Source organism: Aphelocoma coerulescens, unplaced genomic scaffold (genome assembly GCF_041296385.1).
Source record: "Aphelocoma coerulescens isolate FSJ_1873_10779 unplaced genomic scaffold, UR_Acoe_1.0 HiC_scaffold_116, whole genome shotgun sequence".
NCBI lineage: Eukaryota > Metazoa > Chordata > Aves > Passeriformes > Corvidae > Aphelocoma > Aphelocoma coerulescens.
In genome coordinates, this window is record NW_027183474.1 from 282,569 (window position 1) to 353,867 (window position 71,299).

Genomic DNA, 71,299 nt, shown 5'->3' on the forward strand with positions numbered 1-71,299 from the left:
TGTGAGCACTAGGTGGAGACGCAATTGGGGATGTGATGACGTGATGGACTAGAAAATGACCTCATGCAGGTGATGTCAACATCTTGGACCGCTTAGCCAATCATTCGACACCCTCGGGAAATGATTGGACAAAAATGCATCTTGATAAAGACCAATAGAACCCCTGGAAGCGAGCCAATCAGAAGAAGAATCCAAAATCCACCAATTGTGAACGGACAGAGGGCATAAGAACGGACCTGGGACTTTATCCGGGGAGCTCCTGCGGAACTTGGCGTCCGAGGTTGCACCCGGAGGGTCACACTGTCCTTTTTGTGTGCTGCTTTACTCTGGCTTGTCGTGCGGAGCCTGGGCTTATCCTGGGTTCTCGCTCTCAGTTGTTAATGAATAAACAAACGAGTTGGCTTTTCTTTTTTAAAAAAAGTCTCAGCCTCGTTTATAACAACGGTGAGCTCGAAGGCCAAAGCCAGCCCCAACTGCAACTCTTAAGATCAAGCCCAACACCAATCCCAACTGAAGCCCTAAGTCCAGCTTTGAGCCCAGCCCCAGCCCACACTCCAATGCCGCCTTTAGCTCTAACTCCCAAACTCAGCCCCAACTGCTGCCCTAAGGCCAACCATTCATGGAGTTAAGGCCAGTGCCCCAGGTGCACTCCCTAGCCCAAGGCAGGCTCCAAGCTCAAGGCCACCGTTAGCCCTAAGGGCAGGGCCAGCCCTAAGGCCGGCCTGAGCCGCAATGGCAGCCCAAGGCAGCCCAAGTGGGGCTTCAACGCCGACCCCTCCCCCAGCCCGCCCTGATGCCGGCCCTGCCTCCCTGCGCTGCGAGCCAGGCGCTGTCCCCGCGTGTCACAGAGGCCGCGGCCTGTGGAGCAATCAGCGGGCTCGGTGCGGTGCTGGCACTGGCCGTCCCCGAGCCCCCTGCCTCTGGGGCAGTGTCGTCGCCCGGAGACGTCGTGGCCCCGCCGCCTGCGCCGCAGAGTTGTCACAAAGGGCAGCGGCGACATTAGGACTTCCTGGCCAGCCGCTATTTCCAGGCATGATGCTTAAGCATGGATCGGCCGCTTCTGATAGCGTGTCTGTCTTGGGCGAGCGTTTTTGTGATGGCTGTGCAGGCGCGTTGGATACAGCTGCAGGACGCTCTGTTTCCACAGAAAATTTGCGGCCAGCACTGCCAGGCATGGTCACAGGATGCCTGCTAGTAGTGGCTCAGCAGCTCTGAGACCGCTCTTTGCAGCGTCCAGCGGGGAGTTCAGGGCAGCGTTGAATCGAATGATAGCAATGCAAAAGGATGCAAAGCACAGCGTGTGAACAGGAGCTTTGGAGCCCTCGGCACACAGGATATTTCAGAGGAGAAATCCCCTGGTGCACCTGGCCCCAATAAAGAGCGGCCGCTGCTGAATGCCACACTCCAGTGGCGTTTTAAATGTAATTTTTCTATTTTCTAGGGTTTCATTTTTGCTAAGCTTTGGTAATGCCCGGGGTGTGATGTCATTGACCCGCTGCCTCTCGACCAATCAGATCGCTCCGCTACGTTCTGGCCCCGCCCCTCATTGTTTCCTCACAATGAGGAACCTTGGCGCTCGATTCCCATTGGCTGCCGCCCGGGGGGGCGGGGCTTAGGCTGCCTATATAAGGCGGCGGCGGTGGCGGGGCTTCAGTTGCAGTCCCGGCGTGGAGGCGGCAGCAGCGGAGCGGAGCGGGCGGAGAGGAGCGGAAGCCCCGAGGCCGGAGCTCTGGGAGCGGCCCGGCCCTCAGCGCCGCGGCCCTGGAGCCCCGGGCCGGGGCGGGTGTGAGGGGGTGGCTGGGAGGGAGATGGGATGGTTCGCTGCGCCGCTTCTCGCCGCCAATGCGCCTTTTCTCTCTGCCACTTTTCTCAGGTACCTGCGCCGGCCCCTCCAGATGGCAGTGGGAGCGCCAGCAACCCCGGCTCGGCAAAGGCAGGGACGGGCAACTACCGCGGCAACGAGGGACCGCACCCCAGCTCGGCAAAGGCAGGGACGGGCAACTGCCGGGGCAACGAGGGACCGCACCCCAGCTCGGCAAAGGCAGGGACGGGCAACTGCCGGGGCAACGAGGGACCGCACCCCAGCTCGGCAAAGGCAGGGACGGGCAACTACCGGGGCAACGAGGGACAGCAACCCCGGCTCGGCAAAGGCAGGGACGGGCAACTACCGGGGCAACGAGGGACAGCAACCCCGGCTCGGCAAAGGCAGGGCCCCAGCAGCGCCGGGGCAACGAGGGACAAAATCGGAAGAGTTCGGACACCACCCGAAGCCCACCAAAGGTAATACCAGGTAAAACACGGTAATACCAGGTAAAACACGGTAATACCAGGTAAAACACGGTAATACCGGCTAATACCATCTAATATTATCTAATACAGGTAAAACACGGTAAAATCAGGTAATACCAGGTAAAATCAGCTAATGCCAGGTAAAACACGGTAAAACAAAATAAAATTGGCAAAAACCACATCAAATGCCTTGAGTGAGCTTTGCTCTCCCAGCGAGTCACTTGCGATGCAAACAAATCCCAAAGCCCCCGCCTTCCCCGTGGGAGAGGAGGCCGGAGCCCCCCGGCCTCAGCGGGGGTGAGGAGCACGCATGGCCCGGGGCTGTCTCCGTCCCTCTGCATCCTGGGGGGTCCTGTGGTGTCTTCAGGCCTCTCCTGTCGGGGAACGATCGGGACTGGGGGGATCTCTGTCCAAGTCATGGCGGGGGATACTCGGGGCGGTCACCCCAGGGCTGAGAGGGACGGAGCCCCCCTGGCCCCAGCCCCCACACGCATTTCCCAGGGCGAGAGGGACCAGGATGTGCAGCTGGCGGAAAGGCTGCTCGGCCGCGGTGCTCTCTTGCGCGCCCGGTGCTGCGGCCACGCCTCCCGCTGCCTCTCCCGGCGCCCTCTCCTCGCTGCCGGCCTCAGTGGGCGGCGCCCGCCGCGTTCCCACCGTCATCCTTGCATTATTCTCCTTTTTAAAGGAGCCTCCAAGGCTTTAGCACATTAATAGCTGTCTCATCTCCTGTGGGAGCCGCTTCGATTCTAATTTTACCAGCCTGCTTCAACCTTTCCAAGCCCAGGGCAGTCCCCTCGGAGCCGTCTAGTCTGTGGCTCTTACACCATGTGCTTAAGGCTGTTAAAGCCTGTTGGTCGTATTTTATGCCTTTTTTTGTTAAAAAGCAAGTCCATACCTGTAGTACGGGGTCTTCTGGTGCTGAAACTCTGCGCCCATGCTGGCAATGTCTCCCAATTACAAAAAAGGAAAAAGAAAAAAAAAAAAAAGAGAAGGGAAGGTCCGTCTGAGCAGCAGCTCACTGTGCTACCTTTAGTGCCGCCGAGATGGGGTGGGGGGAGCGAAGCAGTTGGAAGCGTCTTATCTGCCTCCTCTGATCTTGGGAGCAGTTTGGCTGCAAGGCGGCCGCCCGTCCTCCGAGTTGCAGGCGCGGTGCCCGGTCGCTGCAGCCGAGCCTTGGCCCACTCGCGGTGCTCTCAGCACGGCACGCAGCAGCAGGGGAGGGGTTCCACAACTCACTCGTGGTTCCGCTCCAGGGCTGCAGGTTCGGGGGGTTCTCCTCAGGCGGGCGGCGTCGGCTCCAGGAGGCCTCAGAGTGTCTCGCAGCAGGCAGCGGTGGTGGTGGTGGTGGGGGGGGAGAGGCAAGGGTCAGCCTTCTTCGGTGGTGGTGATTTGAATACAGCGTACAGAGGAGGAGAAGGAAAGGAGTAAGTGTTGTATCATGCATTTAACCCAGCCAATACCAACGATTAGCAATGCAATTCCAGTAGCAATTGTTATTCCAAGTTGTGCTAACCATTTTCCCCACCCTGTGAGCCCAAAATACTTTAGGATGGTAGTGACCCATGAACTATCAAATACTTCTCGCGGTTGCATTGCATGAAACAAATTTCTAGTATGATTACTTATTTCTCTCATCTTAGCTCATGCCTCCTCAGCGGAGCTAGAGGCATTATGAATTGTAATACAACCCTCAGTTTCTGTTCTATTGAACATCCCACAAACTCCTTGTTCTTTTAACAATACCATCTCTAAAGCTAATCTATTTTGCAGGGTCATTTTAGTATTTTGCTGGACTTGGGTGTATAATTCTCCAAATGCATCTTGTGTCCAATTGCTTCATATACTTAATTGCCAGGTAATATCTTCTAATACGAACTGGTGTCTTTTAAAGGTAACATAGGGAGTAAAGAAATTTTCCAGAAATAGAGATACTTTTTGTCCAGTGGTATAGTAATCTGGAATGTCAACTCCTTGAATTGCCCATTCTGCTCTTTGTGTTGCCTTTGAAGAGGGAACACTACGACAGTGACGTTCTTTAGACACTTTGGTGAAAGTAAAAATACGTCTGGGGCAAAGGGAGGGAATTCCAATTCCACACCTAAGTCCAGCATGTTGTTCTAATGACAAATGTGAATAAAATATCTCATCAGAGCATCCCCAAGCCATTCCAAGAGGGGCTATATATTTTGCAGTTTTCCACTTAGTTGCATCTGCATAATCAAGGATGGTGATTTTTGGCTTAGTATTGATTGGAGTCCCACGGACTGGGTAGGGGGTAAAAGGAACTCCACATGGGTTGAGAAGGTATTTGTAGGAGGAGTTACAGGACTCATCTTGATTTCTCCAGCCTTTTGAGAGGTATCCCCAACAAGTACACACATCAGTTCCTAATGTTCGAATTCTAAGTGAAAACCATGTTTCTGGAGGATCTCCTGGTCCTTCTTTGCATGTTATCACCTTTGAGCAATTGAATAGAGGACTATCTTCTTTTGTAGTCTTTTTTAGTCTCTAAATTTACCTTTAAGAACTGTTTGTACAGACCATGCCCACATTAAATGTTGTCAGTCGATTGGGGTTCTATTCGTTATGTTCGGAAGTTGACCACAGCAGGAAGGGTTAAAAACTGTGCTATATTTGCCTTCATCTACATCTGGTGTGTAGAGTGGGTCAAACCGTGGATCCCATGGGTAAACAAGGCAGGGCTGTTTAGCATTATATTCCTCAAAGGTTATTGTCTCAGGGCTGAATTGACTTTTATCTAATTTGATGGCTGGGTGAGGGGATTCAATTTGAGATAAGATGGTTCTATTTACCTTTGGACGCCTAGTTCTACAATATTTCTGGTGCAACTGTCCTTCATGAGGTGCATCAGAAGGTGGGTCATATGTTTGGTAAAGGTTATGTACTATAGGGGTACCTCTGCACTCAACTTGGGCTCCATTTTTCTGACTTGTCCACTGTTCAGGTAGAGGCAATGGAGCTGCCACACTAGTCATATTGAGGACAAAAGATAAATTCAAGGGTACTATGTAAGATGGCAATCCTGGTTCGGCAGAATCAGGTAATGTTACACATACACCTTGATCAGTAGGATTCCATATTTTTGCAAACCCTTTTCCTAATTTCCAGGCAAGGTTCCTTTGATCTAGCTCTGCTAGCTAGCTCTGCTGAGCACATGCACAAGGTAAATAAGCATAAAAATAGAGCTAACATGTTACAATCACAATTACCAGTAAACCGAAGCATAGTTTGTATCTGAGGTTTTTCATGCACAGTCCTGAATATTTTTTTCTCCTGTTGTTCAGTTACCCGTGAAAGACAAGAAAAAGTCTGTCCAGCCCCTTTCAGGGCTAATATTAAAATGTAGGAATAAGCCAGCGAGAGCTTATTTTGTGTTCTTTGCCATAAGCATCGTTTGCTTTCCAGGTATGCATGTTCAAAGGAGTAGTGAGTACCATGGGTACAGCTCCTGCGGTAGGCAGTTCCACCCATACAGGCTGTCCTGGGAAGCGTGCGGGTTTTTGATTACCTGTAGGTTTAGATGTTGCTGGTATCAAGGAGGGAGGCTGCAGATAAAAAGCTGTGAGTCTGGGACATCCATTTACTCCCCATTGCTCATGTACTGTTTTCACAGCATCCCATAGTCGTTCAGTCCAATTAGAATGTTGAGGTTTCAGAAATCGCTTAAGCAGGCCATTTGTTCTCTCGACGATGCCATTTGCTTGTGGATAATGGGGTGTGTGAAATATCCACTGGATCCCTTCTTCTTTGGCCCATTTTTGGACGATGGTCGCTGTGAAATGTGCCCCGTTGTCGGATTGGATAGGTACAGGTTTTGGAAAGAAACTGAACCACATTTTAAGGGCTTCTAATGTGTTTGCACTAGTTGCCCGAGAGAAGGCTCCTGCTTGGACTAGTCCTGACCTGGCTTCTACCGCCACGTGTTGTTTGCCCTCAGACTTTCCAAAAGGTCCAATATCATCTACTTGCCATGTGTCCCACAGTCCCTTTCCTGTCTCTGATATGTGAGGGGGGCTGTTCTAAAGGGTGACGCTCTGATCGGGTCCGGCACTGCTCGCATGAAGATCTGCAGGTACGGCACATTTCCCGAGTCCCCGGCCATCCTCTGCTTGCTGCTTCCTTGTATAGGTCTTGTGCCCCGGTGTGCTGTCGCTTTAAGTGCAACCATTCTAAGAATGGATCCCAGTTTTCTCTTGGAGGTTTTCTACTTAGTGGGGCTAATCTGGCCCTCTCATCTACTTTGTGATTCCAGTGGCTAGTTGGGGTTTCCTTTTCTTGATGAGAGGCTACCCAGCCAACTAAGAAATTCCCCTTTTTTGCTACAGCAAGAATTTCTTGCCATTTTTCCTTTTGCCAAGCAGGCACCCTGTTTACTTCCCAGTCCTTTTTGTCCCAGAAGGGGAGCCATTCAGTACACCCTTTGAACACAGCAAAAGAATCAGTGTAAACATATACAGAGTCTGAGGTTTCAGATGCATGGTTAAATACACTCCAGACTGCTGCCAGTTCTCCCACTTGTGCACTACCTTCCCCTTCTGTTACAATTTGCTTGCCTGTATTTATTTGTAAGGCTACAGCACCACATTTCCAAACCTTACCTTCTCGCTTTGCTGATGCATCCGTAAACCACACATTCTGCAATCGTTCTGAGTACGGGGGAGCAACTTGGATCATAGAAGGTGAAAAGTCAGTGGTGCTATTTAGGGTTACCTCATCTTGTAGAGGAAGATTTTTGCGAGCTCCTTCTGTTACTTGAAAAATGGTGCAATAATGTTCCATTTGAGCATACCGTTTGCAAACAGAGGCACGTTGGGCCACCCCGTCAGGGGGTGGGATTCCTGCCAAAACTGACTTGATGACTTGAAAAGGTTCCCTTAAAATCAGGGGTTGTTTGTGGGTAGTTTTCTCTGCTTCCTGAAAAGCAGTGCTGACCACGAATAAACTTTTTTCCCAGGTAGAATATAGTTTTTCTACATCTTTAAACTGCGTGAGTAAAACCCTATGGGTCTGGTCGGACCATCGGGTCCTTTCTGCCATAAATGTATAGACAGTCCAGAGCTTGCAAATCGCCATTCCATGTGTACTGGATCAGTGGGATGTATAGGACCTAGGGATTGGTATGTGTTAGCTTCAAAAATTAGGAGTTGTAGGGCCTCATCGTGCAAGGGAGTCCAATCCCACTTTGCTTTTTTTCCTAGCAAATCATACAGGGGCCTTGCAATTATTGAAAAGTCAGGAATGTGTTTCCTCCAAAAAATTAGCAGGCCTAAAGCATGCCGCAGGTCTTTAAAATTTTAGTCTCTGGGGTTTCAATTTGGTCTCGGTGGCTGAGGGTGTCTGGGGCAATACACACCATTCCTCCTTTCCACCAGATTCCCAAGAATTTTACTTCTAGGGAAGGGAGTTGTACTTTTTCAGGAGGAATACGTAAGCCCGGGGATTCTAGATGTTTAATGATGTTTGTTTGTGTTGTTTGTACAGGTGTAATCTCATCTCCTGCCACCAAAATGCCATCAATGTATTGGTATACTCTTACTCCTGGTGCAGGAGGAATGAGTGACAATTCTTGTGCTAGTGCATGATGTGCTAGAGTGGGTGAGTGTTTGAATCCTTGTGGGAGGCGAGTGAAAGTATATTGCTGGCCCTCCCCCGTGAAAGCAAAACGCTCCTGATCTTGTTCCTGCGAGGGGACCATAAAAAACATGTCCTTGACATCAATAGTGGCCACAATTGGATGAGCTTGTTCTTGTCTAGTAGCTCTCAGCTCAGCAATGTTTGGGACTGCAGCAGTGAGAGGCCCTGTATTTGAGTTAAGCCGCCGATAGTCTCCTGTCAGTCTCCAGTTGCCATTAGGCTTGCGGACTGGCCACACAGGAGCATTGTAAGGGGAATGTGTTGCAATCACTATTCCTTTTTCTTTCAAATGTGCAATAATTGGTGTGATTCCTTCTCTGGCTCCTAAAGGCAAGGGGTAAGGTTTGACATTGGTTACTAGGGAGGGGGGAAGAGCAGGAGCAGAACTTAACAAACACAAATGGGAGGTTTCCTGCCCCAAAGTCCCTATTTTTCCTTCTTCATTGGTCCAAGGCCTTCCCTTTAGGAGGTCCAGACCCAGTGAATTTGTAGGAAATTCACCTGTAATCATTAGGGTGTCAACTGCTTTCTCTTCTGCCGGTAACCAGCGTCTTACCTTTGCTGTCATCTGGGCTTGGGTATTCTCAAAAACATCTGTGACACGTATACTCTTACGTGAGGGAGTGATTCCACGTGAGGAGGCATCTTCAATTTTAAGGGCAGACACCTGAGCACCAGTATCTACTAAAAAAGTTACCGGGGCTTTGTGGGGACCAGTAGGACAGGTTATTAACGGGTCTCCTCTGGAATTGTTAGAAAGGCGCCTGATGTGAATCCACCCTTCGCCCCCTGGCTTACCTTCTGCAAAGATAAGGGTTTTCTGTCACCTTCCCTTTCTTGTGGTTCCTCCAGGGGAGGGGCTGTAGCAGGGACAGCTTTTAATGGTTCCTCTTTTGCTGGCCACTCTTGGATGAATAGTTCTAATTTATTAGTGGGCTGGCCATCCATTAGGGTCCTTGGGACTCCCTTTTGTAAGCCCGCAATCCACAGGGCATTTCTTTTCTCCTTGCGTTCTTCCCCTGTATTTGTTTGTCTACCCAGCCCAGGGGAGAACCTTACCTTTTGGAGTTTTGCTGGGGACAGGGTTTTGCACTCTGTGCGCCGAATTGATCTAGAATCAGTTGTATTTGAAGGAATTGGGCCATATTTTCTCCCGTAATTAATTAATTCTTGTGCCACCTTCCCCCCCAGGTCCAAACCTTCCCTTTTGCCCGGTTAAGACTGAGGGAAATAGCTGCTGCCTCCAAGGTGGCTACAGCTCTTTCTGCAATTGGGAGACTTTCTATTTGTCCTTTTAGCTGCATGCCTATGGGTTTCACAGCTTCAGGGAGGCCTCTGATAAGAGGTATCATTCTCTCAGGATCCACAGGCACGATCACTGGAGATTCACCTCGTGGTGTTAATTTCCTATCATGCATCATTTGTAAACGAGCCGCTTTCTGTACACTTTCTACAGTCTGATTGACATTCCTTACTATAGCCAGGGGATCTCCTCTTTCTGAAGGACTGAGTCTGCCAGCCCAATCAGCAGCTCTCTGGGGAGGGACCAAGGAGCACGGTTATCTCCTGTGGTAAGGAAGACTCCTGCCCCTCCAGTACCCTTCTGCCTCTTTTTCTGAGAACAGAATTTGGTCAGCCCGTGTGAGAGAGAGTCTCCAAACACATTCAGTTTCAGATTCTTTGGGACTTTGGCTATATCCTTCCTTTAGTTTGGCCAATTCAGTAGCTGTAGATGGGATTTCTTTTGTGGTTATGTCAGGTGTGTCGTCGTCTGAAGCCTCATGGGTGTATTCTGTTTTAATGAAGGGACGGAGCGAGGCTGAGGGCTTTTCTGAGTGATTACGCAAGGATTCTAAGTCCGAGAGGGGGTACGCTTCTTTAGATAGTTCCAGCTCTGACTCCTTTTTTCCCTCATTTGCTGATCTTGCAAACAGCTCCTCTCGGAGCACACAGACACTAGCCTTTTCATTCCTTATCTCTTCCTGGAGGAGGTGGGTGTTAGCTCCAGCTGAAATTGCAATGCTTTAACCAAATGCTGTAATGAAGCAGTAACTTCCATATCAGCTTTCTGCTGGTGCTCTCTGTGTTCTACTGCAGCTAGCACAGCAGCAGCTAAGACAGAACATACCACTGGTTGTGCTTTACCTTTTTTGAGTCTCGCTCCTGTGCGCAGGACAGAGACTCGATCAACAAGTGCTTGGATATTATACCAATAGTTTTGTGCCCAGTCCGTCCCTGGAGGAGATGGCCTGGCACCAAATTCATCCAACAAAGTAAACAAAGCTTGTGTATGATGTCCCATGTTACTTACAAATGTCGGAGTGATCATTCCTAGAGGATGCCCAGCGTAAAGTAAATTTACAAAAGTCTCACCCCTGCACTCTGGGAAGGTTCCTCTTCTGCCAAACCAAAGAAAGTTACAAACACTGGAGTAGTCTCTCTTGAGGGACACCCCTTACAAAATGGTTTCTGAGGTCCTACTCCTTACACCTCGAGAGCACCTAGTGTTTACCAAAGTTACAAGTCTCAAAATTACTTTCCAAACCTCCCAGGTCTTTTACCTACAGGAGTGCCAATTTCCCAGACCCTGGGCCTCGGGAGCACCGTTTTAGCTCAGGTGCATGTGCAAACACACAAGCAAACAAACAAACAAACAAAAGAGTAAGACAGAGTAAGAAAGGTAGAGAGGTGTTAGGAAATGTAGAAAGGTACGTTGTTTTATTTTCCTAAAATGATCCAATCATAAGAATTAGCAATTCATGCATTTTTTGGAAACAACACTCTCATTTTACGGGGATCCTGCCGACTATGCCAATAAAGTGTTACGATCCGGTTCAGACCCAGAAAAGCAAAGCAGGCGAAGTCTCTGAGCATAAACCAGAAAGAACTTCGAAGGTTCAAAATATTGCCAGATGTGAGATTAAAACCAAACGAGATTAAATGTCGATGCCAAAAAATTGATGTATTTTATTTGACAGTAAAAGTAGGGCCCAGTTTGGGGCCAATCACCCTTGCAGTGCCTAAAGGGGCTCCAGCAGAGCTGGAGGGGGGCTGGGAGCACCCGGAAGCGGGAGCAGCCAGAGCTGGGAGCACCTGCATCTTGGCCAAGGCAGCTGCCGCCAGGTTTGGTGGTGCCTGAGCAGGGCGGGGACGATGCCAGGGACATCCCGCAGTGACGTCTTCTCTTTTCCGCTGGGCGTGCGCTCGGTCCCAAAGCGCACGCCCATTCTGATCTCAGTCTCACTCCATGTTTAGACACGCTCACAGTCCTGGATTTCATCCCATGCCAGTGGCAGACCCGTGCAGCCCCAGAGCCAATACCAAGGCCAGGCTGAAGGCAAACGCCGCATTTAGCCTTCACGCCAATGGTAGCTGTAATGTAAAACCCAGCCCTAACGCCGAGGCCTCTCCTAATTCCAGCCCCTTGCTAAATGCTCAGCCCTAAACCAAATGCAACGGTGTAATAAATGAATTGGTTTCAGGGTGTTGATTTTTACTGTTTGGAGGAGATAGAAAAGAGGGGAGTCGATAGTTGGATAAATGGGCATGTTAACGGAGGATATTGCGAGACTGTCTGGGTGTAATATGGGAGTGTGAGCACTAGGTGGAGACGCAATTGGGGATGTGATGATGTGATGGACTAGAAAATGACCTCATGCAGGTGATGTCAACATCTTGGACCGCTTAGCCAATCATTCGACACCCTCGGGAAATGATTGGACAAAAATGCATCTTGATAAAGACCAATAGAACCCCTGGAAGCGAGCCAATCAGAAGAAGAATCCAAAATCCACCAATTGTGAACGGACAGAGGGCATAAGAACGGACCTGGGACTTTATCCGGGGAGCTCCTGCGGAACTTGGGGTCCGAGGTTGCACCCAGTGGGTCACACTGTCCTTTTTGTGTGCTGCTTTACTCTGGCTTGTCGTGCGGAGCCTGGGCTTATCCTGGGTTCTCGCTCTCAGTTGTTAATGAATAAACAAACGAGTTGGCTTTTCTTTTTTAAAAAAAGTCTCAGCCTCGTTTATAACAACGGTGAGCTCGAAGGCCAAAGCCAGCCCCAACTGCAACTCTTAAGATCAAGCCCAACACCAATCCCAACTGAAGCCCTAAGTCCAGCTTCGAGCCCAGCCCCAGCCCACACTCCAATGCCGCCTTTAGCTCTAACTCCCAAACTCAGCCCCAACTGCTGCCCTAAGGCCAACCATTCATGGAGTTAAGGCCAGTGCCCCAGGTGCACTCCCTAGCCCAAGGCAGGCTCCAAGCTCAAGGCCACCGTTAGCCCTAAGGGCAGGGCCAGCCCTAAGGCCGGCCTGAGCCGCAATGGCAGCCCAAGGCAGCCCAAGTGGGGCTTCAACGCCGACCCCTCCCCCAGCCCGCCCTGATGCCGGCCCTGCCTCCCTGCGCTGCGAGCCAGGCGCTGTCCCCGCGTGTCACAGAGGCCGCGGCCTGTGGAGCAATCAGCGGGCTCGGTGCGGTGCTGGCACTGGCCGTCCCCGAGCCCCCTGCCTCTGGGGCAGTGTCGTCGCCCGGAGACGTCGTGGCCCCGCCGCCTGCGCCGCAGAGTTGTCACAAAGGGCAGCGGCGACATTAGGACTTCCTGGCCAGCCGCTATTTCCAGGCATGATGCTTAAGCATGGATCGGCCGCTTCTGATAGCGTGTCTGTCTTGGGCGAGCGTTTTTGTGATGGCTGTGCAGGCGCGTTGGATACAGCTGCAGGACGCTCTGTTTCCACAGAAAATTTGCGGCCAGCACTGCCAGGCATGGTCACAGGATGCCTGCTAGTAGTGGCTCAGCAGCTCTGAGACCGCTCTTTGCAGCGTCCAGCGGGGAGTTCAGGGCAGCGTTGAATCGAATGATAGCAATGCAAAAGGATGCAAAGCACAGCGTGTGAACAGGAGCTTTGGAGCCCTCGGCACACAGGATATTTCAGAGGAGAAATCCCCTGGTGCACCTGGCCCCAATAAAGAGCGGCCGCTGCTGAATGCCACACTCCAGTGGCGTTTTAAATGTAATTTTTCTATTTTCTAGGGTTTCATTTTTGCTAAGCTTTGGTAATGCCCGGGGTGTGATGTCATTGACCCGCTGCCTCTCGACCAATCAGATCGCTCCGCTACGTTATGGCCCCGCCCCTCATTGTTTCCTCACAATGAGGAACCTTGGCGCTCGATTCCCATTGGCTGCCGCCCGGGGGGGCGGGGCTTAGGCTGCCTATATAAGGCGGCGGCGGTGGCGGGGCTTCAGTTGCAGTCCCGGCGTGGAGGCGGCAGCAGCGGAGCGGAGCGGGCGGAGAGGAGCGGAAGCCCCGAGGCCGGAGCTCTGGGAGCGGCCCGGCCCTCAGCGCCGCGGCCCTGGAGCCCCGGGCCGGGGCGGGTGTGAGGGGGTGGCTGGGAGGGAGATGGGATGGTTCGCTGCGCCGCTTCTCGCCGCCAATGCGCCTTTTCTCTCTGCCACTTTTCTCAGGTACCTGCGCCGGCCCCTCCAGATGGCAGTGGGAGCGCCAGCAACCCCGGCTCGGCAAAGGCAGGGACGGGCAACTACCGCGGCAACGAGGGACCGCACCCCAGCTCGGCAAAGGCAGGGACGGGCAACTGCCGGGGCAACGAGGGACCGCACCCCAGCTCGGCAAAGGCAGGGACGGGCAACTGCCGGGGCAACGAGGGACAGCAACCCCGGCTCGGCAAAGGCAGGGACGGGCAACTGCCGGGGCAACGAGGGACAGCAACCCCGGCTCGGCAAAGGCAGGGACGGGCAACTGCCGGGGCAACGAGGGACAGCAACCCCGGCTCGGCAAAGGCAGGGCCCCAGCAGCGCCGGGGCAACGAGGGACAAAATCGGAAGAGTTCGGACACCACCCGAAGCCCACCAAAGGTAATACCAGGTAAAACACGGTAATACCAGGTAAAACACGGTAATACCAGGTAAAACACGGTAATACCGGCTAATACCATCTAATATTATCTAATACAGGTAAAACACGGTAAAATCAGGTAATACCAGGTAAAATCAGCTAATGCCAGGTAAAACACGGTAAAACAAAATAAAATTGGCAAAAACCACATCAAATGCCTTGAGTGAGCTTTGCTCTCCCAGCGAGTCGCTTGCGATGCAAACAAATCCCCAAGCCCCCGCCTTCCCCGTGGGAGAGGAGGCCGGAGCCCCCCCGGCCTCAGCGGGGGTGAGGAGCACGCATGGCCCGGGGCTGTCTCCGTCCCTCTGCATCCTGGGGGGTCCTGTGGTGTCTTCAGGCCTCTCCTGTCGGGGAACGATCGGGACTGGGGGGATCTCTGTCCAAGTCATGGCGGGGGATACTCGGGGCGGTCACCCCAGGGCTGAGAGGGACGGAGCCCCCCTGGCCCCAGCCCCCACACGCATTTCCCAGGGCGAGAGGGACCAGGATGTGCAGCTGGCGGAAAGGCTGCTCGGCCGCGGTGCTCTCTTGCGCGCCCGGTGCTGCGGCCACGCCTCCCGCTGCCTCTCCCGGCGCCCTCTCCTCGCTGCCGGCCTCAGTGGGCGGCGCCCGCCGCGTTCCCACCGTCATCCTTGCATTATTCTCCTTTTTAAAGGAGCCTCCAAGGCTTTAGCACATTAATAGCTGTCTCATCTCCTGTGGGAGCCGCTTCGATTCTAATTTTACCAGCCTGCTTCAACCTTTCCAAGCCCAGGGCAGTCCCCTCGGAGCCGTCTAGTCTGTGGCTCTTACACCATGTGCTTAAGGCTGTTAAAGCCTGTTGGTCGTATTTTATGCCTTTTTTTGTTAAAAAGCAAGTCCATACCTGTAGTACGGGGTCTTCTGGTGCTGAAACTCTGCGCCCATGCTGGCAATGTCTCCCAATTACAAAAAAGGAAAAAGAAAAAAAAAAAAAAAAGAGAAGGGAAGGTCCGTCTGAGCAGCAGCTCACTGTGCTACCTTTAGTGCCGCCGAGATGGGGTGGGGGGAGCGAAGCAGTTGGAAGCGTCTTATCTGCCTCCTCTGACCTTGGGAGCAGTTTGGCTGCAAGGCGGCCGCCCGTCCTCCGAGTTGCAGGCGCGGTGCCCGGTCGCTGCAGCCGAGCCTTGGCCCACTCGCGGTGCTCTCAGCACGGCACGCAGCAGCAGGGGAGGGGTTCCACAACTCACTCGTGGTTCCGCTCCAGGGCTGCAGGTTCGGGGGGTTCTCCTCAGGCGGGCGGCGTCGGCTCCAGGAGGCCTCAGAGTGTCTCGCAGCAGGCAGCGGTGGTGGTGGTGGGGGGGGGGGAGAGGCAAGGGTCAGCCTTCTTCGGTGGTGGTGATTTGAATACAGCGTACAGAGGGGGAGAAGGAAAGGAGTAAGTGTTGTATCATGCATTTAACCCAGCCAATACCAACGATTAGCAATGCAATTCCAGTAGCAATTGTTATTCCAAGTTGTGCTAACCATTTTCCCCACCCTGTGAGCCCAAAATACTTTAGGATGGTAGTGACCCATGAACTATCAAATACTTCTCGCGGTTGCATTGCATGAAACAAATTTCTAGTATGATTACTTATTTCTCTCATCTTAGCTCATGCCTCCTCAGCGGAGCTAGAGGCATTATGAATTGTAATACAACCCTCAGTTTCTGTTCTATTGAACATCCCACAAACTCCTTGTTCTTTTAACAATACCATCTCTAAAGCTAATCTATTTTGCAGGGTCATTTTAGTATTTTGCTGGACTTGGGTGTATAATTCTCCAAATGCATCTTGTGTCCAATTGCTTCATATACTTAATTGCCAGGTAATATCTTCTAATACGAACTGGTGTCTTTTAAAGGTAACATAGGGAGTAAAGAAATTTTCCAGAAATAGAGATACTTTTTGTCCAGTGGTATAGTAATCTGGAATGTCAACTCCTTGAATTGCCCATTCTGCTCTTTGTGTTGCCTTTGAAGAGGGAACACTACGACAGTGACGTTCTTTAGACACTTTGGTGAAAGTAAAAATACGTCTGGGGCAAAGGGAGGGAATTCCAATTCCACACCCAAGTCCAGCATGTTGTTCTAATGACAAATGTGAATAAAATATCTCATCAGAGCATCCCCAAGCCATTCCAAGAGGGGCTATATATTTTGCAGTTTTCCACTTAGTTGCATCTGCATAATCAAGGATGGTGATTTTTGGCTTAGTATTGATTGGAGTCCCACGGACTGGGTAGGGGGTAAAAGGAACTCCACATGGGTTGAGAAGGTATTTGTAGGAGGAGTTACAGGACTCATCTTGATTTCTCCAGCCTTTTGAGAGGTATCCCCAACAAGTACACACATCAGTTCCTAATGTTCGAATTCTAAGTGAAAACCATGTTTCTGGAGGATCTCCTGGTCCTTCTTTGCATGTTATCACCTTTGAGCAATTGAATAGAGGACTATCTTCTTTTGTAGTCTTTTTTAGTCTCTAAATTTACCTTTAAGAACTGTTTGTACAGACCATGCCCACATTAAATGTTGTCAGTCGATTGGGGTTCTATTCGTTATGTTCGGAAGTTGACCACAGCAGGAAGGGTTAAAAACTGTGCTATATTTGCCTTCATCTACATCTGGTGTGTAGAGTGGGTCAAACCGTGGATCCCATGGGTAAACAAGGCAGGGCTGTTTAGCATTATATTCCTCAAAGGTTATTGTCTCAGGGCTGAATTGACTTTTATCTAATTTGATGGCTGGGTGAGGGGATTCAATTTGAGATAAGATGGTTCTATTTACCTTTGGACGCCTAGTTCTACAATATTTCTGGTGCAACTGTCCTTCATGAGGTGCATCAGAAGGTGGGTCATATGTTTGGTAAAGGTTATGTACTATAGGGGTACCTCTGCACTCAACTTGGGCTCCATTTTTCTGACTTGTCCACTGTTCAGGTAGAGGCAATGGAGCTGCCACACTAGTCATATTGAGGACAAAAGATAAATTCAAGGGTACTATGTAAGATGGCAATCCTGGTTCGGCAGAATCAGGTAATGTTACACATACACCTTGATCAGTAGGATTCCATATTTTTGCAAACCCTTTTCCTAATTTCCAGGCAAGGTTCCTTTGATCTAGCTCTGCTAGCTAGCTCTGCTGAGCACATGCACAAGGTAAATAAGCATAAAAATAGAGCTAACATGTTACAATCACAATTACCAGTAAACCGAAGCATAGTTTGTATCTGAGGTTTTTCATGCACAGTCCTGAATATTTTTTTCTCCTGTTGTTCAGTTACCCGTGAAAGACAAGAAAAAGTCTGTCCAGCCCCTTTCAGGGCTAATATTAAAATGTAGGAATAAGCCAGCGAGAGCTTATTTTGTGTTCTTTGCCATAAGCATTGTTTGCTTTCCAGGTATGCATGTTCAAAGGAGTAGTGAGTACCATGGGTACAGCTCCTGCGGTAGGCAGTTCCACCCATACAGGCTGTCCTGGGAAGCGTGCGGGTTTTTGATTACCTGTAGGTTTAGATGTTGCTGGTATCAAGGAGGGAGGCTGCAGATAAAAAGCTGTGAGTCTGGGACATCCATTTACTCCCCATTGCTCATGTACTGTTTTCACAGCATCCCATAGTCGTTCAGTCCAATTAGAATGTTGAGGTTTCAGAAATCGCTTAAGCAGGCCATTTGTTCTCTCGACGATGCCATTTGCTTGTGGATAATGGGGTGTGTGAAATATCCACTGGATCCCTTCTTCTTTGGCCCATTTTTGGACGATGGTCGCTGTGAAATGTGCCCCGTTGTCGGATTGGATAGGTACAGGTTTTGGAAAGAAACTGAACCACATTTTAAGGGCTTCTAATGTGTTTGCACTAGTTGCCCGAGAGAAGGCTCCTGCTTGGACTAGTCCTGACCTGGCTTCTACCGCCACGTGTTGTTTGCCCTCAGACTTTCCAAAAGGTCCAATATCATCTACTTGCCATGTGTCCCACAGTCCCTTTCCTGTCTCTGATATGTGAGGGGGGCTGTTCTAAAGGGTGACGCTCTGATCGGGTCCGGCACTGCTCGCATGAAGATCTGCAGGTACGGCACATTTCCCGAGTCCCCGGCCATCCTCTGCTTGCTGCTTCCTTGTATAGGTCTTGTGCCCCGGTGTGCTGTCGCTTTAAGTGCAACCATTCTAAGAATGGATCCCAGTTTTCTCTTGGAGGTTTTCTACTTAGTGGGGCTAATCTGGCCCTCTCATCTACTTTGTGATTCCAGTGGCTAGTTGGGGTTTCCTTTTCTTGATGAGAGGCTACCCAGCCAACTAAGAAATTCCCCTTTTTTGCTACAGCAAGAATTTCTTGCAATTTTTCCTTTTGCCAAGCAGGCACCCTGTTTACTTCCCAGTCCTTTTTGTCCCAGAAGGGGAGCCATTCAGTACACCCTTTGAACACAGCAAAAGAATCAGTGTAAACATATACAGAGTCTGAGGTTTCAGATGCATGGTTAAATACACTCCAGACTGCTGCCAGTTCTCCCACTTGTGCACTACCTTCCCCTTCTGTTACAATTTGCTTGCCTGTATTTATTTGTAAGGCTACAGCACCACATTTCCAAACCTTACCTTCTCGCTTTGCTGATGCATCCGTAAACCACACATTCTGCAATCGTTCTGAGTACGGGGGAGCAACTTGGATCATAGAAGGTGAAAAGTCAGTGGTGCTATTTAGGGTTACCTCATCTTGTAGAGGAAGATTTTTGCGAGCTCCTTCTGTTACTTGAAAAATGGTGCAATAATGTTCCATTTGAGCATACCGTTTGCAAACAGAGGCACGTTGGGCCACCCCGTCAGGGGGTGGGATTCCTGCCAAAACTGACTTGATGACTTGAAAAGGTTCCCTTAAAATCAGGGGTTGTTTGTGGGTAGTTTTCTCTGCTTCCTGAAAAGCAGTGCTGACCACGAATAAACTTTTTTCCCAGGTAGAATATAGTTTTTCTACATCTTTAAACTGCGTGAGTAAAACCCTATGGGTCTGGTCGGACCATCGGGTCCTTTCTGCCATAAATGTATAGACAGTCCAGAGCTTGCAAATCGCCATTCCATGTGTACTGGATCAGTGGGATGTATAGGACCTAGGGATTGGTATGTGTTAGCTTCAAAAATTAGGAGTTGTAGGGCCTCATCGTGCAAGGGAGTCCAATCCCACTTTGCTTTTTTTCCTAGCAAATCATACAGGGGCCTTGCAATTATTGAAAAGTCAGGAATGTGTTTCCTCCAAAAAATTAGCAGGCCTAAAGCATGCCGCAGGTCTTTAAAATTTTAGTCTCTGGGGTTTCAATTTGGTCTCGGTGGCTGAGGGTGTCTGGGGCAATACACACCATTCCTCCTTTCCACCAGATTCCCAAGAATTTTACTTCTAGGGAAGGGAGTTGTACTTTTTCAGGAGGAATACGTAAGCCCGGGGATTCTAGATGTTTAATGATGTTTGTTTGTGTTGTTTGTACAGGTGTAATCTCATCTCCTGCCACCAAAATGCCATCAATGTATTGGTATACTCTTACTCCTGGTGCAGGAGGAATGAGTGACAATTCTTGTGCTAGTGCATGATGTGCTAGAGTGGGTGAGTGTTTGAATCCTTGTGGGAGGCGAGTGAAAGTATATTGCTGGCCCTCCCCCGTGAAAGCAAAACGCTCCTGATCTTGTTCCTGCGAGGGGACCATAAAAAACATGTCCTTGACATCAATAGTGGCCACAATTGGATGAGCTTGTTCTTGTCTAGTAGCTCTCAGCTCAGCAATGTTTGGGACTGCAGCAGTGAGAGGCCCTGTATTTGAGTTAAGCCGCCGATAGTCTCCTGTCAGTCTCCAGTTGCCATTAGGCTTGCGGACTGGCCACACAGGAGCATTGTAAGGGGAATGTGTTGCAATCACTATTCCTTTTTCTTTCAAATGTGCAATAATTGGTGTGATTCCTTCTCTGGCTCCTAAAGGCAAGGGGTAAGGTTTGACATTGGTTACTAGGGAGGGGGGAAGAGCAGGAGCAGAACTTAACAAACACAAATGGGAGGTTTCCTGCCCCAAAGTCCCTATTTTTCCTTCTTCATTGGTCCAAGGCCTTCCCTTTAGGAGGTCCAGACCCAGTGAATTTGTAGGAAATTCACCTGTAATCATTAGGGTGTCAACTGCTTTCTCTTCTGCCGGTAACCAGCGTCTTACCTTTGCTGTCATCTGGGCTTGGGTATTCTCAAAAACATCTGTGACACGTATACTCTTACGTGAGGGAGTGATTCCACGTGAGGAGGCATCTTCAATTTTAAGGGCAGACACCTGAGCACCAGTATCTACTAAAAAAGTTACCGGGGCTTTGTGGGGACCAGTAGGACAGGTTATTAACGGGTCTCCTCTGGAATTGTTAGAAAGGCGCCTGATGTGAATCCACCCTTCGCCCCCTGGCTTACCTTCTGCAAAGATAAGGGTTTTCTGTCACCTTCCCTTTCTTGTGGTTCCTCCAGGGGAGGGGCTGTAGCAGGGACAGCTTTTAATGGTTCCTCTTTTGCTGGCCACTCTTGGATGAATAGTTCTAATTTATTAGTGGGCTGGCCATCCATTAGGGTCCTTGGGACTCCCTTTTGTAAGGCCGCAATCCACAGGGCATTTCTTTTCTCCTTGCGTTCTTCCCCTGTATTTGTTTGTCTACCCAGCCCAGGGGAGAACCTTACCTTTTGGAGTTTTGCTGGGGACAGGGTTTTGCACTCTGTGCGCCGAATTGATCTAGAATCAGTTGTATTTGAAGGAATTGGGCCATATTTTCTCCCGTAATTAATTAATTCTTGTGCCACCTTCCCCCCCAGGTCCAAACCTTCCCTTTTGCCCGGTTAAGACTGAGGGAAATAGCTGCTGCCTCCAAGGTGGCTACAGCTCTTTCTGCAATTGGGAGACTTTCTATTTGTCCTTTTAGCTGCATGCCTATGGGTTTCACAGCTTCAGGGAGGCCTCTGATAAGAGGTATCATTCTCTCAGGATCCACAGGCACGATCACTGGAGATTCACCTCGTGGTGTTAATTTCCTATCATGCATCATTTGTAAACGAGCCGCTTTCTGTACACTTTCTACAGTCTGATTGACATTCCTTACTATAGCCAGGGGATCTCCTCTTTCTGAAGGACTGAGTCTGCCAGCCCAATCAGCAGCTCTCTGGGGAGGGACCAAGGAGCACGGTTATCTCCTGTGGTAAGGAAGACTCCTGCCCCTCCAGTACCCTTCTGCCTCTTTTTCTGAGAACAGAATTTGGTCAGCCCGTGTGAGAGAGAGTCTCCAAACACATTCAGTTTCAGATTCTTTGGGACTTTGGCTATATCCTTCCTTTAGTTTGGCCAATTCAGTAGCTGTAGATGGGATTTCTTTTGTGGTTATGTCAGGTGTGTCGTCGTCTGAAGCCTCATGGGTGTATTCTGTTTTAATGAAGGGACGGAGCGAGGCTGAGGGCTTTTCTGAGTGATTACGCAAGGATTCTAAGTCCGAGAGGGGGTACGCTTCTTTAGATAGTTCCAGCTCTGACTCCTTTTTTCCCTCATTTGCTGATCTTGCAAACAGCTCCTCTCGGAGCACACAGACACTAGCCTTTTCATTCCTTATCTCTTCCTGGAGGAGGTGGGTGTTAGCTCCAGCTGAAATTGCAATGCTTTAACCAAATGCTGTAATGAAGCAGTAACTTCCATATCAGCTTTCTGCTGGTGCTCTCTGTGTTCTACTGCAGCTAGCACAGCAGCAGCTAAGACAGAACATACCACTGGTTGTGCTTTACCTTTTTTGAGTCTCGCTCCTGTGCGCAGGACAGAGACTCGATCAACAAGTGCTTGGATATTATACCAATAGTTTTGTGCCCAGTCCGTCCCTGGAGGAGATGGCCTGGCACCAAATTCATCCAACAAAGTAAACAAAGCTTGTGTATGATGTCCCATGTTACTTACAAATGTCGGAGTGATCATTCCTAGAGGATGCCCAGCGTAAAGTAAATTTACAAAAGTCTCACCCCTGCACTCTGGGAAGGTTCCTCTTCTGCCAAACCAAAGAAAGTTACAAACACTGGAGTAGTCTCTCTTGAGGGACACCCCTTACAAAATGGTTTCTGAGGTCCTACTCCTTACACCTCGAGAGCACCTAGTGTTTACCAAAGTTACAAGTCTCAAAATTACTTTCCAAACCTCCCAGGTCTTTTACCTACAGGAGTGCCAATTTCCCAGACCCTGGGCCTCGGGAGCACCGTTTTAGCTCAGGTGCATGTGCAAACACACAAGCAAACAAACAAACAAACAAAAGAGTAAGACAGAGTAAGAAAGGTAGAGAGGTGTTAGGAAATGTAGAAAGGTACGTTGTTTTATTTTCCTAAAATGATCCAATCATAAGAATTAGCAATTCATGCATTTTTTGGAAACAACACTCTCATTTTACGGGGATCCTGCCGACTATGCCAATAAAGTGTTACGATCCGGTTCAGACCCAGAAAAGCAAAGCAGGCGAAGTCTCTGAGCATAAACCAGAAAGAACTTCGAAGGTTCAAAATATTGCCAGATGTGAGATTAAAACCAAACGAGATTAAATGTCGATGCCAAAAAATTGATGTATTTTATTTGACAGTAAAAGTAGGGCCCAGTTTGGGGCCAATCACCCTTGCAGTGCCTAAAGGGGCTCCAGCAGAGCTGGAGGGGGGCTGGGAGCACCCGGAAGCGGGAGCAGCCAGAGCTGGGAGCACCTGCATCTTGGCCAAGGCAGCTGCCGCCAGGTTTGGTGGTGCCTGAGCAGGGCGGGGACGATGCCAGGGACATCCCGCAGTGACGTCTTCTCTTTTCCGCTGGGCGTGCGCTCGGTCCCAAAGCGCACGCCCATTCTGATCTCAGTCTCACTCCATGTTTAGACACGCTCACAGTCCTGGATTTCATCCCATGCCAGTGGCAGACCCGTGCAGCCCCAGAGCCAATACCAAGGCCAGGCTGAAGGCAAACGCCGCATTTAGCCTTCACGCCAATGGTAGCTGTAATGTAAAACCCAGCCCTAACGCCGAGGCCTCTCCTAATTCCAGCCCCTTGCTAAATGCTCAGCCCTAAACCAAATGCAACGGTGTAATAAATGAATTGGTTTCAGGGTGTTGATTTTTACTGTTTGGAGGAGATAGAAAAGAGGGGAGTTGATAGTTGGATAAATGGGCATGTTAACGGAGGATATTGCAAGACTGTCTGGGTGTAATATCGGAGTGTGAGCACTAGGTGGAGACGCAATTGGGGATGTGATGACGTGATGGACTAGAAAATGACCTCATGCAGGTGATGTCAACATCTTGGACCGCTTAGCCAATCATTCGACACCCTCGGGAAATGATTGGACAAAAATGCATCTTGATAAAGACCAATAGAACCCCTGGAAGCGAGCCAATCAGAAGAAGAATCCAAAATCCACCAATTGTGAACGGACAGAGGGCATAAGAACGGACCTGGGACTTTATCCGGGGAGCTCCTGCGGAACTTGGGGTCCGAGGTTGCACCCGGAGGGTCACACTGTCCTTTTTGTGTGCTGCTTTACTCTGGCTTGTCGTGCGGAGCCTGGGCTTATCCTGGGTTCTCGCTCTCAGTTGTTAATGAATAAACAAACGAGTTGGCTTTTCTTTTTTAAAAAAAGTCTCAGCCTCGTTTATAACAACGGTGAGCTCGAAGGCCAAAGCCAGCCCCAACTGCAACTCTTAAGATCAAGCCCAACACCAATCCCAACTGAAGCCCTAAGTCCAGCTTCGAGCCCAGCCCCAGCCCACACTCCAATGCCGCCTTTAGCTCTAACTCCCAAACTCAGCCCCAACTGCTGCCCTAAGGCCAACCATTCATGGAGTTAAGGCCAGTGCCCCAGGTGCACTCCCTAGCCCAAGGCAGGCTCCAAGCTCAAGGCCACCGTTAGCCCTAAGGGCAGGGCCAGCCCTAAGGCCGGCCTGAGCCGCAATGGCAGCCCAAGGCAGCCCAAGTGGGGCTTCAACGCCGACCCCTCCCCCAGCCCGCCCTGATGCCGGCCCTGCCTCCCTGCGCTGCGAGCCAGGCGCTGTCCCCGCGTGTCACAGAGGCCGCGGCCTGTGGAGCAATCAGCGGGCTCGGTGCGGTGCTGGCACTGGCCGTCCCCGAGCCCCCTGCCTCTGGGGCAGTGTCGTCGCCCGGAGACGTCGTGGCCCCGCCGCCTGCGCCGCAGAGTTGTCACAAAGGGCAGCGGCGACATTAGGACTTCCTGGCCAGCCGCTATTTCCAGGCATGATGCTTAAGCATGGATCGGCCGCTTCTGATAGCGTGTCTGTCTTGGGCGAGCGTTTTTGTGATGGCTGTGCAGGCGCGTTGGATACAGCTGCAGGACGCTCTGTTTCCACAGAAAATTTGCGGCCAGCACTGCCAGGCATGGTCACAGGATGCCTGCTAGTAGTGGCTCAGCAGCTCTGAGACCGCTCTTTGCAGCGTCCAGCGGGGAGTTCAGGGCAGCGTTGAATCGAATGATAGCAATGCAAAAGGATGCAAAGCACAGCGTGTGAACAGGAGCTTTGGAGCCCTCGGCACACAGGATATTTCAGAGGAGAAATCCCCTGGTGCACCTGGCCCCAATAAAGAGCGGCCGCTGCTGAATGCCACACTCCAGTGGCGTTTTAAATGTAATTTTTCTATTTTCTAGGGTTTCATTTTTGCTAAGCTTTGGTAATGCCCGGGGTGTGATGTCATTGACCCGCTGCCTCTCGACCAATCAGATCGCTCCGCTACGTTCTGGCCCCGCCCCTCATTGTTTCCTCACAATGAGGAACCTTGGCGCTCGATTCCCATTGGCTGCCGCCCGGGGGGGCGGGGCTTAGGCTGCCTATATAAGGCGGCGGCGGTGGCGGGGCTTCAGTTGCAGTCCCGGCGTGGAGGCGGCAGCAGCGGAGCGGAGCGGGCGGAGAGGAGCGGAAGCCCCGAGGCCGGAGCTCTGGGAGCGGCCCGGCCCTCAGCGCCGCGGCCCTGGAGCCCCGGGCCGGGGCGGGTGTGAGGGGGTGGCTGGGAGGGAGATGGGATGGTTCGCTGCGCCGCTTCTCGCCGCCAATGCGCCTTTTCTCTCTGCCACTTTTCTCAGGTACCTGCGCCGGCCCCTCCAGATGGCAGTGGGAGCGCCAGCAACCCCGGCTCGGCAAAGGCAGGGACGGGCAACTACCGGGGCAACGAGGGACCGCACCCCAGCTCGGCAAAGGCAGGGACGGGCAACTGCCGGGGCAACGAGGGACCGCACCCCAGCTCGGCAAAGGCAGGGACGGGCAACTACCGGGGCAACGAGGGACAGCAACCCCGGCTCGGCAAAGGCAGGGACGGGCAACTACCGGGGCAACGAGGGACAGCAACCCCGGCTCGGCAAAGGCAGGGCCCCAGCAGCGCCGGGGCAACGAGGGACAAAATCGGAAGAGTTCGGACACCACCCGAAGCCCACCAAAGGTAATACCAGGTAAAACACGGTAATACCAGGTAAAACACGGTAATACCGGCTAATACCATCTAATATTATCTAATACAGGTAAAACACGGTAAAATCAGGTAATACCAGGTAAAATCAGCTAATGCCAGGTAAAACACGGTAAAACAAAATAAAATTGGCAAAAACCACATCAAAAACCTTGAGTGAGCTTTGCTCTCCCAGCGAGTCGCTTGCGATGCAAACAAATCCCCAAGCCTCCGCCTTCCCCGTGGGAGAGGAGGCCGGAGCCCCCCCGGCCTCAGCGGGGGTGAGGAGCACGCATGGCCCGGGGCTGTCTCCGTCCCTCTGCATCCTGGGGGGTCCTGTGGTGTCTTCAGGCCTCTCCTGTCGGGGAACGATCGGGACTGGGGGGATCTCTGTCCAAGTCATGGCGGGGGATACTCGGGGCGGTCACCCCAGGGCTGAGAGGGACGGAGCCCCCCTGGCCCCAGCCCCCACACGCATTTCCCAGGGCGAGAGGGACCAGGATGTGCAGCTGGCGGAAAGGCTGCTCGGCCGCGGTGCTCTCTTGCGCGCCCGGTGCTGCGGCCACGCCTCCCGCTGCCTCTCCCGGCGCCCTCTCCTCGCTGCCGGCCTCAGTGGGCGGCGCCCGCCGCGTTCCCACCGTCATCCTTGCATTATTCTCCTTTTTAAAGGAGCCTCCAAGGCTTTAGCACATTAATAGCTGTCTCATCTCCTGTGGGAGCCGCTTCGATTCTAATTTTACCAGCCTGCTTCAACCTTTCCAAGCCCAGGGCAGTCCCCTCGGAGCCGTCTAGTCTGTGGCTCTTACACCATGTGCTTAAGGCTGTTAAAGCCTGTTGGTCGTATTTTATGCCTTTTTTTGTTAAAAAGCAAGTCCATACCTGTAGTACGGGGTCTTCTGGTGCTGAAACTCTGCGCCCATGCTGGCAATGTCTCCCAATTACAAAAAAGGAAAAAGAAAGAAAAAAAAAAAGAGAAGGGAAGGTCCGTCTGAGCAGCAGCTCACTGTGCTACCTTTAGTGCCGCCGAGATGGGGTGGGGGGAGCGAAGCAGTTGGAAGCGTCTTATCTGCCTCCTCTGACCTTGGGAGCAGTTTGGCTGCAAGGCGGCCGCCCGTCCTCCGAGTTGCAGGCGCGGTGCCCGGTCGCTGCAGCCGAGCCTTGGCCCACTCGCGGTGCTCTCAGCACGGCACGCAGCAGCAGGGGAGGGGTTCCACAACTCACTCGTGGTTCCGCTCCAGGGCTGCAGGTTCGGGGGGTTCTCCTCAGGCGGGCGGCGTCGGCTCCAGGAGGCCTCAGAGTGTCTCGCAGCAGGCAGCGGTGGTGGTGGTGGTGGGGGGGGAGAGGCAAGGGTCAGCCTTCTTCGGTGGTGGTGATTTGAATACAGCGTACAGAGGGGGAGAAGGAAAGGAGTAAGTGTTGTATCATGCATTTAACCCAGCCAATACCAACGATTAGCAATGCAATTCCAGTAGCAATTGTTATTCCAAGTTGTGCTAACCATTTTCCCCACCCTGTGAGCCCAAAATACTTTAGGATGGTAGTGACCCATGAACTATCAAATACTTCTCGCGGTTGCATTGCATGAAACAAATTTCTAGTATGATTACTTATTTCTCTCATCTTAGCTCATGCCTCCTCAGCGGAGCTAGAGGCATTATGAATTGTAATACAACCCTCAGTTTCTGTTCTATTGAACATCCCACAAACTCCTTGTTCTTTTAACAATACCATCTCTAAAGCTAATCTATTTTGCAGGGTCATTTTAGTATTTTGCTGGACTTGGGTGTATAATTCTCCAAATGCATCTTGTGTCCAATTGCTTCATATACTTAATTGCCAGGTAATATCTTCTAATACGAACTGGTGTCTTTTAAAGGTAACATAGGGAGTAAAGAAATTTTCCAGAAATAGAGATACTTTTTGTCCAGTGGTATAGTAATCTGGAATGTCAACTCCTTGAATTGCCCATTCTGCTCTTTGTGTTGCCTTTGAAGAGGGAACACTACGACAGTGACGTTCTTTAGACACTTTGGTGAAAGTAAAAATACGTCTGGGGCAAAGGGAGGGAATTCCAATTCCACACCTAAGTCCAGCATGTTGTTCTAATGACAAATGTGAATAAAATATCTCATCAGAGCATCCCCAAGCCATTCCAAGAGGGGCTATATATTTTGCAGTTTTCCACTTAGTTGCATCTGCATAATCAAGGATGGTGATTTTTGGCTTAGTATTGATTGGAGTCCCACGGACTGGGTAGTGGGTAAAAGGAACTCCACATGGGTTGAGAAGGTATTTGTAGGAGGAGTTACAGGACTCATCTTGATTTCTCCAGCCTTTTGAGAGGTATCCCCAACAAGTACACACATCAGTTCCTAATGTTCGAATTCTAAGTGAAAACCATGTTTCTGGAGGATCTCCTGGTCCTTCTTTGCATGTTATCACCTTTGAGCAATTGAATAGAGGACTATCTTCTTTTGTAGTCTTTTTTAGTCTCTAAATTTACCTTTAAGAACTGTTTGTACAGACCATGCCCACATTAAATGTTGTCAGTCGATTGGGGTTCTATTCGTTATGTTCGGAAGTTGACCACAGCAGGAAGGGTTAAAAACTGTGCTATATTTGCCTTCATCTACATCTGGTGTGTAGAGTGGGTCAAACCGTGGATCCCATGGGTAAACAAGGCAGGGCTGTTTAGCATTATATTCCTCAAAGGTTATTGTCTCAGGGCTGAATTGACTTTTATCTAATTTGATGGCTGGGTGAGGGGATTCAATTTGAGATAAGATGGTTCTATTTACCTTTGGACGCCTAGTTCTACAATATTTCTGGTGCAACTGTCCTTCATGAGGTGCATCAGAAGGTGGGTCATATGTTTGGTAAAGCTTATGTACTATAGGGGTACCTCTGCACTCAACTTGGGCTCCATTTTTCTGACTTGTCCACTGTTCAGGTAGAGGCAATGGAGCTGCCACACTAGTCATATTGAGGACAAAAGATAAATTCAAGGGTACTATGTAAGATGGCAATCCTGGTTTGGCAGAATCAGGTAATGTTACACATACACCTTGATCAGTAGGATTCCATATTTTTGCAAACCCTTTTCCTAATTTCCAGGCAAGGTTCCTTTGATCTAGCTCTGCTAGCTAGCTCTGCTGAGCACATGCACAAGGTAAATAAGCATAAAAATAGAGCTAACATGTTACAATCACAATTACCAGTAAACCGAAGCATAGTTTGTATCTGAGGTTTTTCATGCACAGTCCTGAATATTTTTTTCTCCTGTTGTTCAGTTACCTGTGAAAGATAAGAAAAAGTCTGTCCAGCCCCTTTCAGGGCTAATATTAAAATGTAGGAATAAGCCAGCGAGAGCTTATTTTGTGTTCTTTGCCATAAGCATCGTTTGCTTTCCAGGTATGCATGTTCAAAGGAGTAGTGAGTACCATGGGTACAGCTCCTGCGGTAGGCAGTTCCACCCATACAGGCTGTCCTGGGAAGCGTGCGGGTTTTTGATTACCTGTAGGTTTAGATGTTGCTGGTATCAAGGAGGGAGGCTGCAGATAAAAAGCTGTGAGTCTGGGACATCCATTTACTCCCCATTGCTCATGTACTGTTTTCACAGCATCCCATAGTCGTTCAGTCCAATTAGAATGTTGAGGTTTCAGAAATCGCTTAAGCAGGCCATTTGTTCTCTCGACGATGCCATTTGCTTGTGGATAATGGGGTGTGTGAAATATCCACTGGATCCCTTCTTCTTTGGCCCATTTTTGGACCATGGTCGCTGTGAAATGTGCCCCGTTGTCGGATTGGATAGGTACAGGTTTTGGAAAGAAACTGAACCACATTTTAAGGGCTTCTAATGTGTTTGCACTAGTTGCCCGAGAGAAGGCTCCTGCTTGGACTAGTCCTGACCTGGCTTCTACCGCCACGTGTTGTTTGCCCTCAGACTTTCCAAAAGGTCCAATATCATCTACTTGCCATGTGTCCCACAGTCCCTTTCCTGTCTCTGATATGTGAGGGGGGCTGTTCTAAAGGGTGACGCTCTGATCGGGTCCGGCACTGCTCGCATGAAGATCTGCAGGTACGGCACATTTCCCGAGTCCCCGGCCATCCTCTGCTTGCTGCTTCCTTGTATAGGTCTTGTGCCCCGGTGTGCTGTCGCTTTAAGTGCAACCATTCTAAGAATGGATCCCAGTTTTCTCTTGGAGGTTTTCTACTTAGTGGGGCTAATCTGGCCCTCTCATCTACTTTGTGATTCCAGTGGCTAGTTGGGGTTTCCTTTTCTTGATGAGAGGCTACCCAGCCAACTAAGAAATTCCCCTTTTTTGCTACAGCAAGAATTTCTTGCAATTTTTCCTTTTGCCAAGCAGGCACCCTGTTTACTTCCCAGTCCTTTTTGTCCCAGAAGGGGAGCCATTCAGTACACCCTTTGAACACAGCAAAAGAATCAGTGTAAACATATACAGAGTCTGAGGTTTCAGATGCATGGTTAAATACACTCCAGACTGCTGCCAGTTCTCCCACTTGTGCACTACCTTCCCCTTCTGTTACAATTTGCTTGCCTGTATTTATTTGTAAGGCTACAGCACCACATTTCCAAACCTTACCTTCTCGCTTTGCTGATGCATCCGTAAACCACACATTCTGCAATCGTTCTGAGTACGGGGGAGCAACTTGGATCATAGAAGGTGAAAAGTCAGTGGTGCTATTTAGGGTTACCTCATCTTGTAGAGGAAGATTTTTGCGAGCTCCTTCTGTTACTTGAAAAATGGTGCAATAATGTTCCATTTGAGCATACCGTTTGCAAACAGAGGCACGTTGGGCCACCCCGTCAGGGGGTGGGATTCCTGCCAAAACTGACTTGATGACTTGAAAAGGTTCCCTTAAAATCAGGGGTTGTTTGTGGGTAGTTTTCTCTGCTTCCTGAAAAGCAGTGCTGACCACGAATAAACTTTTTTCCCAGGTAGAATATAGTTTTTCTACATCTTTAAACTGCGTGAGTAAAACCCTATGGGTCTGGTCGGACCATCGGGTCCTTTCTGCCATAAATGTATAGACAGTCCAGAGCTTGCAAATCGCCATTCCATGTGTACTGGATCAGTGGGATGTATAGGACCTAGGGATTGGTATGTGTTAGCTTCAAAAATTAGGAGTTGTAGGGCCTCATCGTGCAAGGGAGTCCAATCCCACTTTGCTTTTTTTCCTAGCAAATCATACAGGGGCCTTGCAATTATTGAAAAGTCAGGAATGTGTTTCCTCCAAAAAATTAGCAGGCCTAAAGCATGCCGCAGGTCTTTTTTAGTCTCTGGGGTTTCAATTTGGTCTCGGTGGCTGAGGGTGTCTGGGGCAATACACACCATTCCTCCTTTCCACCAGATTCCCAAGAATTTTACTTCTAGGGAAGGGAGTTGTACTTTTTCAGGAGGAATACGTAAGCCCGGGGATTCTAGATGTTTAATGATGTTTGTTTGTGTTGTTTGTACAGGTGTAATCTCATCTCCTGCCACCAAAATGCCATCAATGTATTGGTATACTCTTACTCCTGGTGCAGGAGGAATGAGTGACAATTCTTGTGCTAGTGCATGATGTGCTAGAGTGGGTGAGTGTTTGAATCCTTGTGGGAGGCGAGTGAAAGTATATTGCTGGCCCTCCCCCGTGAAAGCAAAACGCTCCTGATCTTGTTCCTGCGAGGGGACCATAAAAAACATGTCCTTGACATCAATAGTGGCCACAATTGGATGAGCTTGTTCTTGTCTAGTAGCTCTCAGCTCAGCAATGTTTGGGACTGCAGCAGTGAGAGGCCCTGTATTTGAGTTAAGCCGCCGATAGTCTCCTGTCAGTCTCCAGTTGCCATTAGGCTTGCGGACTGGCCACACAGGAGCATTGTAAGGGGAATGTGTTGCAATCACTATTCCTTTTTCTTTCAAATGTGCAATAATTGGTGTGATTCCTTCTCTGGCTCCTAAAGGCAAGGGGTAAGGTTTGACATTGGTTACTAGGGAGGGGGGAAGAGCAGGAGCAGAACTTAACAAACACAAATGGGAGGTTTCCTGCCCCAAAGTCCCTATTTTTCCTTCTTCATTGGTCCAAGGCCTTCCCTTTAGGAGGTCCAGACCCAGTGAATTTGTAGGAAATTCACCTGTAATCATTAGGGTGTCAACTGCTTTCTCTTCTGCCGGTAACCAGCGTCTTACCTTTGCTGTCATCTGGGCTTGGGTATTCTCAAAAACATCTGTGACACGTATACTCTTACGTGAGGGAGTGATTCCACGTGAGGAGGCATCTTCAATTTTAAGGGCAGACACCTGAGCACCAGTATCTACTAAAAAAGTTACCGGGGCTTTGTGGGGACCAGTAGGACAGGTTATTAACGGGTCTCCTCTGGAATTGTTAGAAAGGCGCCTGATGTGAATCCACCCTTCGCCCCCTGGCTTACCTTCTGCAAAGATAAGGGTTTTCTGTCACCTTCCCTTTCTTGTGGTTCCTCCAGGGGAGGGGCTGTAGCAGGGACAGCTTTTAATGGTTCCTCTTTTGCTGGCCACTCTTGGATGAATAGTTCTAATTTATTAGTGGGCTGGCCATCCATTAGGGTCCTTGGGACTCCCTTTTGTAAGCCCGCAATCCACAGGGCATTTCTTTTCTCCTTGCGTTCTTCCCCTGTATTTGTTTGTCTACCCAGCCCAGGGGAGAACCTTACCTTTTGGAGTTTTGCTGGGGACAGGGTTTTGCACTCTGTGCGCCGAATTGATCTAGAATCAGTTGTATTTGAAGGAATTGGGCCATATTTTCTCCCGTAATTAATTAATTCTTGTGCCACCTTCCCCCCCAGGTCCAAACCTTCCCTTTTGCCCGGTTAAGACTGAGGGAAATAGCTGCTGCCTCCAAGGTGGCTACAGCTCTTTCTGCAATTGGGAGACTTTCTATTTGTCCTTTTAGCTGCATGCCTATGGGTTTCACAGCTTCAGGGAGGCCTCTGGTAAGAGGTATCATTCTCTCAGGATCCACAGGCACGATCACTGGAGATTCACCTCGTGGTGTTAATTTCCTATCATGCATCATTTGTAAACGAGCCGCTTTCTGTACACTTTCTACAGTCTGATTGACATTCCTTACTATAGCCAGGGGATCTCCTCTTTCTGAAGGACTGAGTCTGCCAGCCCAATCAGCAGCTCTCTGGGGAGGGACCAAGGAGCACGGTTATCTCCTGTGGTAAGGAAGACTCCTGCCCCTCCAGTACCCTTCTGCCTCTTTTTCTGAGAACAGAATTTGGTCAGCCCGTGTGAGAGAGAGTCTCCAAACACATTCAGTTTCAGATTCTTTGGGACTTTGGCTATATCCTTCCTTTAGTTTGGCCAATTCAGTAGCTGTAGATGGGATTTCTTTTGTGGTTATGTCAGGTGTGTCGTCGTCTGAAGCCTCATGGGTGTATTCTGTTTTAATGAAGGGACGGAGCGAGGCTGAGGGCTTTTCTGAGTGATTACGCAAGGATTCTAAGTCCGAGAGGGGGTACGCTTCTTTAGATAGTTCCAGCTCTGACTCCTTTTTTCCCTCATTTGCTGATCTTGCAAACAGCTCCTCTCGGAGCACACAGACACTAGCCTTTTCATTCCTTATCTCTTCCTGGAGGAGGTGGGTGTTAGCTCCAGCTGAAATTGCAATGCTTTAACCAAATGCTGTAATGAAGCAGTAACTTCCATATCAGCTTTCTGCTGGTGCTCTCTGTGTTCTACTGCAGCTAGCACAGCAGCAGCTAAGACAGAACATACCACTGGTTGTGCTTTACCTTTTTTGAGTCTCGCTCCTGTGCGCAGGACAGAGACTCGATCAACAAGTGCTTGGATATTATACCAATAGTTTTGTGCCCAGTCCGTCCCTGGAGGAGATGGCCTGGCACCAAATTCATCCAACAAAGTAAACAAAGCTTGTGTATGATGTCCCATGTTACTTACAAATGTCGGCGTGATCATTCCTAGAGGATGCCCAGCGTAAAGTAAATTTACAAAAGTCTCACCCCTGCACTCTGGGAAGGTTCCTCTTCTGCCAAACCAAAGAAAGTTACAAACACTGGAGTAGTCTCTCTTGAGGGACACCCCTTACAAAATGGTTTCTGAGGTCCTACTCCTTACACCTCGAGAGCACCTAGTGTTTACCAAAGTTACAAGTCTCAAAATTACTTTCCAAACCTCCCAGGTCTTTTACCTACAGGAGTGCCAATTTCCCAGACCCTGGGCCTCGGGAGCACCGTTTTAGCTCAGGTGCATGTGCAAACACACAAGCAAACAAACAAACAAACAAAAGAGTAAGACAGAGTAAGAAAGGTAGAGAGGTGTTAGGAAATGTAGAAAGGTACGTTGTTTTATTTTCCTAAAATGATCCAATCATAAGAATTAGCAATTCATGCATTTTTTGGAAACAACACTCTCATTTTACGGGGATCCTGCCGACTATGCCAATAAAGTGTTACGATCCGGTTCAGACCCAGAAAAGCAAAGCAGGCGAAGTCTCTGAGCATAAACCAGAAAGAACTTAGAAGGTTCAAAATATTGCCAGATGTGAGATTAAAACCAAACGAGATTAAATGTCGATGCCAAAAAATTGATGTATTTTATTTGACAGTAAAAGTAGGGCCCAGTTTGGGGCCAATCACCCTTGCAGTGCCTAAAGGGGCTCCAGCAGAGCTGGAGGGGGGCTGGGAGCACCCGGAAGCGGGAGCAGCCAGAGCTGGGAGCACCTGCATCTTGGCCAAGGCAGCTGCCGCCAGGTTTGGTGGTGCCTGAGCAGGGCGGGGACGATGCCAGGGACATCCCGCAGTGACGTCTTCTCTTTTCCGCTGGGCGTGCGCTCGGTCCCAAAGCGCACGCCCATTCTGATCTCAGTCTCACTCCATGTTTAGACACGCTCACAGTCCTGGATTTCATCCCATGCCAGTGGCAGACCCGTGCAGCCCCAGAGCCAATACCAAGGCCAGGCTGAAGGCAAACGCCACATTTAGCCTTCACGCCAATGGTAGCTGTAATGTAAAACCCAGCCCTAACGCCGAGGCCTCTCCTAATTCCAGCCCCTTGCTAAATGCTCAGCCCTAAACCAAATGCAACGGTGTAATAAATGAATTGGTTTCAGGGTGTTGATTTTTACTGTTTGGAGGAGATAGAAAAGAGGGGAGTCGATAGTTGGATAAATGGGCATGTTAACGGAGGATATTGCGAGACTGTCTGGGTGTAATATCGGAGTGTGAGCACTAGGTGGAGACGCAATTGGGGATGTGATGACGTGATGGACTAGAAAATGACCTCATGCAGGTGATGTCAACATCTTGGACCGCTTAGCCAATCATTCGACACCCTCGGGAAATGATTGGACAAAAATGCATCTTGATAAAGACCAATAGAACCCCTGGAAGCGAGCCAATCAGAAGAAGAATCCAAAATCCACCAATTGTGAACGGACAGAGGGCATAAGAACGGACCTGGGACTTTATCCGGGGAGCTCCTGCGGAACTTGGGGTCCGAGGTTGCACCCAGTGGGTCACACTGTCCTTTTTGTGTGCTGCTTTACTCTGGCTTGTCGTGCGGAGCCTGGGCTTATCCTGGGTTCTCGCTCTCAGTTGTTAATGAATAAACAAACGAGTTGGCTTTTCTTTTTTAAAAAAAGTCTCAGCCTCGTTTATAACAACGGTGAGCTCGAAGGCCAAAGCCAGCCCCAACTGCAACTCTTAAGATCAAGCCCAACACCAATCCCAACTGAAGCCCTAAGTCCAGCTTCGAGCCCAGCCCCAGCCCACACTCCAATGCCACCTTTAGCTCTAACTCCCAAACTCAGCCCCAACTGCTGCCCTAAGGCCAACCATTCATGGAGTTAAGGCCAGTGCCCCAGGTGCACTCCCTAGCCCAAGGCAGGCTCCAAGCTCAAGGCCACCGTTAGCCCGAAGGGCAGGGCCAGCCCTAAGGCCGGCCTGAGCCGCAATGGCAGCCCAAGGCAGCCCAAGTGGGGCTTCAACGCCGACCCCTCCCCCAGCCCGCCCTGATGCCGGCCCTGCCTCCCTGCGCTGCGAGCCAGGCGCTGTCCCCGCGTGTCACAGAGGCCGCGGCCTGTGGAGCAATCAGCGGGCTCGGTGCGGTGCTGGCACTGGCCGTCCCCGAGCCCCCTGCCTCTGGGGCAGTGTCGTCGCCCGGAGACGTCGTGGCCCCGCCGCCTGCGCCGCAGAGTTGTCACAAAGGGCAGCGGCGACATTAGGACTTCCTGGCCAGCCGCTATTTCCAGGCATGATGCTTAAGCATGGATCGGCCGCTTCTGATAGCGTGTCTGTCTTGGGCGAGCGTTTTTGTGATGGCTGTGCAGGCGCGTTGGATACAGCTGCAGGACGCTCTGTTTCCACAGAAAATTTGCGGCCAGCACTGCCAGGCATGGTCACAGGATGCCTGCTAGTAGTGGCTCAGCAGCTCTGAGACCGCTCTTTGCAGCGTCCAGCGGGGAGTTCAGGGCAGCGTTGAATCGAATGATAGCAATGCAAAAGGATGCAAAGCACAGCGTGTGAACAGGAGCTTTGGAGCCCTCGGCACACAGGATATTTCAGAGGAGAAATCCCCTGGTGCACCTGGCCCCAATAAAGAGCGGCCGCTGCTGAATGCCACACTCCAGTGGCGTTTTAAATGTAATTTTTCTATTTTCTAGGGTTTCATTTTTGCTAAGCTTTGGTAATGCCCGGGGTGTGATGTCATTGACCCGCTGCCTCTCGACCAATCAGATCGCTCCGCTACGTTCTGGCCCCGCCCCTCATTGTTTCCTCACAATGAGGAACCTTGGCGCTCGATTCCCATTGGCTGCTGCCCGGGGGGCGGGGCTTAGGCTGCCTATATAAGGCGGCGGCGGTGGCGGGGCTTCAGTTGCAGTCCCGGCGTGGAGGCGGCAGCAGCGGAGCGGGCGGAGAGGAGCGGAAGCCCCGAGGCCGGAGCTCTGGGAGCGGCCCGGCCCTCAGCGCCGCGGCCCTGGAGCCCCGGGCCGGGGCGGGTGTGAGGGGGTGGCTGGGAGGGAGATGGGATGGTTCGCTGCGCCGCTTCTCGCCGCCAATGCGCCTTTTCTCTCTGCCACTTTTCTCAGGTACCTGCGCCGGCCCCTCCAGATGGCAGTGGGAGCGCCAGCAACCCCGGCTCGGCAAAGGCAGGGACGGGCAACTACCGGGGCAACGAGGGACCGCACCCCAGCTCAGCAAAGGCAGGGACGGGCAACTACCGCGGCAACGAGGGACCGCACCCCAGCTCGGCAAAGGCAGGGACGGGCAACTGCCGGGGCAACGAGGGACAGCAACCGCGGCTCGGCAAAGGCAGGGCCCCAGCAGCGCCGGGGCAACAAGGGACAAAATCGGAAGAGTTCGGACACCACCCGAAGCCCACCAAAGGTAATACCAGGTAAAACACGGTAATACCAGGTAAAACACGGTAATACCAGGTAAAACACGGTAATACCGGCTAATACCATCTAATATTATCTAATACAGGTAAAACACGGTAAAATCAGGTAATACCAGGTAAAATCAGCTAATGCCAGGTAAAACACGGTAAAACAAAATAAAATTGGCAAAAACCACATCAAATGCCTTGAGTGAGCTTTGCTCTCCCAGCGAGTCGCTTGCGATGCAAACAAATCCCCAAGCCCCCGCCTTCCCCGTGGGAGAGGAGGCCGGAGCCCCCCCGGCCTCAGCGGGGGTGAGGAGCACGCATGGCCCGGGGCTGTCTCCGTCCCTCTGCATCCTGGGGGGTCCTGTGGTGTCTTCAGGCCTCTCCTGTCGGGGAACGATCGGGACTGGGGGGATCTCTGTCCAAGTCATGGCGGGGGATACTCGGGGCGGTCACCCCAGGGCTGAGAGGGACGGAGCCCCCCTGGCCCCAGCCCCCACACGCATTTCCCAGGGCGAGAGGGACCAGGATGTGCAGCTGGCGGAAAGGCTGCTCGGCCGCGGTGCTCTCTTGCGCGCCCGGTGCTGCGGCCACGCCTCCCGCTGCCTCTCCCGGCGCCCTCTCCTCGCTGCCGGCCTCAGTGGGCGGCGCCCGCCGCGTTCCCACCGTCATCCTTGCATTATTCTCCTTTTTAAAGGAGCCTCCAAGGCTTTAGCACATTAATAGCTGTCTCATCTCCTGTGGGAGCCGCTTCGATTCTAATTTTACCAGCCTGCTTCAACCTTTCCAAGCCCAGGGCAGTCCCCTCGGAGCCGTCTAGTCTGTGGCTCTTACACCATGTGCTTAAGGCTGTTAAAGCCTGTTGGTCGTATTTTATGCCTTTTTTTGTTAAAAAGCAAGTCCATACCTGTAGTACGGGGTCTTCTGGTGCTGAAACTCTGCGCCCATGCTGGCAATGTCTCCCAATTACAAAAAAGGAAAAAGAAAGAAAAAAAAAAAGAGAAGGGAAGGTCCGTCTGAGCAGCAGCTCACTGTGCTACCTTTAGTGCCGCCGAGATGGGGTGGGGGGAGCGAAGCAGTTGGAAGCGTCTTATCTGCCTCCTCTGACCTTGGGAGCAGTTTGGCTGCAAGGCGGCCGCCCGTCCTCCGAGTTGCAGGCGCGGTGCCCGGTCGCTGCAGCCGAGCCTTGGCCCACTCGCGGTGCTCTCAGCACGGCACGCAGCAGCAGGGGAGGGGTTCCACAACTCACTCGTGGTTCCGCTCCAGGGCTGCAGGTTCGGGGGGTTCTCCTCAGGCGGGCGGCGTCGGCTCCAGGAGGCCTCAGAGTGTCTCGCAGCAGGCAGCGGTGGTGGTGGTGGTGGGGGGGGAGAGGCAAGGGTCAGCCTTCTTCGGTGGTGGTGATTTGAATACAGCGTACAGAGGGGGAGAAGGAAAGGAGTAAGTGTTGTATCATGCATTTAACCCAGCCAATACCAACGATTAGCAATGCAATTCCAGTAGCAATTGTTATTCCAAGTTGTGCTAACCATTTTCCCCACCCTGTGAGCCCAAAATACTTTAGGATGGTAGTGACCCATGAACTATCAAATACTTCTCGCGGTTGCATTGCATGAAACAAATTTCTAGTATGATTACTTATTTCTCTCATCTTAGCTCATGCCTCCTCAGCGGAGCTAGAGGCATTATGAATTGTAATACAACCCTCAGTTTCTGTTCTATTGAACATCCCACAAACTCCTTGTTCTTTTAACAATACCATCTCTAAAGCTAATCTATTTTGCAGGGTCATTTTAGTATTTTGCTGGACTTGGGTGTATAATTCTCCAAATGCATCTTGTGTCCAATTGCTTTATATACTTAATTGCCAGGTAATATCTTCTAATACGAACTGGTGTCTTTTAAAGGTAACATAGGGAGTAAAGAAATTTTCCAGAAATAGAGATACTTTTTGTCCAGTGGTATAGTAATCTGGAATGTCAACTCCTTGAATTGCCCATTCTGCTCTTTGTGTTGCCTTTGAAGAGGGAACACTACGACAGTGACGTTCTTTAGACACTTTGGTGAAAGTAAAAATACGTCTGGGGCAAAGGGAGGGAATTCCAATTCCACACCTAAGTCCAGCATGTTGTTCTAATGACAAATGTGAATAAAATATCTCATCAGAGCATCCCCAAGCCATTCCAAGAGGGGCTATATATTTTGCAGTTTTCCACTTAGTTGCATCTGCATAATCAAGGATGGTGATTTTTGGCTTAGTATTGATTGGAGTCCCACGGACTGGGTAGTGGGTAAAAGGAACTCCACATGGGTTGAGAAGGTATTTGTAGGAGGAGTTACAGGACTCATCTTGATTTCTCCAGCCTTTTGAGAGGTATCCCCAACAAGTACACACATCAGTTCCTAATGTTCGAATTCTAAGTGAAAACCATGTTTCTGGAGGATCTCCTGGTCCTTCTTTGCATGTTATCACCTTTGAGCAATTGAATAGAGGACTATCTTCTTTTGTAGTCTTTTTTAGTCTCTAAATTTACCTTTAAGAACTGTTTGTACAGAGCATGCCCACATTAAATGTTGTCAGTCGATTGGGGTTCTATTCGTTATGTTCGGAAGTTGACCACAGCAGGAAGGGTTAAAAACTGTGCTATATTTGCCTTCATCTACATCTGGTGTGTAGAGTGGGTCAAACCGTGGATCCCATGGGTAAACAAGGCAGGGCTGTTTAGCATTATATTCCTCAAAGGTTATTGTCTCAGGGCTGAATTGACTTTTATCTAATTTGATGGCTGGGTGAGGGGATTCAATTTGAGATAAGATGGTTCTATTTACCTTTGGACGCCTAGTTCTACAATATTTCTGGTGCAACTGTCCTTCATGAGGTGCATCAGAAGGTGGGTCATATGTTTGGTAAAGGTTATGTACTATAGGGGTACCTCTGCACTCAACTTGGGCTCCATTTTTCTGACTTGTCCACTGTTCAGGTAGAGGCAATGGAGCTGCCACACTAGTCATATTGAGGACAAAAGATAAATTCAAGGGTACTATGTAAGATGGCAATCCTGGTTCGGCAGAATCAGGTAATGTTACACATACACCTTGATCAGTAGGATTCCATATTTTTGCAAACCCTTTTCCTAATTTCCAGGCAAGGTTCCTTTGATCTAGCTCTGCTAGCTAGCTCTGCTGAGCACATGCACAAGGTAAATAAGCATAAAAATAGAGCTAACATGTTACAATCACAATTACCAGTAAACCGAAGCATAGTTTGTATCTGAGGTTTTTCATGCACAGTCCTGAATATTTTTTTCTCCTGTTGTTCAGTTACCTGTGAAAGACAAGAAAAAGTCTGTCCAGCCCCTTTCAGGGCTAATATTAAAATGTAGGAATAAGCCAGCGAGAGCTTATTTTGTGTTCTTTGCCATAAGCATCGTTTGCTTTCCAGGTATGCATGTTCAAAGGAGCAGTGAGTACCATGGGTACAGCTCCTGCGGTAGGCAGTTCCACCCATACAGGCTGTCCTGGGAAGCGTGCGGGTTTTTGATTACCTGTAGGTTTAGATGTTGCTGGTATCAAGGAGGGAGGCTGCAGATAAAAAGCTGTGAGTCTGGGACATCCATTTACTCCCCATTGCTCATGTACTGTTTTCACAGCATCCCATAGTCGTTCAGTCCAATTAGAATGTTGAGGTTTCAGAAATCGCTTAAGCAGGCCATTTGTTCTCTCGACGATGCCATTTGCTTGTGGATAATGGGGTGTGTGAAATATCCACTGGATCCCTTCTTCTTTGGCCCATTTTTGGACGATGGTCGCTGTGAAATGTGCCCCGTTGTCGGATTGGATAGGTACAGGTTTTGGAAAGAAACTGAACCACATTTTAAGGGCTTCTAATGTGTTTGCACTAGTTGCCCGAGAGAAGGCTCCTGCTTGGACTAGTCCTGACCTGGCTTCTACCGCCACGTGTTGTTTGCCCTCAGACTTTCCAAAAGGTCCAATATCATCTACTTGCCATGTGTCCCACAGTCCCTTTCCTGTCTCTGATATGTGAGGGGGGCTGTTCTAAAGGGTGACGCTCTGATCGGGTCCGGCACTGCTCGCATGAAGATCTGCAGGTACGGCACATTTCCCGAGTCCCCGGCCATCCTCTGCTTGCTGCTTCCTTGTATAGGTCTTGTGCCCCGGTGTGCTGTCGCTTTAAGTGCAACCATTCTAAGAATGGATCCCAGTTTTCTCTTGGAGGTTTTCTACTTAGTGGGGCTAATCTGGCCCTCTCATCTACTTTGTGATTCCAGTGGCTAGTTGGGGTTTCCTTTTCTTGATGAGAGGCTACCCAGCCAACTAAGAAATTCCCCTTTTTTGCTACAGCAAGAATTTCTTGCCATTTTTCCTTTTGCCAAGCAGGCACCCTGTTTACTTCCCAGTCCTTTTTGTCCCAGAAGGGGAGCCATTCAGTACACCCTTTGAACACAGCAAAAGAATCAGTGTAAACATATACAGAGTCTGAGGTTTCAGATGCATGGTTAAATACACTCCAGACTGCTGCCAGTTCTCCCACTTGTGCACTACCTTCCCCTTCTGTTACAATTTGCTTGCCTGTATTTATTTGTAAGGCTACAGCACCACATTTCCAAACCTTACCTTCTCGCTTTGCTGATGCATCCGTAAACCACACATTCTGCAATCGTTCTGAGTACGGGGGAGCAACTTGGATCATAGAAGGTGAAAAGTCAGTGGTGCTATTTAGGGTTACCTCATCTTGTAGAGGAAGATTTTTGCGAGCTCCTTCTGTTACTTGAAAAATGGTGCAATAATGTTCCATTTGAGCATACCGTTTGCAAACAGAGGCACGTTGGGCCACCCCGTCAGGGGGTGGGATTCCTGCCAAAACTGACTTGATGACTTGAAAAGGTTCCCTTAAAATCAGGGGTTGTTTGTGGGTAGTTTTCTCTGCTTCCTGAAAAGCAGTGCTGACCACGAATAAACTTTTTTCCCAGGTAGAATATAGTTTTTCTACATCTTTAAACTGCGTGAGTAAAACCCTATGGGTCTGGTCGGACCATCGGGTCCTTTCTGCCATAAATGTATAGACAGTCCAGAGCTTGCAAATCGCCATTCCATGTGTACTGGATCAGTGGGATGTATAGGACCTAGGGATTGGTATGTGTTAGCTTCAAAAATTAGGAGTTGTAGGGCCTCATCGTGCAAGGGAGTCCAATCCCACTTTGCTTTTTTTCCTAGCAAATCATACAGGGGCCTTGCAATTATTGAAAAGTCAGGAATGTGTTTCCTCCAAAAAATTAGCAGGCCTAAAGCATGCCGCAGGTCTTTTTTAGTCTCTGGGGTTTCAATTTGGTCTCGGTGGCTGAGGGTGTCTGGGGCAATACACACCATTCCTCCTTTCCACCAGATTCCCAAGAATTTTACTTCTAGGGAAGGGAGTTGTACTTTTTCAGGAGGAATACGTAAGCCCGGGGATTCTAGATGTTTAATGATGTTTGTTTGTGTTGTTTGTACAGGTGTAATCTCATCTCCTGCCACCAAAATGCCATCAATGTATTGGTATACTCTTACTCCTGGTGCAGGAGGAATGAGTGACAATTCTTGTGCTAGTGCATGATGTGCTAGAGTGGGTGAGTGTTTGAATCCTTGTGGGAGGCGAGTGAAAGTATACTGCTGGCCCTCCCCCGTGAAAGCAAAACGCTCCTGATCTTGTTCCTGCGAGGGGACCATAAAAAACATGTCCTTGACATCAATAGTGGCCACAATTGGATGAGCTTGTTCTTGTCTAGTAGCTCTCAGCTCAGCAATGTTTGGGACTGCAGCAGTGAGAGGCCCTGTATTTGAGTTAAGCCGCCGATAGTCTCCTGTCAGTCTCCAGTTGCCATTAGGCTTGCGGACTGGCCACACAGGAGCATTGTAAGGGGAATGTGTTGCAATCACTATTCCTTTTTCTTTCAAATGTGCAATAATTGGTGTGATTCCTTCTCTGGCTCCTAAAGGCAAGGGGTAAGGTTTGACATTGGTTACTAGGGAGGGGGGAAGAGCAGGAGCAGAACTTAACAAACACAAATGGGAGGTTTCCTGCCCCAAAGTCCCTATTTTTCCTTCTTCATTGGTCCAAGGCCTTCCCTTTAGGAGGTCCAGACCCAGTGAATTTGTAGGAAATTCACCTGTAATCATTAGGGTGTCAACTGCTTTCTCTTCTGCCGGTAACCAGCGTCTTACCTTTGCTGTCATCTGGGCTTGGGTATTCTCAAAAACATCTGTGACACGTATACTCTTACGTGAGGGAGTGATTCCACGTGAGGAGGCATCTTCAATTTTAAGGGCAGACACCTGAGCACCAGTATCTACTAAAAAAGTTACCGGGGCTTTGTGGGGACCAGTAGGACAGGTTATTAACGGGTCTCCTCTGGAATTGTTAGAAAGGCGCCTGATGTGAATCCACCCTTCGCCCCCTGGCTTACCTTCTGCAAAGATAAGGGTTTTCTGTCACCTTCCCTTTCTTGTGGTTCCTCCAGGGGAGGGGCTGTAGCAGGGACAGCTTTTAATGGTTCCTCTTTTGCTGGCCACTCTTGGATGAATAGTTCTAATTTATTAGTGGGCTGGCCATCCATTAGGGTCCTTGGGACTCCCTTTTGTAAGGCCGCAATCCACAGGGCATTTCTTTTCTCCTTGCGTTCTTCCCCTGTATTTGTTTGTCTACCCAGCCCAGGGGAGAACCTTACCTTTTGGAGTTTTGCTGGGGACAGGGTTTTGCACTCTGTGCGCCGAATTGATCTAGAATCAGTTGTATTTGAAGGAATTGGGCCATATTTTCTCCCGTCATTAATTAATTCTTGTGCCACCTTCCCCCCCAGGTCCAAACCTTCCCTTTTGCCCGGTTAAGACTGAGGGAAATAGCTGCTGCCTCCAAGGTGGCTACAGCTCTTTCTGCAATTGGGAGACTTTCTATTTGTCCTTTTAGCTGCATGCCTATGGGTTTCACAGCTTCAGGGAGGCCTCTGATAAGAGGTATCATTCTCTCAGGATCCACAGGCACGATCACTGGAGATTCACCTCGTGGTGTTAATTTCCTATCATGCATCATTTGTAAACGAGCCGCTTTCTGTACACTTTCTACAGTCTGATTGACATTCCTTACTATAGCCAGGGGATCTCCTCTTTCTGAAGGACTGAGTCTGCCAGCCCAATCAGCAGCTCTCTGGGGAGGGACCAAGGAGCACGGTTATCTCCTGTGGTAAGGAAGACTCCTGCCCCTCCAGTACCCTTCTGCCTCTTTTTCTGAGAACAGAATTTGGTCAGCCCGTGTGAGAGAGAGTCTCCAAACACATTCAGTTTCAGATTCTTTGGGACTTTGGCTATATCCTTCCTTTAGTTTGGCCAATTCAGTAGCTGTAGATGGGATTTCTTTTGTGGTTATGTCAGGTGTGTCGTCGTCTGAAGCCTCATGGGTGTATTCTGTTTTAATGAAGGGACGGAGCGAGGCTGAGGGCTTTTCTGAGTGATTACGCAAGGATTCTAAGTCCGAGAGGGGGTACGCTTCTTTAGATAGTTCCAGCTCTGACTCCTTTTTTCCCTCATTTGCTGATCTTGCAAACAGCTCCTCTCGGAGCACACAGACACTAGCCTTTTCATTCCTTATCTCTTCCTGGAGGAGGTGGGTGTTAGCTCCAGCTGAAATTGCAATGCTTTAACCAAATGCTGTAATGAAGCAGTAACTTCCATATCAGCTTTCTGCTGGTGCTCTCTGTGTTCTACTGCAGCTAGCACAGCAGCAGCTAAGACAGAACATACCACTGGTTGTGCTTTACCTTTTTTGAGTCTCGCTCCTGTGCGCAGGACAGAGACTCGATCAACAAGTGCTTGGATATTATACCAATAGTTTTGTGCCCAGTCCGTCCCTGGAGGAGATGGCCTGGCACCAAATTCATCCAACAAAGTAAACAAAGCTTGTGTATGATGTCCCATGTTACTTACAAATGTCGGAGTGATCATTCCTAGAGGATGCCCAGCGTAAAGTAAATTTACAAAAGTCTCACCCCTGCACTCTGGGAAGGTTCCTCTTCTGCCAAACCAAAGAAAGTTACAAACACTGGAGTAGTCTCTCTTGAGGGACACCCCTTACAAAATGGTTTCTGAGGTCCTACTCCTTACACCTCGAGAGCACCTAGTGTTTACCAAAGTTACAAGTCTCAAAATTACTTTCCAAACCTCCCAGGTCTTTTACCTACAGGAGTGCCAATTTCCCAGACCCTGGGCCTCGGGAGCACCGTTTTAGCTCAGGTGCATGTGCAAACACACAAGCAAACAAACAAACAAACAAAAGAGTAAGACAGAGTAAGAAAGGTAGAGAGGTGTTAGGAAATGTAGAAAGGTACGTTGTTTTATTTTCCTAAAATGATCCAATCATAAGAATTAGCAATTCATGCATTTTTTGGAAACAACACTCTCATTTTACGGGGATCCTGCCGACTATGCCAATAAAGTGTTACGATCCGGTTCAGACCCAGAAAAGCAAAGCAGGCGAAGTCTCTGAGCATAAACCAGAAAGAACTTAGAAGGTTCAAAATATTGCCAGATGTGAGATTAAAACCAAACGAGATTAAATGTCGATGCCAAAAAATTGATGTATTTTATTTGACAGTAAAAGTAGGGCCCAGTTTGGGGCCAATCACCCTTGCAGTGCCTAAAGGGGCTCCAGCAGAGCTGGAGGGGGGCTGGGAGCACCCGGAAGCGGGAGCAGCCAGAGCTGGGAGCACCTGCATCTTGGCCAAGGCAGCTGCCGCCAGGTTTGGTGGTGCCTGAGCAGGGCGGGGACGATGCCAGGGACATCCCGCAGTGACGTCTTCTCTTTTCCGCTGGGCGTGCGCTCGGTCCCAAAGCGCACGCCCATTCTGATCTCAGTCTCACTCCATGTTTAGACACGCTCACAGTCCTGGATTTCATCCCATGCCAGTGGCAGACCCGTGCAGCCCCAGAGCCAATACCAAGGCCAGGCTGAAGGCAAACGCCGCATTTAGCCTTCACGCCAATGGTAGCTGTAATGTAAAACCCAGCCCTAACGCCGAGGCCTCTCCTAATTCCAGCCCCTTGCTAAATGCTCAGCCCTAAACCAAATGCAACGGTGTAATAAATGAATTGGTTTCAGGGTGTTGATTTTTACTGTTTGGAGGAGATAGAAAAGAGGGGAGTTGATAGTTGGATAAATGGGCATGTTAACGGAGGATATTGCGAGACTGTCTGGGTGTAATATCGGAGTGTGAGCACTAGGTGGAGACGCAATTGGGGATGTGATGACGTGATGGACTAGAAAATGACCTCATGCAGGTGATGTCAACATCTTGGACCGCTTAGCCAATCATTCGACACCCTCGGGAAATGATTGGACAAAAATGCATCTTGATAAAGACCAATAGAACCCCTGGAAGCGAGCCAATCAGAAGAAGAATCCAAAATCCACCAATTGTGAACGGACAGAGGGCATAAGAACGGACCTGGGACTTTATCCGGGGAGCTCCTGCGGAACTTGGGGTCCGAGGTTGCACCCGGAGGGTCACACTGTCCTTTTTGTGTGCTGCTTTACTCTGGCTTGTCGTGCGGAGCCTGGGCTTATCCTGGGTTCTCGCTCTCAGTTGTTAATGAATAAACAAACGAGTTGGCTTTTCTTTTTTAAAAAAAGTCTCAGCCTCGTTTATAACAACGGTGAGCTCGAAGGCCAAAGCCAGCCCCAACTGCAACTCTTAAGATCAAGCCCAACACCAATCCCAACTGAAGCCCTAAGTCCAGCTTCGAGCCCAGCCCCAGCCCACACTCCAATGCCGCCTTTAGCTCTAACTCCCAAACTCAGCCCCAACTGCTGCCCTAAGGCCAACCATTCATGGAGTTAAGGCCAGTGCCCCAGGTGCACTCCCTAGCCCAAGGCAGGCTCCAAGCTCAAGGCCACCGTTAGCCCTAAGGGCAGGGCCAGCCCTAAGGCCGGCCTGAGCCGCAATGGCAGCCCAAGGCAGCCCAAGTGGGGCTTCAACGCCGACCCCTCCCCCAGCCCGCCCTGATGCCGGCCCTGCCTCCCTGCGCTGCGAGCCAGGCGCTGTCCCCGCGTGTCACAGAGGCCGCGGCCTGTGGAGCAATCAGCGGGCTCGGTGCGGTGCTGGCACTGGCCGTCCCCGAGCCCCCTGCCTCTGGGGCAGTGTCGTCGCCCGCAGACGTCGTGGCCCCGCCGCCTGCGCCGCAGAGTTGTCACAAAGGGCAGCGGCGACATTAGGACTTCCTGGCCAGCCGCTATTTCCAGGCATGATGCTTAAGCATGGATCGGCCGCTTCTGATAGCGTGTCTGTCTTGGGCGAGCGTTTTTGTGATGGCTGTGCAGGCGCGTTGGATACAGCTGCAGGACGCTCTGTTTCCACAGAAAATTTGCGGCCAGCACTGCCAGGCATGGTCACAGGATGCCTGCTAGTAGTGGCTCAGCAGCTCTGAGACCGCTCTTTGCAGCGTCCAGCGGGGAGTTCAGGGCAGCGTTGAATCGAATGATAGCAATGCAAAAGGATGCAAAGCACAGCGTGTGAACAGGAGCTTTGGAGCCCTCGGCACACAGGATATTTCAGAGGAGAAATCCCCTGGTGCACCTGGCCCCAATAAAGAGCGGCCGCTGCTGAATGCCACACTCCAGTGGCGTTTTAAATGTAATTTTTCTATTTTCTAGGGTTTCATTTTTGCTAAGCTTTGGTAATGCCCGGGGTGTGATGTCATTGACCCGCTGCCTCTCGACCAATCAGATCGCTCCGCTACGTTCTGGCCCCGCCCCTCATTGTTTCCTCACAATGAGGAACCTTGGCGCTCGATTCCCATTGGCTGCTGCCCGGGGGGGCGGGGCTTAGGCTGCCTATATAAGGCGGCGGCGGTGGCGGGGCTTCAGTTGCAGTCCCGGCGTGGAGGCGGCAGCAGCGGAGCGGGCGGAGAGGAGCGGAAGCCCCGAGGCCGGAGCTCTGGGAGCGGCCCGGCCCTCAGCGCCGCGGCCCTGGAGCCCCGGGCCGGGGCGGGTGTGAGGGGGTGGCTGGGAGGGAGATGGGATGGTTCGCTGCGCCGCTTCTCGCCGCCAATGCGCCTTTTCTCTCTGCCACTTTTCTCAGGTACCTGCGCCGGCCCCTCCAGATGGCAGTGGGAGCGCCAGCAACCCCGGCTCGGCAAAGGCAGGGACGGGCAACTACCGCGGCAACGAGGGACCGCACCCCAGCTCGGCAAAGGCAGGGACGGGCAACTACCGTGGCAACGAGGGACCGCACCCCAGCTCGGCAAAGGCAGGGACGGGCAACTGCCGGGGCAACGAGGGACCGCACCCCAGCTCGGCAAAGGCAGGGACGGGCAACTGCCGGGGCAACGAGGGACAGCAACCCCGGCTCGGCAAAGGCAGGGCCCCAGCAGCGCCGGGGCAACGAGGGACAAAATCGGAAGAGTTCGGACACCACCCGAAGCCCACCAAAGGTAATACCAGGTAAAACACGGTAATACCAGGTAAAACACGGTAATACCGGCTAATACCATCTAATATTATCTAATACAGGTAAAACACGGTAAAATCAGGTAATACCAGGTAAAATCAGCTAATGCCAGGTAAAACACGGTAAAACAAAATAAAATTGGCAAAAACCACATCAAATGCCTTGAGTGAGCTTTGCTCTCCCAGCGAGTCGCTTGCGATGCAAACAAATCCCCAAGCCCCCGCCTTCCCCGTGGGAGAGGAGGCCGGAGCCCCCCCGGCCTCAGCGGGGGTGAGGAGCACGCATGGCCCGGGGCTGTCTCCGTCCCTCTGCATCCTGGGGGGTCCTGTGGTGTCTTCAGGCCTCTCCTGTCGGGGAACGATCGGGACTGGGGGGATCTCTGTCCAAGTCATGGCGGGGGATACTCGGGGCGGTCACCCCAGGGCTGAGAGGGACGGAGCCCCCCTGGCCCCAGCCCCCACACGCATTTCCCAGGGCGAGAGGGACCAGGATGTGCAGCTGGCGGAAAGGCTGCTCGGCCGCGGTGCTCTCTTGCGCGCCCGGTGCTGCGGCCACGCCTCCCGCTGCCTCTCCCGGCGCCCTCTCCTCGCTGCCGGCCTCAGTGGGCGGCGCCCGCCGCGTTCCCACCGTCATCCTTGCATTATTCTCCTTTTTAAAGGAGCCTCCAAGGCTTTAGCACATTAATAGCTGTCTCATCTCCTGTGGGAGCCGCTTCGATTCTAATTTTACCAGCCTGCTTCAACCTTTCCAAGCCCAGGGCAGTCCCCTCGGAGCCGTCTAGTCTGTGGCTCTTACACCATGTGCTTAAGGCTGTTAAAGCCTGTTGGTCGTATTTTATGCCTTTTTTTGTTAAAAAGCAAGTCCATACCTGTAGTACGGGGTCTTCTGGTGCTGAAACTCTGCGCCCATGCTGGCAATGTCTCCCAATTACAAAAAAGGAAAAAGAAAGAAAAAAAAAAAGAGAAGGGAAGGTCCGTCTGAGCAGCAGCTCACTGTGCTACCTTTAGTGCCGCCGAGATGGGGTGGGGGGAGCGAAGCAGTTGGAAGCGTCTTATCTGCCTCCTCTGATCTTGGGAGCAGTTTGGCTGCAAGGCGGCCGCCCGTCCTCCGAGTTGCAGGCGCGGTGCCCGGTCGCTGCAGCCGAGCCTTGGCCCACTCGCGGTGCTCTCAGCACGGCACGCAGCAGCAGGGGAGGGGTTCCACAACTCACTCGTGGTTCCGCTCCAGGGCTGCAGGTTCGGGGGGTTCTCCTCAGGCGGGCGGCGTCGGCTCCAGGAGGCCTCAGAGTGTCTCGCAGCAGGCAGCGGTGGTGGTGGTGGTGGGGGGGGAGAGGCAAGGGTCAGCCTTCTTCGGTGGTGGTGATTTGAATACAGCGTACAGAGGGGGAGAAGGAAAGGAGTAAGTGTTGTATCATGCATTTAACCCAGCCAATACCAACGATTAGCAATGCAATTCCAGTAGCAATTGTTATTCCAAGTTGTGCTAACCATTTTCCCCACCCTGTGAGCCCAAAATACTTTAGGATGGTAGTGACCCATGAACTATCAAATACTTCTCGCGGTTGCATTGCATGAAACAAATTTCTAGTATGATTACTTATTTCTCTCATCTTAGCTCATGCCTCCTCAGCGGAGCTAGAGGCATTATGAATTGTAATACAACCCTCAGTTTCTGTTCTATTGAACATCCCACAAACTCCTTGTTCTTTTAACAATACCATCTCTAAAGCTAATCTATTTTGCAGGGTCATTTTAGTATTTTGCTGGACTTGGGTGTATAATTCTCCAAATGCATCTTGTGTCCAATTGCTTTATATACTTAATTGCCAGGTAATATCTTCTAATACGAACTGGTGTCTTTTAAAGGTAACATAGGGAGTAAAGAAATTTTCCAGAAATAGAGATACTTTTTGTCCAGTGGTATAGTAATCTGGAATGTCAACTCCTTGAATTGCCCATTCTGCTCTTTGTGTTGCCTTTGAAGAGGGAACACTACGACAGTGACGTTCTTTAGACACTTTGGTGAAAGTAAAAATACGTCTGGGGCAAAGGGAGGGAATTCCAATTCCACACCCAAGTCCAGCATGTTGTTCTAATGACAAATGTGAATAAAATATCTCATCAGAGCATCCCCAAGCCATTCCAAGAGGGGCTATATATTTTGCAGTTTTCCACTTAGTTGCATCTGCATAATCAAGGATGGTGATTTTTGGCTTAGTATTGATTGGAGTCCCACGGACTGGGTAGGGGGTAAAAGGAACTCCACATGGGTTGAGAAGGTATTTGTAGGAGGAGTTACAGGACTCATCTTGATTTCTCCAGCCTTTTGAGAGGTATCCCCAACAAGTACACACATCAGTTCCTAATGTTCGAATTCTAAGTGAAAACCATGTTTCTGGAGGATCTCCTGGTCCTTCTTTGCATGTTATCACCTTTGAGCAATTGAATAGAGGACTATCTTCTTTTGTAGTCTTTTTTAGTCTCTAAATTTACCTTTAAGAACTGTTTGTACAGACCATGCCCACATTAAATGTTGTCAGTCGATTGGGGTTCTATTCGTTATGTTCGGAAGTTGACCACAGCAGGAAGGGTTAAAAACTGTGCTATATTTGCCTTCATCTACATCTGGTGTGTAGAGTGGGTCAAACCGTGGATCCCATGGGTAAACAAGGCAGGGCTGTTTAGCATTATATTCCTCAAAGGTTATTGTCTCAGGGCTGAATTGACTTTTATCTAATTTGATGGCTGGGTGAGGGGATTCAATTTGAGATAAGATGGTTCTATTTACCTTTGGACGCCTAGTTCTACAATATTTCTGGTGCAACTGTCCTTCATGAGGTGCATCAGAAGGTGGGTCATATGTTTGGTAAAGGTTATGTACTATAGGGGTACCTCTGCACTCAACTTGGGCTCCATTTTTCTGACTTGTCCACTGTTCAGGTAGAGGCAATGGAGCTGCCACACTAGTCATATTGAGGACAAAAGATAAATTCAAGGGTACTATGTAAGATGGCAATCCTGGTTCGGCAGAATCAGGTAATGTTACACATACACCTTGATCAGTAGGATTCCATATTTTTGCAAACCCTTTTCCTAATTTCCAGGCAAGGTTCCTTTGATCTAGCTCTGCTAGCTAGCTCTGCTGAGCACATGCACAAGGTAAATAAGCATAAAAATAGAGCTAACATGTTACAATCACAATTACCAGTAAACCGAAGCATAGTTTGTATCTGAGGTTTTTCATGCACAGTCCTGAATATTTTTTTCTCCTGTTGTTCAGTTACCCGTGAAAGACAAGAAAAAGTCTGTCCAGCCCCTTTCAGGGCTAATATTAAAATGTAGGAATAAGCCAGCGAGAGCTTATTTTGTGTTCTTTGCCATAAGCATCGTTTGCTTTCCAGGTATGCATGTTCAAAGGAGTAGTGAGTACCATGGGTACAGCTCCTGCGGTAGGCAGTTCCACCCATACAGGCTGTCCTGGGAAGCGTGCGGGTTTTTGATTACCTGTAGGTTTAGATGTTGCTGGTATCAAGGAGGGAGGCTGCAGATAAAAAGCTGTGAGTCTGGGACATCCATTTACTCCCCATTGCTCATGTACTGTTTTCACAGCATCCCATAGTCGTTCAGTCCAATTAGAATGTTGAGGTTTCAGAAATCGCTTAAGCAGGCCATTTGTTCTCTCGACGATGCCATTTGCTTGTGGATAATGGGGTGTGTGAAATATCCACTGGATCCCTTCTTCTTTGGCCCATTTTTGGACCATGGTCGCTGTGAAATGTGCCCCGTTGTCGGATTGGATAGGTACAGGTTTTGGAAAGAAACTGAACCACATTTTAAGGGCTTCTAATGTGTTTGCACTAGTTGCCCGAGAGAAGGCTCCTGCTTGGACTAGTCCTGACCTGGCTTCTACCGCCACGTGTTGTTTGCCCTCAGACTTTCCAAAAGGTCCAATATCATCTACTTGCCATGTGTCCCACAGTCCCTTTCCTGTCTCTGCTATGTGAGGGGGGCTGTTCTAAAGGGTGACGCTCTGATCGGGTCCGGCACTGCTCGCATGAAGATCTGCAGGTACGGCACATTTCCCGAGTCCCCGGCCATCCTCTGCTTGCTGCTTCCTTGTATAGGTCTTGTGCCCCGGTGTGCTGTCGCTTTAAGTGCAACCATTCTAAGAATGGATCCCAGTTTTCTCTTGGAGGTTTTCTACTTAGTGGGGCTAATCTGGCCCTCTCATCTACTTTGTGATTCCAGTGGCTAGTTGGGGTTTCCTTTTCTTGATGAGAGGCTACCCAGCCAACTAAGAAATTCCCCTTTTTTGCTACAGCAAGAATTTCTTGCCATTTTTCCTTTTGCCAAGCAGGCACCCTGTTTACTTCCCAGTCCTTTTTGTCCCAGAAGGGGAGCCATTCAGTACACCCTTTGAACACAGCAAAAGAATCAGTGTAAACATATACAGAGTCTGAGGTTTCAGATGCATGGTTAAATACACTCCAGACTGCTGCCAGTTCTCCCACTTGTGCACTACCTTCCCCTTCTGTTACAATTTGCTTGCCTGTATTTATTTGTAAGGCTACAGCACCACATTTCCAAACCTTACCTTCTCGCTTTGCTGATGCATCCGTAAACCACACATTCTGCAATCGTTCTGAGTACGGGGGAGCAACTTGGATCATAGAAGGTGAAAAGTCAGTGGTGCTATTTAGGGTTACCTCATCTTGTAGAGGAAGATTTTTGCGAGCTCCTTCTGTTACTTGAAAAATGGTGCAATAATGTTCCATTTGAGCATACCGTTTGCAAACAGAGGCACGTTGGGCCACCCCGTCAGGGGGTGGGATTCCTGCCAAAACTGACTTGATGACTTGAAAAGGTTCCCTTAAAATCAGGGGTTGTTTGTGGGTAGTTTTCTCTGCTTCCTGAAAAGCAGTGCTGACCACGAATAAACTTTTTTCCCAGGTAGAATATAGTTTTTCTACATCTTTAAACTGCGTGAGTAAAACCCTATGGGTCTGGTCGGACCATCGGGTCCTTTCTGCCATAAATGTATAGACAGTCCAGAGCTTGCAAATCGCCATTCCATGTGTACTGGATCAGTGGGATGTATAGGACCTAGGGATTGGTATGTGTTAGCTTCAAAAATTAGGAGTTGTAGGGCCTCATCGTGCAAGGGAGTCCAATCCCACTTTGCTTTTTTTCCTAGCAAATCATACAGGGGCCTTGCAATTATTGAAAAGTCAGGAATGTGTTTCCTCCAAAAAATTAGCAGGCCTAAAGCATGCCGCAGGTCTTTAAAATTTTAGTCTCTGGGGTTTCAATTTGGTCTCGGTGGCTGAGGGTGTCTGGGGCAATACACACCATTCCTCCTTTCCACCAGATTCCCAAGAATTTTACTTCTAGGGAAGGGAGTTGTACTTTTTCAGGAGGAATACGTAAGCCCGGGGATTCTAGATGTTTAATGATGTTTGTTTGTGTTGTTTGTACAGGTGTAATCTCATCTCCTGCCACCAAAATGCCATCAATGTATTGGTATACTCTTACTCCTGGTGCAGGAGGAATGAGTGACAATTCTTGTGCTAGTGCATGATGTGCTAGAGTGGGTGAGTGTTTGAATCCTTGTGGGAGGCGAGTGAAAGTATATTGCTGGCCCTCCCCCGTGAAAGCAAAACGCTCCTGATCTTGTTCCTGCGAGGGGACCATAAAAAACATGTCCTTGACATCAATAGTGGCCACAATTGGATGAGCTTGTTCTTGTCTAGTAGCTCTCAGCTCAGCAATGTTTGGGACTGCAGCAGTGAGAGGCCCTGTATTTGAGTTAAGCCGCCGATAGTCTCCTGTCAGTCTCCAGTTGCCATTAGGCTTGCGGACTGGCCACACAGGAGCATTGTAAGGGGAATGTGTTGCAATCACTATTCCTTTTTCTTTCAAATGTGCAATAATTGGTGTGATTCCTTCTCTGGCTCCTAAAGGCAAGGGGTAAGGTTTGACATTGGTTACTAGGGAGGGGGGAAGAGCAGGAGCAGAACTTAACAAACACAAATGGGAGGTTTCCTGCCCCAAAGTCCCTATTTTTCCTTCTTCATTGGTCCAAGGCCTTCCCTTTAGGAGGTCCAGACCCAGTGAATTTGTAGGAAATTCACCTGTAATCATTAGGGTGTCAACTGCTTTCTCTTCTGCCGGTAACCAGCGTCTTACCTTTGCTGTCATCTGGGCTTGGGTATTCTCAAAAACATCTGTGACACGTATACTCTTACGTGAGGGAGTGATTCCACGTGAGGAGGCATCTTCAATTTTAAGGGCAGACACCTGAGCACCAGTATCTACTAAAAAAGTTACCGGGGCTTTGTGGGGACCAGTAGGACAGGTTATTAACGGGTCTCCTCTGGAATTGTTAGAAAGGCGCCTGATGTGAATCCACCCTTCGCCCCCTGGCTTACCTTCTGCAAAGATAAGGGTTTTCTGTCACCTTCCCTTTCTTGTGGTTCCTCCAGGGGAGGGGCTGTAGCAGGGACAGCTTTTAATGGTTCCTCTTTTGCTGGCCACTCTTGGATGAATAGTTCTAATTTATTAGTGGGCTGGCCATCCATTAGGGTCCTTGGGACTCCCTTTTGTAAGCCCGCAATCCACAGGGCATTTCTTTTCTCCTTGCGTTCTTCCCCTGTATTTGTTTGTCTACCCAGCCCAGGGGAGAACCTTACCTTTTGGAGTTTTGCTGGGGACAGGGTTTTGCACTCTGTGCGCCGAATTGATCTAGAATCAGTTGTATTTGAAGGAATTGGGCCATATTTTCTCCCGTAATTAATTAATTCTTGTGCCACCTTCCCCCCCAGGTCCAAACCTTCCCTTTTGCCCGGTTAAGACTGAGGGAAATAGCTGCTGCCTCCAAGGTGGCTACAGCTCTTTCTGCAATTGGGAGACTTTCTATTTGTCCTTTTAGCTGCATGCCTATGGGTTTCACAGCTTCAGGGAGGCCTCTGATAAGAGGTATCATTCTCTCAGGATCCACAGGCACGATCACTGGAGATTCACCTCGTGGTGTTAATTTCCTATCATGCATCATTTGTAAACGAGCCGCTTTCTGTACACTTTCTACAGTCTGATTGACATTCCTTACTATAGCCAGGGGATCTCCTCTTTCTGAAGGACTGAGTCTGCCAGCCCAATCAGCAGCTCTCTGGGGAGGGACCAAGGAGCACGGTTATCTCCTGTGGTAAGGAAGACTCCTGCCCCTCCAGTACCCTTCTGCCTCTTTTTCTGAGAACAGAATTTGGTCAGCCCGTGTGAGAGAGAGTCTCCAAACACATTCAGTTTCAGATTCTTTGGGACTTTGGCTATATCCTTCCTTTAGTTTGGCCAATTCAGTAGCTGTAGATGGGATTTCTTTTGTGGTTATGTCAGGTGTGTCGTCGTCTGAAGCCTCATGGGTGTATTCTGTTTTAATGAAGGGACGGAGCGAGGCTGAGGGCTTTTCTGAGTGATTACGCAAGGATTCTAAGTCCGAGAGGGGGTACGCTTCTTTAGATAGTTCCAGCTCTGACTCCTTTTTTCCCTCATTTGCTGATCTTGCAAACAGCTCCTCTCGGAGCACACAGACACTAGCCTTTTCATTCCTTATCTCTTCCTGGAGGAGGTGGGTGTTAGCTCCAGCTGAAATTGCAATGCTTTAACCAAATGCTGTAATGAAGCAGTAACTTCCATATCAGCTTTCTGCTGGTGCTCTCTGTGTTCTACTGCAGCTAGCACAGCAGCAGCTAAGACAGAACATACCACTGGTTGTGCTTTACCTTTTTTGAGTCTCGCTCCTGTGCGCAGGACAGAGACTCGATCAACAAGTGCTTGGATATTATACCAATAGTTTTGTGCCCAGTCCGTCCCTGGAGGAGATGGCCTGGCACCAAATTCATCCAACAAAGTAAACAAAGCTTGTGTATGATGTCCCATGTTACTTACAAATGTCGGAGTGATCATTCCTAGAGGATGCCCAGCGTAAAGTAAATTTACAAAAGTCTCACCCCTGCACTCTGGGAAGGTTCCTCTTCTGCCAAACCAAAGAAAGTTACAAACACTGGAGTAGTCTCTCTTGAGGGACACCCCTTACAAAATGGTTTCTGAGGTCCTACTCCTTACACCTCGAGAGCACCTAGTGTTTACCAAAGTTACAAGTCTCAAAATTACTTTCCAAACCTCCCAGGTCTTTTACCTACAGGAGTGCCAATTTCCCAGACCCTGGGCCTCGGGAGCACCGTTTTAGCTCAGGTGCATGTGCAAACACACAAGCAAACAAACAAACAAACAAAAGAGTAAGACAGAGTAAGAAAGGTAGAGAGGTGTTAGGAAATGTAGAAAGGTACGTTGTTTTATTTTCCTAAAATGATCCAATCATAAGAATTAGCAATTCATGCATTTTTTGGAAACAACACTCTCATTTTACGGGGATCCTGCCGACTATGCCAATAAAGTGTTACGATCCGGTTCAGACCCAGAAAAGCAAAGCAGGCGAAGTCTCTGAGCATAAACCAGAAAGAACTTAGAAGGTTCAAAATATTGCCAGATGTGAGATTAAAACCAAACGAGATTAAATGTCGATGCCAAAAAATTGATGTATTTTATTTGACAGTAAAAGTAGGGCCCAGTTTGGGGCCAATCACCCTTGCAGTGCCTAAAGGGGCTCCAGCAGAGCTGGAGGGGGGCTGGGAGCACCCGGAAGCGGGAGCAGCCAGAGCTGGGAGCACCTGCATCTTGGCCAAGGCAGCTGCCGCCAGGTTTGGTGGTGCCTGAGCAGGGCGGGGACGATGCCAGGGACATCCCGCAGTGACGTCTTCTCTTTTCCGCTGGGCGTGCGCTCGGTCCCAAAGCGCACGCCCATTCTGATCTCAGTCTCACTCCATGTTTAGACACGCTCACAGTCCTGGATTTCATCCCATGCCAGTGGCAGACCCGTGCAGCCCCAGAGCCAATACCAAGGCCAGGCTGAAGGCAAACGCCGCATTTAGCCTTCACGCCAATGGTAGCTGTAATGTAAAACCCAGCCCTAACGCCGAGGCCTCTCCTAATTCCAGCCCCTTGCTAAATGCTCAGCCCTAAACCAAATGCAACGGTGTAATAAATGAATTGGTTTCAGGGTGTTGATTTTTACTGTTTGGAGGAGATAGAAAAGAGGGGAGTTGATAGTTGGATAAATGGGCATGTTAACGGAGGATATTGCAAGACTGTCTGGGTGTAATATCGGAGTGTGAGCACTAGGTGGAGACGCAATTGGGGATGTGATGACGTGATGGACTAGAAAATGACCTCATGCAGGTGATGTCAACATCTTGGACCGCTTAGCCAATCATTCGACACCCTCGGGAAATGATTGGACAAAAATGCATCTTGATAAAGACCAATAGAACCCCTGGAAGCGAGCCAATCAGAAGAAGAATCCAAAATCCACCAATTGTGAACGGACAGAGGGCATAAGAACGGACCTGGGACTTTATCCGGGGAGCTCCTGCGGAACTTGGCGTCCGAGGTTGCACCCGGAGGGTCACACTGTCCTTTTTGTGTGCTGCTTTACTCTGGCTTGTCGTGCGGAGCCTGGGCTTATCCTGGGTTCTCGCTCTCAGTTGTTAATGAATAAACAAACGAGTTGGCTTTTCTTTTTTAAAAAAAGTCTCAGCCTCGTTTATAACAACGGTGAGCTCGAAGGCCAAAGCCAGCCCCAACTGCAACTCTTAAGATCAAGCCCAACACCAATCCCAACTGAAGCCCTAAGTCCAGCTTCGAGCCCAGCCCCAGCCCACACTCCAATGCCGCCTTTAGCTCTAACTCCCAAACTCAGCCCCAACTGCTGCCCTAAGGCCAACCATTCATGGAGTTAAGGCCAGTGCCCCAGGTGCACTCCCTAGCCCAAGGCAGGCTCCAAGCTCAAGGCCACCGTTAGCCCTAAGGGCAGGGCCAGCCCTAAGGCCGGCCTGAGCCGCAATGGCAGCCCAAGGCAGCCCAAGTGGGGCTTCAACGCCGACCCCTCCCCCAGCCCGCCCTGATGCCGGCCCTGCCTCCCTGCGCTGCGAGCCAGGCGCTGTCCCCGCGTGTCACAGAGGCCGCGGCCTGTGGAGCAATCAGCGGGCTCGGTGCGGTGCTGGCACTGGCCGTCCCCGAGCCCCCTGCCTCTGGGGCAGTGTCGTCGCCCGGAGACGACGTGGCCCCGCCGCCTGCGCCGCAGAGTTGTCACAAAGGGCAGCGGCGACATTAGGACTTCCTGGCCAGCCGCTATTTCCAGGCATGATGCTTAAGCATGGATCGGCCGCTTCTGATAGCGTGTCTGTCTTGGGCGAGCGTTTTTGTGATGGCTGTGCAGGCGCGTTGGATACAGCTGCAGGACGCTCTGTTTCCACAGAAAATTTGCGGCCAGCACTGCCAGGCATGGTCACAGGATGCCTGCTAGTAGTGGCTCAGCAGCTCTGAGACCGCTCTTTGCAGCGTCCAGCGGGGAGTTCAGGGCAGCGTTGAATCGAATGATAGCAATGCAAAAGGATGCAAAGCACAGCGTGTGAACAGGAGCTTTGGAGCCCTCGGCACACAGGATATTTCAGAGGAGAAATCCCCTGGTGCACCTGGCCCCAATAAAGAGCGGCCGCTGCTGAATGCCACACTCCAGTGGCGTTTTAAATGTAATTTTTCTATTTTCTAGGGTTTCATTTTTGCTAAGCTTTGGTAATGCCCGGGGTGTGATGTCATTGACCCGCTGCCTCTCGACCAATCAGATCGCTCCGCTACGTTCTGGCCCCGCCCCTCATTGTTTCCTCACAATGAGGAACCTTGGCGCTCGATTCCCATTGGCTGCCGCCCGGGGGGGCGGGGCTTAGGCTGCCTATATAAGGCGGCGGCGGTGGCGGGGCTTCAGTTGCAGTCCCGGCGTGGAGGCGGCAGCAGCGGAGCGGAGCGGGCGGAGAGGAGCGGAAGCCCCGAGGCCGGAGCTCTGGGAGCGGCCCGGCCCTCAGCGCCGCGGCCCTGGAGCCCCGGGCCGGGGCGGGTGTGAGGGGGTGGCTGGGAGGGAGATGGGATGGTTCGCTGCGCCGCTTCTCGCCGCCAATGCGCCTTTTCTCTCTGCCACTTTTCTCAGGTACCTGCGCCGGCCCCTCCAGATGGCAGTGGGAGCGCCAGCAACCCCGGCTCGGCAAAGGCAGGGACGGGCAACTACCGCGGCAACGAGGGACCGCACCCCAGCTCGGCAAAGGCAGGGACGGGCAACTGCCGGGGCAACGAGGGACCGCACCCCAGCTCGGCAAAGGCAGGGACGGGCAACTACCGGGGCAACGAGGGACAGCAACCCCGGCTCGGCAAAGGCAGGGACGGGCAACTACCGGGGCAACGAGGGACAGCAACCCCGGCTCGGCAAAGGCAGGGCCCCAGCAGCGCCGGGGCAACGAGGGACAAAATCGGAAGAGTTCGGACACCACCCGAAGCCCACCAAAGGTAATACCAGGTAAAACACGGTAATACCAGGTAAAACACGGTAATACCAGGTAAAACACGGTAATACCGGCTAATACCATCTAATATTATCTAATACAGGTAAAACACGGTAAAATCAGGTAATACCAGGTAAAATCAGCTAATGCCAGGTAAAACACGGTAAAACAAAATAAAATTGGCAAAAACCACATCAAAAACCTTGAGTGAGCTTTGCTCTCCCAGCGAGTCGCTTGCGATGCAAACAAATCCCCAAGCCTCCGCCTTCCCCGTGGGAGAGGAGGCCGGAGCCCCCCCGGCCTCAGCGGGGGTGAGGAGCACGCATGGCCCGGGGCTGTCTCCGTCCCTCTGCATCCTGGGGGGTCCTGTGGTGTCTTCAGGCCTCTCCTGTCGGGGAACGATCGGGACTGGGGGGATCTCTGTCCAAGTCATGGCGGGGGATACTCGGGGCGGTCACCCCAGGGCTGAGAGGGACGGAGCCCCCCTGGCCCCAGCCCCCACACGCATTTCCCAGGGCGAGAGGGACCAGGATGTGCAGCTGGCGGAAAGGCTGCTCGGCCGCGGTGCTCTCTTGCGCGCCCGGTGCTGCGGCCACGCCTCCCGCTGCCTCTCCCGGCGCCCTCTCCTCGCTGCCGGCCTCAGTGGGCGGCGCCCGCCGCGTTCCCACCGTCATCCTTGCATTATTCTCCTTTTTAAAGGAGCCTCCAAGGCTTTAGCACATTAATAGCTGTCTCATCTCCTGTGGGAGCCGCTTCGATTCTCATTTTACCAGCCTGCTTCAACCTTTCCAAGCCCAGGGCAGTCCCCTCGGAGCCGTCTAGTCTGTGGCTCTTACACCATGTGCTTAAGGCTGTTAAAGCCTGTTGGTCGTATTTTATGCCTTTTTTTGTTAAAAAGCAAGTCCATACCTGTAGTACGGGGTCTTCTGGTGCTGAAACTCTGCGCCCATGCTGGCAATGTCTCCCAATTACAAAAAAGGAAAAAGAAAGAAAAAAAAAAAGAGAAGGGAAGGTCCGTCTGAGCAGCAGCTCACTGTGCTACCTTTAGTGCCGCCGAGATGGGGTGGGGGGAGCGAAGCAGTTGGAAGCGTCTTATCTGCCTCCTCTGACCTTGGGAGCAGTTTGGCTGCAAGGCGGCCGCCCGTCCTCCGAGTTGCAGGCGCGGTGCCCGGTCGCTGCAGCCGAGCCTTGGCCCACTCGCGGTGCTCTCAGCACGGCACGCAGCAGCAGGGGAGGGGTTCCACAACTCACTCGTGGTTCCGCTCCAGGGCTGCAGGTTCGGGGGGTTCTCCTCAGGCGGGCGGCGTCGGCTCCAGGAGGCCTCAGAGTGTCTCGCAGCAGGCAGCGGTGGTGGTGGTGGGGGGGGGGGAGAGGCAAGGGTCAGCCTTCTTCGGTGGTGGTGATTTGAATACAGCGTACAGAGGGGGAGAAGGAAAGGAGTAAGTGTTGTATCATGCATTTAACCCAGCCAATACCAACGATTAGCAATGCAATTCCAGTAGCAATTGTTATTCCAAGTTGTGCTAACCATTTTCCCCACCCTGTGAGCCCAAAATACTTTAGGATGGTAGTGACCCATGAACTATCAAATACTTCTCGCGGTTGCATTGCATGAAACAAATTTCTAGTATGATTACTTATTTCTCTCATCTTAGCTCATGCCTCCTCAGCGGAGCTAGAGGCATTATGAATTGTAATACAACCCTCAGTTTCTGTTCTATTGAACATCCCACAAACTCCTTGTTCTTTTAACAATACCATCTCTAAAGCTAATCTATTTTGCAGGGTCATTTTAGTATTTTGCTGGACTTGGGTGTATAATTCTCCAAATGCATCTTGTGTCCAATTGCTTCATATACTTAATTGCCAGGTAATATCTTCTAATACGAACTGGTGTCTTTTAAAGGTAACATAGGGAGTAAAGAAATTTTCCAGAAATAGAGATACTTTTTGTCCAGTGGTATAGTAATCTGGAATGTCAACTCCTTGAATTGCCCATTCTGCTCTTTGTGTTGCCTTTGAAGAGGGAACACTACGACAGTGACGTTCTTTAGACACTTTGGTGAAAGTAAAAATACGTCTGGGGCAAAGGGAGGGAATTCCAATTCCACACCCAAGTCCAGCATGTTGTTCTAATGACAAATGTGAATAAAATATCTCATCAGAGCATCCCCAAGCCATTCCAAGAGGGGCTATATATTTTGCAGTTTTCCACTTAGTTGCATCTGCATAATCAAGGATGGTGATTTTTGGCTTAGTATTGATTGGAGTCCCACGGACTGGGTAGGGGGTAAAAGGAACTCCACATGGGTTGAGAAGGTATTTGTAGGAGGAGTTACAGGACTCATCTTGATTTCTCCAGCCTTTTGAGAGGTATCCCCAACAAGTACACACATCAGTTCCTAATGTTCGAATTCTAAGTGAAAACCATGTTTCTGGAGGATCTCCTGGTCCTTCTTTGCATGTTATCACCTTTGAGCAATTGAATAGAGGACTATCTTCTTTTGTAGTCTTTTTTAGTCTCTAAATTTACCTTTAAGAACTGTTTGTACAGACCATGCCCACATTAAATGTTGTCAGTCGATTGGGGTTCTATTCGTTATGTTTGGAAGTTGACCACAGCAGGAAGGGTTAAAAACTGTGCTATATTTGCCTTCATCTACATCTGGTGTGTAGAGTGGGTCAAACCGTGGATCCCATGGGTAAACAAGGCAGGGCTGTTTAGCATTATATTCCTCAAAGGTTATTGTCTCAGGGCTGAATTGACTTTTATCTAATTTGATGGCTGGGTGAGGGGATTCAATTTGAGATAAGATGGTTCTATTTACCTTTGGACGCCTAGTTCTACAATATTTCTGGTGCAACTGTCCTTCATGAGGTGCATCAGAAGGTGGGTCATATGTTTGGTAAAGGTTATGTACTATAGGGGTACCTCTGCACTCAACTTGGGCTCCATTTTTCTGACTTGTCCACTGTTCAGGTAGAGGCAATGGAGCTGCCACACTAGTCATATTGAGGACAAAAGATAAATTCAAGGGTACTATGTAAGATGCCAATCCTGGTTCAGCAGAATCAGGTAATGTTACACATACACCTTGATCAGTAGGATTCCATATTTTTGCAAACCCTTTTCCTAATTTCCAGGCAAGGTTCCTTTGATCTAGCTCTGCTAGCTAGCTCTGCTGAGCACATGCACAAGGTAAATAAGCATAAAAATAGAGCTAACATGTTACAATCACAATTACCAGTAAACCGAAGCATAGTTTGTATCTGAGGTTTTTCATGCACAGTCCTGAATATTTTTTTCTCCTGTTGTTCAGTTACCTGTGAAAGACAAGAAAAAGTCTGTCCAGCCCCTTTCAGGGCTAATATTAAAATGTAGGAATAAGCCAGCGAGAGCTTATTTTGTGTTCTTTGCCATAAGCATCGTTTGCTTTCCAGGTATGCATGTTCAAAGGAGTAGTGAGTACCATGGGTACAGCTCCTGCGGTAGGCAGTTCCACCCATACAGGCTGTCCTGGGAAGCGTGCGGGTTTTTGATTACCTGTAGGTTTAGATGATGCTGGTATCAAGGAGGGAGGCTGCAGATAAAAAGCTGTGAGTCTGGGACATCCATTTACTCCCCATTGCTCATGTACTGTTTTCACAGCATCCCATAGTCGTTCAGTCCAATTAGAATGTTGAGGTTTCAGAAATCGCTTAAGCAGGCCATTTGTTCTCTCGACGATGCCATTTGCTTGTGGATAATGGGGTGTGTGAAATATCCACTGGATCCCTTCTTCTTTGGCCCATTTTTGGACGATGGTCGCTGTGAAATGTGCCCCGTTGTCGGATTGGATAGGTACAGGTTTTGGAAAGAAACTGAACCACATTTTAAGGGCTTCTAATGTGTTTGCACTAGTTGCCCGAGAGAAGGCTCCTGCTTGGACTAGTCCTGACCTGGCTTCTACCGCCACGTGTTGTTTGCCCTCAGACTTTCCAGAAGGTCCAATATCATCTACTTGCCATGTGTCCCACAGTCCCTTTCCTGTCTCTGATATGTGAGGGGGGCTGTTCTAAAGGGTGACGCTCTGATCGGGTCCGGCACTGCTCGCATGAAGATCTGCAGGTACGGCACATTTCCCGAGTCCCCAGCCATCCTCTGCTTGCTGCTTCCTTGTATAGGTCTTGTGCCCCGGTGTGCTGTCGCTTTAAGTGCAACCATTCTAAGAATGGATCCCAGTTTTCTCTTGGAGGTTTTCTACTTAGTGGGGCTAATCTGGCCCTCTCATCTACTTTGTGATTCCAGTGGCTAGTTGGGGTTTCCTTTTCTTGATGAGAGGCTACCCAGCCAACTAAGAAATTCCCCTTTTTTGCTACAGCAAGAATTTCTTGCCATTTTTCCTTTTGCCAAGCAGGCACCCTGTTTACTTCCCAGTCCTTTTTGTCCCAGAAGGGGAGCCATTCAGTACACCCTTTGAACACAGCAAAAGAATCAGTGTAAACATATACAGAGTCTGAGGTTTCAGATGCATGGTTAAATACACTCCAGACTGCTGCCAGTTCTCCCACTTGTGCACTACCTTCCCCTTCTGTTACAATTTGCTTGCCTGTATTTATTTGTAAGGCTACAGCACCACATTTCCAAACCTTACCTTCTCGCTTTGCTGATGCATCCGTAAACCACACATTCTGCAATCGTTCTGAGTACGGGGGAGCAACTTGGATCATAGAAGGTGAAAAGTCAGTGGTGCTATTTAGGGTTACCTCATCTTGTAGAGGAAGATTTTTGCGAGCTCCTTCTGTTACTTGAAAAATGGTGCAATAATGTTCCATTTGAGCATACCGTTTGCAAACAGAGGCACGTTGGGCCACCCCGTCAGGGGGTGGGATTCCTGCCAAAACTGACTTGATGACTTGAAAAGATTCCCTTAAAATCAGGGGTTGTTTGTGGGTAGTTTTCTCTGCTTCCTGAAAAGCAGTGCTGACCACGAATAAACTTTTTTCCCAGGTAGAATATAGTTTTTCTACATCTTTAAACTGCGTGAGTAAAACCCTATGGGTCTGGTCGGACCATCGGGTCCTTTCTGCCATAAATGTATAGACAGTCCAGAGCTTGCAAATCGCCATTCCATGTGTACTGGATCAGTGGGATGTATAGGACCTAGGGATTGGTATGTGTTAGCTTCAAAAATTAGGAGTTGTAGGGCCTCATCGTGCAAGGGAGTCCAATCCCACTTTGCTTTTTTTCCTAGCAAATCATACAGGGGCCTTGCAATTATTGAAAAGTCAGGAATGTGTTTCCTCCAAAAAATTAGCAGGCCTAAAGCATGCCGCAGGTCTTTTTTAGTCTCTGGGGTTTCAATTTGGTCTCGGTGGCTGAGGGTGTCTGGGGCAATACACACCATTCCTCCTTTCCACCAGATTCCCAAGAATTTTACTTCTAGGGAAGGGAGTTGTACTTTTTCAGGAGGAATACGTAAGCCCGGGGATTCTAGATGTTTAATGATGTTTGTTTGTGTTGTTTGTACAGGTGTAATCTCATCTCCTGCCACCAAAATGCCATCAATGTATTGGTATACTCTTACTCCTGGTGCAGGAGGAATGAGTGACAATTCTTGTGCTAGTGCATGATGTGCTAGAGTGGGTGAGTGTTTGAATCCTTGTGGGAGGCGAGTGAAAGTATATTGCTGGCCCTCCCCCGTGAAAGCAAAACGCTCCTGATCTTGTTCCTGCGAGGGGACCATAAAAAACATGTCCTTGACATCAATAGTGGCCACAATTGGATGAGCTTGTTCTTGTCTAGTAGCTCTCAGCTCAGCAATGTTTGGGACTGCAGCAGTGAGAGGCCCTGTATTTGAGTTAAGCCGCCGATAGTCTCCTGTCAGTCTCCAGTTGCCATTAGGCTTGCGGACTGGCCACACAGGAGCATTGTAAGGGGAATGTGTTGCAATCACTATTCCTTTTTCTTTCAAATGTGCAATAATTGGTGTGATTCCTTCTCTGGCTCCTAAAGGCAAGGGGTAAGGTTTGACATTGGTTACTAGGGAGGGGGGAAGAGCAGGAGCAGAACTTAACAAACACAAATGGGAGGTTTCCTGCCCCAAAGTCCCTATTTTTCCTTCTTCATTGGTCCAAGGCCTTCCCTTTAGGAGGTCCAGACCCAGTGAATTTGTAGGAAATTCACCTGTAATCATTAGGGTGTCAACTGCTTTCTCTTCTGCCGCTAACCAGCGTCTTACCTTTGCTGTCATCTGGGCTTGGGTATTCTCAAAAACATCTGTGACACGTATACTCTTACGTGAGGGAGTGATTCCACGTGAGGAGGCATCTTCAATTTTAAGGGCAGACACCTGAGCACCAGTATCTACTAAAAAAGTTACCGGGGCTTTGTGGGGACCAGTAGGACAGGTTATTAACGGGTCTCCTCTGGAATTGTTAGAAAGGCGCCTGATGTGAATCCACCCTTCGCCCCCTGGCTTACCTTCTGCAAAGATAAGGGTTTTCTGTCACCTTCCCTTTCTTGTGGTTCCTCCAGGGGAGGGGCTGTAGCAGGGACAGCTTTTAATGGTTCCTCTTTTGCTGGCCACTCTTGGATGAATAGTTCTAATTTATTAGTGGGCTGGCCATCCATTAGGGTCCTTGGGACTCCCTTTTGTAAGCCCGCAATCCACAGGGCATTTCTTTTCTCCTTGCGTTCTTCCCCTGTATTTGTTTGTCTACCCAGCCCAGGGGAGAACCTTACCTTTTGGAGTTTTGCTGGGGACAGGGTTTTGCACTCTGTGCGCCGAATTGATCTAGAATCAGTTGTATTTGAAGGAATTGGGCCATATTTTCTCCCGTAATTAATTAATTCTTGTGCCACCTTCCCCCCCAGGTCCAAACCTTCCCTTTTGCCCGGTTAAGACTGAGGGAAATAGCTGCTGCCTCCAAGGTGGCTACAGCTCTTTCTGCAATTGGGAGACTTTCTATTTGTCCTTTTAGCTGCATGCCTATGGGTTTCACAGCTTCAGGGAGGCCTCTGGTAAGAGGTATCATTCTCTCAGGATCCACAGGCACGATCACTGGAGATTCACCTCGTGGTGTTAATTTCCTATCATGCATCATTTGTAAACGAGCCGCTTTCTGTACACTTTCTACAGTCTGATTGACATTCCTTACTATAGCCAGGGGATCTCCTCTTTCTGAAGGACTGAGTCTGCCAGCCCAATCAGCAGCTCTCTGGGGAGGGACCAAGGAGCACGGTTATCTCCTGTGGTAAGGAAGACTCCTGCCCCTCCAGTACCCTTCTGCCTCTTTTTCTGAGAACAGAATTTGGTCAGCCCGTGTGAGAGAGAGTCTCCAAACACATTCAGTTTCAGATTCTTTGGGACTTTGGCTATATCCTTCCTTTAGTTTGGCCAATTCAGTAGCTGTAGATGGGATTTCTTTTGTGGTTATGTCAGGTGTGTCGTCGTCTGAAGCCTCATGGGTGTATTCTGTTTTAATGAAGGGACGGAGCGAGGCTGAGGGCTTTTCTGAGTGATTGATTACGCAAGGATTCTAAGTCCGAGAGGGGGTACGCTTCTTTAGATAGTTCCAGCTCTGACTCCTTTTTTCCCTCATTTGCTGATCTTGCAAACAGCTCCTCTCGGAGCACACAGACACTAGCCTTTTCATTCCTTATCTCTTCCTGGAGGAGGTGGGTGTTAGCTCCAGCTGAAATGGCAATGCTTTAACCAAATGCTGTAATGAAGCAGTAACTTCCATATCAGCTTTCTGCTGGTGCTCTCTGTGTTCTACTGCAGCTAGCACAGCAGCAGCTAAGACAGAACATACCACTGGTTGTGCTTTACCTTTTTTGAGTCTCGCTCCTGTGCGCAGGACAGAGACTCGATCAACAAGTGCTTGGATATTATACCAATAGTTTTGTGCCCAGTCCGTCCCTGGAGGAGATGGCCTGGCACCAAATTCATCCAACAAAGTAAACAAAGCTTGTGTATGATGTCCCATGTTACTTACAAATGTCGGAGTGATCATTCCTAGAGGATGCCCAGCGTAAAGTAAATTTACAAAAGTCTCACCCCTGCACTCTGGGAAGGTTCCTCTTCTGCCAAACCAAAGAAAGTTACAAACACTGGAGTAGTCTCTCTTGAGGGACACCCCTTACAAAATGGTTTCTGAGGTCCTACTCCTTACACCTCGAGAGCACCTAGTGTTTACCAAAGTTACAAGTCTCAAAATTACTTTCCAAACCTCCCAGGTCTTTTACCTACAGGAGTGCCAATTTCCCAGACCCTGGGCCTCGGGAGCACCGTTTTAGCTCAGGTGCATGTGCAAACACACAAGCAAACAAACAAACAAACAAAAGAGTAAGACAGAGTAAGAAAGGTAGAGAGGTGTTAGGAAATGTAGAAAGGTACGTTGTTTTATTTTCCTAAAATGATCCAATCATAAGAATTAGCAATTCATGCATTTTTTGGAAACAACACTCTCATTTTACGGGGATCCTGCCGACTATGCCAATAAAGTGTTACGATCCGGTTCAGACCCAGAAAAGCAAAGCAGGCGAAGTCTCTGAGCATAAACCAGAAAGAACTTCGAAGGTTCAAAATATTGCCAGATGTGAGATTAAAACCAAACGAGATTAAATGTCGATGCCAAAAAATTGATGTATTTTATTTGACAGTAAAAGTAGGGCCCAGTTTGGGGCCAATCACCCTTGCAGTGCCTAAAGGGGCTCCAGCAGAGCTGGAGGGGGGCTGGGAGCACCCGGAAGCGGGAGCAGCCAGAGCTGGGAGCACCTGCATCTTGGCCAAGGCAGCTGCCGCCAGGTTTGGTGGTGCCTGAGCAGGGCGGGGACGATGCCAGGGACATCCCGCAGTGACGTCTTCTCTTTTCCGCTGGGCGTGCGCTCGGTCCCAAAGCGCACGCCCATTCTGATCTCAGTCTCACTCCATGTTTAGACACGCTCACAGTCCTGGATTTCATCCCATGCCAGTGGCAGACCCGTGCAGCCCCAGAGCCAATACCAAGGCCAGGCTGAAGGCAAACGCCGCATTTAGCCTTCACGCCAATGGTAGCTGTAATGTAAAACCCAGCCCTAACGCCGAGGCCTCTCCTAATTCCAGCCCCTTGCTAAATGCTCAGCCCTAAACCAAATGCAACGGTGTAATAAATGAATTGGTTTCAGGGTGTTGATTTTTACTGTTTGGAGGAGATAGAAAAGAGGGGAGTCGATAGTTGGATAAATGGGCATGTTAACGGAGGATATTGCGAGACTGTCTGGGTGTAATATGGGAGTGTGAGCACTAGGTGGAGACGCAATTGGGGATGTGATGATGTGATGGACTAGAAAATGACCTCATGCAGGTGATGTCAACATCTTGGACCGCTTAGCCAATCATTCGACACCCTCGGGAAATGATTGGACAAAAATGCATCTTGATAAAGACCAATAGAACCCCTGGAAGCGAGCCAATCAGAAGAAGAATCCAAAATCCACCAATTGTGAACGGACAGAGGGCATAAGAACGGACCTGGGACTTTATCCGGGGAGCTCCTGCGGAACTTGGGGTCCGAGGTTGCACCCAGTGGGTCACACTGTCCTTTTTGTGTGCTGCTTTACTCTGGCTTGTCGTGCGGAGCCTGGGCTTATCCTGGGTTCTCGCTCTCAGTTGTTAATGAATAAACAAACGAGTTGGCTTTTCTTTTTTAAAAAAAGTCTCAGCCTCGTTTATAACAACGGTGAGCTCGAAGGCCAAAGCCAGCCCCAACTGCAACTCTTAAGATCAAGCCCAACACCAATCCCAACTGAAGCCCTAAGTCCAGCTTCGAGCCCAGCCCCAGCCCACACTCCAATGCCGCCTTTAGCTCTAACTCCCAAACTCAGCCCCAACTGCTGCCCTAAGGCCAACCATTCATGGAGTTAAGGCCAGTGCCCCAGGTGCACTCCCTAGCCCAAGGCAGGCTCCAAGCTCAAGGCCACCGTTAGCCCTAAGGGCAGGGCCAGCCCTAAGGCCGGCCTGAGCCGCAATGGCAGCCCAAGGCAGCCCAAGTGGGGCTTCAACGCCGACCCCTCCCCCAGCCCGCCCTGATGCCGGCCCTGCCTCCCTGCGCTGCGAGCCAGGCGCTGTCCCCGCGTGTCACAGAGGCCGCGGCCTGTGGAGCAATCAGCGGGCTCGGTGCGGTGCTGGCACTGGCCGTCCCCGAGCCCCCTGCCTCTGGGGCAGTGTCGTCGCCCGCAGACGTCGTGGCCCCGCCGCCTGCGCCGCAGAGTTGTCACAAAGGGCAGCGGCGACATTAGGACTTCCTGGCCAGCCGCTATTTCCAGGCATGATGCTTAAGCATGGATCGGCCGCTTCTGATAGCGTGTCTGTCTTGGGCGAGCGTTTTTGTGATGGCTGTGCAGGCGCGTTGGATACAGCTGCAGGACGCTCTGTTTCCACAGAAAATTTGCGGCCAGCACTGCCAGGCATGGTCACAGGATGCCTGCTAGTAGTGGCTCAGCAGCTCTGAGACCGCTCTTTGCAGCGTCCAGCGGGGAGTTCAGGGCAGCGTTGAATCGAATGATAGCAATGCAAAAGGATGCAAAGCACAGCGTGTGAACAGGAGCTTTGGAGCCCTCGGCACACAGGATATTTCAGAGGAGAAATCCCCTGGTGCACCTGGCCCCAATAAAGAGCGGCCGCTGCTGAATGCCACACTCCAGTGGCGTTTTAAATGTAATTTTTCTATTTTCTAGGGTTTCATTTTTGCTAAGCTTTGGTAATGCCCGGGGTGTGATGTCATTGACCCGCTGCCTCTCGACCAATCAGATCGCTCCGCTACGTTCTGGCCCCGCCCCTCATTGTTTCCTCACAATGAGGAACCTTGGCGCTCGATTCCCATTGGCTGCCGCCCGGGGGGGCGGGGCTTAGGCTGCCTATATAAGGCGGCGGCGGTGGCGGGGCTTCAGTTGCAGTCCCGGCGTGGAGGCGGCAGCAGCGGAGCGGAGCGGGCGGAGAGGAGCGGAAGCCCCGAGGCCGGAGCTCTGGGAGCGGCCCGGCCCTCAGCGCCGCGGCCCTGGAGCCCCGGGCCGGGGCGGGTGTGAGGGGGTGGCTGGGAGGGAGATGGGATGGTTCGCTGCGCCGCTTCTCGCCGCCAATGCGCCTTTTCTCTCTGCCACTTTTCTCAGGTACCTGCGCCGGCCCCTCCAGATGGCAGTGGGAGCGCCAGCAACCCCGGCTCGGCAAAGGCAGGGACGGGCAACTACCGGGGCAACGAGGGACCGCACCCCAGCTCGGCAAAGGCAGGGACGGGCAACTGCCGGGGCAACGAGGGACCGCACCCCAGCTCGGCAAAGGCAGGGACGGGCAACTACCGGGGCAACGAGGGACAGCAACCCCGGCTCGGCAAAGGCAGGGACGGGCAACTACCGGGGCAACGAGGGACAGCAACCCCGGCTCGGCAAAGGCAGGGCCCCAGCAGCGCCGGGGCAACGAGGGACAAAATCGGAAGAGTTCGGACACCACCCGAAGCCCACCAAAGGTAATACCAGGTAAAACACGGTAATACCAGGTAAAACACGGTAATACCAGGTAAAACACGGTAATACCGGCTAATACCATCTAATATTATCTAATACAGGTAAAACACGGTAAAATCAGGTAATACCAGGTAAAATCAGCTAATGCCAGGTAAAACACGGTAAAACAAAATAAAATTGG